Source organism: Vitis vinifera, chromosome 11 (assembly GCF_030704535.1).
Source record: "Vitis vinifera cultivar Pinot Noir 40024 chromosome 11, ASM3070453v1".
In the NCBI taxonomy this organism is placed as follows: domain Eukaryota; kingdom Viridiplantae; phylum Streptophyta; class Magnoliopsida; order Vitales; family Vitaceae; genus Vitis; species Vitis vinifera.
Window position 1 is genome coordinate 7,596,943 of NC_081815.1, and position 72,089 is coordinate 7,669,031.

Below are 72,089 nucleotides of genomic sequence, written 5' to 3' on the forward strand. Positions count from 1 at the left end.
TATAGTTTCGATATTTAAGAAGCTTGAAGGCAATGCACTTGGCAATGCACTTGATTTTAAATATGAGAGGATAATATACAAAATATGCCATAGATTAAGGAGTAGTATATTAAACCCTTTTATTTATTTTTATAAATATTATCATATTTAATATTAGATATAACACGGGAAGAAAGTATCACATACAAATCATTACAAGTTTCCTTCGGCATTACTCCACGCTTAAAATGAGTGTTTAATTTATGCGAAATTTATAACAATAAAAGAATAACAACCCTACCAAATAAATTAAGAAAAAAAAAAACTTCCAAATAAATGAAGGGATGATAAACTCATTCATTGATAATCTACCAAATAAATTAAGAAAAAAAAAAAAAACTTCCAAATAAATGAAGGGATGATAAACTCATTCATTGATAATCTACCAAATAAATTAAGAAAAAAAAAAAAAACTTCCAAATAAATGAAGGGATGATAAACTCATTCATTGATAATTTTACTGGAAAAAAAAAAAAGTGAATGATTTGGATGAAGGAATTATTGATGGCAATTTTCAATGGACCCGAGAATGAAAAGTAAAAGCATCCAAAAATGGAGTAGAATCCAAATTGCAGAGAGGAGGAGGAGGGAGAGATTGTCTGATATGGTGTGGAGGTGACCTCAGCTGTTTTGGTGAAAAAATAAAGGCAGTGAAGAAATAAAGAACAAGACCAAAAATAAAGGATGTGAAAAGATATAAAGAACAAAACCACTAGTCATCCTCAAAATCTGACAGCACATAATATTGTTTGTTTTTGCTGAAAGATTGTAGACAGAGAGAGCCCCTCATCGACTCTTCTCTTCACCAGGAGCGAAGCCGAATTGAAGTTGAAACTTGAAATTCATGCCAAACGCAACGCAAGCTCCTCACACCTTATCGTGATTCGTGCCCACCGTTTTAGGGTTCCATAACTTATTGCTTGCCACTGATCCATGGCATTGCTTCGCAAATTGTTCTATCGTAAGCCGCCTGATGGGCTCCTCGAGATCTGTGATAGAGTTCACGGTACGCTTCCTTTTAATTCCGTCTGCTTTCTACTTTTTAATTCATTTTGACTGCCTGTTTGGTTCCCGAGAAAACTCGCGGAAAAGTGACGATAAACTGTATTATTTATTTTATTTTTGCGTGTTTTCGTTTTCTATTGTTCTGATTATGTGAAATGGAAAAGTTAGTTCGACTTTTTTCAATTAGTGGGAAATCTGATGTTTGAAAGTTTTTCATTAGCTTTCTCATCAACAATACAGGGGTTGTTGGTGTTTTTGATTTTTCGGCATTGTTTTTATGTCTCTGCTAGTCGATGAAAATGTGCCACAGTTTTTGGTGGTGGCTGTGTTGAGCAGATGTGAATATTGGCTCATGTATGTGGTAATGATGCTGATTCATTTTGAATTTACTTGTGAATTTTGGTTTGCAAGCATAGAGGTTCCTTTAGTTGCTGAGGAAATTCAGGAAAATGACGGAGTAGGTGTTTTTTATATCAATTTTTCAAATGTTGATGGCTCAAGAAACACGATAAGAAGTCCCAGTCAATTTAGCTTAAACAAAGTAAGTAAATTTAGCTTAAACAAAGTAAAGGTCCCACTTGCCATAGGCACGTCCACAAGGTTGGATTCCTCTATGAACTCAGAAAAACTTTTTGCCAGGGTTAGCCGCCTAGCCCTCTTCTTTCATGGGGGAATCAATGATGCTGAAGTCTCCACCAATGCACCAGGGCTCCTCCCACAAACCTTTGATACAATTCCTCTCAAAAATCTCCCCTCTCTGATTTGCCTCATGGGATTTGAGCAGACTTTATGATCTTTTTTTGCCCAGGTCAGTGAGCCCCCTAACATTCCATGAAATTATTCGAAGCTTCATCGCTGGACCAAAGTTATAGCCCCACTAATTATACCATCAGACTTTGCCACTTGAACTCTCTGCCCTCATCGTGATTCACTGAGCAAGGCAATCTGCACAATTCTCTTTCCTCATAAGAGCAGCTCCTTTCCTCCTTTTGAAAGAAGAGCTAGTTGCCTGTTTACCCCTCCTTTCACTTGCTGAGAATTATTTTCTCTCCTTTGGACTCTTTTCTTCCTCTAGTTCAAGGATGGATCTTTCTAAACGGGTATTAAAAGATTGAAAACGCGCTTGTTTGGTAAATTTTTGATAGAAAACAATTTTTTGAGAATTTGACAAGGTGTTTTTTAATAATATATTTTAATTGTTTTTAGTTGTTTTCTAGGGCTGTTTTAAAAAATAATTGTACAAATATGGAGGATGATTAAAAATAAAACACTACAAATAAATTTTGTTTTTAATAAATATTTGGAAACACCAAAAAATGGGTTGAGAACATTCAAAGTTCACAAACAAACTTTTGTTTTATAAAACATTAGGGATCTGTTTTTTAAAATTGTTCTCAAAAACTGTTTTTGAGAATTGTTTTTACAAAAGTTCCCAAATAGGCCCTTAGAGGCTAGAATTCTAAAACATAAACTTCTTACGATGAGAAATTTTGGCAAATAGAACTTTTTGAATTATGATAAGACTTAACTTCTTGTAAATTGTAATTGTGGGGAGGACTCCTCATCCTTCTCATGTAATTTTTATTTATTAATTATTACATCTTTTGTTTTTAATAATAATAAAAAAAAGAATCAAAAGTAAAAATATAGGAAAGTAGTAGGTTTGTGAAAACAAACTCTTGGAAGATAAAAAATTTATGAAAATGGGTACACTTAGTTCTGTTTAGATCTCAGGAACATTGACAAAAGGGAAGCAAGAAGTTAGAAGGATTATCAACTACATTGTTTGATCGTGATAGAAAATTGGAAGGATAAGGAAAGGGGAGGTTGTCAAAGTTTTATGCATTTTGAAACTCAGGGAAGGATTGGAAATATTGGGCTCAAACTTGCATGTTTGATTCCCTTCCTATGTTATTTCTTTTCCTGTTTCTACCTCTTTTCCTTTCCTTATAAACCTTCCTTTCATCAAACCTCCCAAGCAAAAATAGGAGTTTATTTCAAAATAATAATAATTACATGGAGTTCTATTGCTGCCCATATGGGGACAATAAAACCTTTTGGTGCACTCATATCAATCCCAGATTTCCCTGCATCGATAGCATATTGATGTGGATTATCTTTTTATGGATAACTTGATAATGGAGAGGAAAATAGCCATAGTCTAGGATATAAAATCAACAAAACCACATGGGGATATTCTCAATTAAGCCTAGGGTAGAAGCAGTGTGATGACAATTGTAGCAAGTAGGGCATGGATGATATCTTTACTCCAACTTTAGAGGTACCGTTGTGGGTATCATTTATTGTTATTGCTTACCCGCCAGGGTAGTCCAGTTGGTCAGGGCGAATAATGGGAAGTGTGGTCCCAGTAAGTGGCACATGGTTCTGGGTTTGAATTTTGTCACTGATAATACCTTCAATTTACCCGGTGCTGGTTGTTACGGGACGGTTAGCGCCCCGAGGTTTGGGTCCCCATGGAGAGTCCTAAGGGCTTGGCCATGGAAGGTTCCTAGGTTATCAAAAAAAAAAAAAAAAAATCATTTATTGTCACTGCTTGTTAAAAATAATCCAACCGGATTTCCCAATGCCTTTTGCTGTTTTCCTCATCGTTCTTCCAAAAAGGAATTGCCAACGGTGTTGCTTCCCGTTTTTCTTTGTTTTGCGTTGGTAAATATTAATGCTGACTTGAATTATTTCAAGATAGTTGAGTTATGACTAACTAGAGTGCAGTTTTGAGAACCAACTAAGCTTCAGGAAAAATACTCTTCTGCAAATATTTGCACTGCCTAGAAGTTTGTAACTTACTAACTGAAGATAGAACTGGTCTGATGTTTGCAAATGACACTACTGAATTGCCTCTAATGATTAGAAGATGAGTTTACATAACCTATCAGTGAGATTATTGGTGTCATTAACTAATTTTATTTTATTAAAATATATTTAAAACTCACATGTGAGCTATAAGATCACATTTAACATGGTTTGCTTAGGTCACAACTAATTTAATTTTATTAGAGTATATTTAGAACTCACATGTGAGCTATGAGATCACATTTACATGGTTTGCTGAGGGATCTTCTTTTCTATAAAATAATTCAATGCTTTCCTGACATGCCCATTTTTTTTTTTTTAAAGTTTCCTTATTTAATTGCAATACTTAAGCAACAAGTTTTCCTTATTTACCTATTAAAAAAAAAAAACAAACACCCTTAAGCAGCAAGTTCCTCTGAGAACTAAACACATCAGCACCACAAAAAGGATTAATCTTATTAAGTTGAGAAATTGACCTTTTCATTGGCCACTTCTTCAATCGAGGCTTCATATGAATAAAGTAACCACCCATTGGAAGTGCCAGTTCCTTTAATCTTTTCGAAACCTGATGAGTTTTTAAATATATTATCATCTTTTGAAATATGTGGCATATGGACTTTAATTGGGTTAATTTGGGAGGTAGGAAACATTTATCTTTGTATCTATAATTCCTGACTTATGGTTTACTCCTTTGTACATATAGTTTTTGATTGCTGCTTTACTACTGATGCTTGGGAAGAAGAAAACTATAAAGTTTACATCAGAGGCATAGTTGGTCAACTTCGAGATCACATTCCTGATGCGTCAATCTTGGTGTTCAATTTCCATGAAGGAGAGGGACAAAGCCAGATTGCTAACTTTTTGTCTGATTTTGACATGACCATAATGGACTACCCTCGTCACTATGAAGGCTGCCCGTTACTCACAATGGAGGTGATCCACCATTTTCTGAGATCAAGTGAAAGCTGGCTCTCACTTGGGCCAAATAATTTGCTGCTAATGCACTGTGAACGGGGTGGTTGGCCAATTTTGGCATTCATGCTTGCTGCACTCCTGATATACCGGAAACACTACACTGGGGAGCAGAAAACTCTGGAGATGATCTACAAGCAGTCTCCTTGTGAGCTTTTACAGTGTCTCTCTCCGCTGAATCCAGTTCCTTCTCAACTGAGGTATCTACAGTATATCTCAAGGAGAAATATGGCATCAGAATGGCCTCCATTGGATAGGGCACTCACCTTGGATTGCGTCATTATTAGATTAGTTCCTGATTTTGATGGAGAGGGGGGTTGCCGTCCAATATTTCGGATATATGGACAAGATCCATTCCTTGTTGCTGATCGGACTCCCAAATTGTTGTTTTCAACACCCAAAAAAAGTAAAACTATTCGACACTACAAGCAGGTGGTATAAGATGCTCCTTTTTTTTTTTTTTTTTTAAATTATTCTGTTGATTTTGCTGGACTAGAAGTAATATCTTTTATACACCTGTATGACTTGTTCTATTTTTGGATTGGAGTTCCAGTTTTACTCCCTCTTGCAAGTGATGATGATGCTGCAGGCCCTTTTTCTTACCATGGCATATGCAGATTATACTTGTGCCAAATGGATCCATTGAAGAAAATTTTCATATGATTAAAGTTTGACATTGCGTTTGCTACTACTTATTCCAAAAGCTTTAAGTTCTAGAATACAGTGAGACCTCAAGGCTGAATTGAGGTCATATTTGGATGTGTACCAATTAGGTGCATTCTCTGTTGCATACTTTGCATCTATAGCACATGTATCTTTACAATGATCTGGCCTCTGTTATTATCTGCCAATGCTTTCTACATTCTTTTACTTTACATTATTTAGGATTGCATTCTATCAAGTAGGTCTTGTTTGGAATGGATCAAAGAAAGAGAGGCATACTGTGTATGGCCTATTTATTTGTAATGAGAGTTGCTCTCTCATCTCTCAATATGGAGATGTTTTAACAAATAATTCCAGATTTGCATGCTTGGAGCCATTGATCACATGATACTAACAATTAGTTCCCTAGATATATATTACCGTTCAGGATTAAATAATAGACATGAATTGGACTTTCAAATTCAATAGATTTGGTTCAGGAGACCTCTTAACTGGAAATTCAGGCATGGGTGACCTGGGTTGATGTTAAACATGGCTTGATTGCTATGACTCAAAACCCCTGGGTTGGAATGGTCAGTCTGAAACTTGGGACTTTTTGTTACCAAACCCATACTACAGAGGTGGAAAAAGGAGAATTGGTTGTGGTGTGGTGGAAAGGAGTAAGGAATAAATCAACTCATTTTCTGGGATCTTCTTGACTGGGCTATGCTTTGATCTGGAATTTCGGACTCCAATTTAGCTGAGAGGCTGTTTTGTTGTGCTCTAATTCCTTATGGGTCAAGAATATTTTTGGTAGCAGAAGTTCAATTCTATTCAATATTTCTATATTATATTTTTTGTGTCTATGATTTTTTTTTGTTCTATTTATACCAAGTGCAATTTCAAATTGGTCCAATCTTAACCCTATTGTCTGGAATCCCTAAACAATGTTCTTGCAGGAGGAATGTGAACTAGTTAAAATTGACATCAATTGCCATATTCAAGGAGATGTTGTGCTCGAGTGTATTAACTTGAATGATGAGACAGAATATGAGGAAATGATATTTCGGCTCATGTTTAACACAGCTTTTATAAGGTCAAATATTTTAATGCTTAATCGTGATGAAATCGATATATTGTGGAATGCTAAGGATCAATTTCCAAAGGATTTTAGAGCAGAGGTATGTCTCTTCTTCACATTTGATTAAGAGTAGTCCTGTGATGTTGTTCCTTTCTAACAAAAATGCATGCTCTTTGGTTACCATTTGGGTGAAGGTTCTTTTTTCAGATATGGATGCTGCTGCTTCTGTTGTTACAGTGGATTTGTCTTGCTTTGAGGAGAAGGATGGACTTCCAGTGGAAGCATTTGCCAAAGTTCATGAAATTTTTAGCCATGTGGATTGGCTAGATCCAAAAACAGATGCTGCTTTAAATGTGCTTCAACAAATAACCGCATCAAATGTTGTCCAAGGAAGGGTAGAAACTGATTCCCCTGGGAGCGTAGAAACTAGCACTTCATTGCAGGAATTAATTACTGAAAAGGTTCAGGGGAAACAGAAGCCAGCATCTTCAGAGGATAATGCTGGGAAATTTTCATCCTTTGCTCTAGAGAATAAGCATTTCCTCTCACAAAAACCATCTGAAGGTGCAGATGTGAATGAAAGGAAGGCTGAGCCTCAACTTCAGGAGAGACAACAGACTGCAGCAATGGAAAGAGAAACTATGATCTCCACAACCTTCAGTATAAAGAATGATTCTGGGTCCTCATCAGAGCCATCTACATTTGCAGACATGAGTAAGAAGAAGCCTGTGTCAAGATACCATAGTTCATCCTCAGCAACCGGCATTACGCCTCTGTTTCCTGAATATATCTCATCAGACCCAAGCCTAGATTTTTCAGATGCTCATAAATCCGTGGAGCAGAAAGGTGTTTCGATTTCACCACCAACACCACTAGGCCCACACCAACCGCTTCCAATTCAACCAACCTTGACAGCCAGTGCTACAAAAACTCTTGCTTCTCCTCCACCACCTCCTCCTCCACCACCACCACCACCAGTACCACAGCAGCTGCCACAGCTACCTCCTCATCAATTTTCAGCTTCCAAATCAACACACCTTACACTTGCCAAACAATCTGAAAAATATTTGCAAGGTAGAGATCGGTCATCATTGGTTCCTCCACTGCCTGCACCTGAGACTCCAGTTTCAAGTACCAGTTTTCATGAATCATCATCTAATTCCACTTCCCCCTCTCCAGCTCTTATCGTTACTTCATCAACACTGCCTCCCCCTCCCCCTCCCCCTCCACCTTTGATGAAAAACCTATCTACTAGAGCTGTACCACCTCCACCTCCACCTCCACCTCCTTCTCATTCTGGAAAAACTACATCCCCAGTGCCACCACCACCCCCTCCTGCCCCAGCATTTTCATCTAAATTTAACCCTGCATTGGAGGATTCTTCACATGTTCCTGCTGTACCTCCTCCGCCTGCAACTTTTTCCAAAGAGGTCTCAAAGATGGATGCTATTTCTCCAGTGTCTTGTTCTGCTTCTGGATATCCAGCCCCACCAGCACCTTGTGGTTATCCTGCTATTTCAAATGGACGAAATATGTCACGTACTATAAGTTCAAGGAATCATCAGACCAAAAAACTGAAGCCACTGCATTGGTTAAAGTTAACAAGGGCAGTGTCAGGAAGCTTATGGGCTGAGACACAAAAATCTGGTGAAGCTTCCAAGTATGTGGTGCTTTGCTGAGAGAGATAAATTTGTTATATCATGCTTTCCAAATACTTTCAGTTTTTCAGGTTTTTATGTTTCTTTCCTGCCCATCCTAGGGCTCCAGAGATTGATATGTCAGAGCTTGAGAGCCTTTTCTCTGCAGCAGCTCCAAAATCAGATCATGGGAACTCTAGTGGGAAATCAAATTTGCGTGCCCCAGCTGGGTCTAAATTTGACAAAGTGCAACTGGTAATTAAGACTTAAGTACTCAAGGAATGTATTTAGTTCTTTTCATCTCTGTTACGGGAGGCTGTCATATCTACTTAGGTTTAAGATCCTTGTTACTAGATTTCATTCTAATTTTCATTTACAGTGTGCTATCTTATTAACTGAAAAGGCTTTTGTCAGAACACGCTTTGGGGCAGAACCAGGAAACAAATTACTGTTTTGGCCTTTTCATGTTAATAGCTGTTATTTTAGGTTTTTCTTCCCTGCTAGCTATTATGGGTTTCAGTACAGGAAAACTGGTATATTCATGTTACCTTCGAGCTCTGGATTCGCAAGAATCTTTGGTACAGAAATTTGCCATTGAGGTCTTAAATAGTATTGTCGGTGAACTACGAATGACTATCACCTGGTATCTTAACAGTACAGGCAAGTCTTTCTGCATATTGAGAAAATTCAATTTTTAGTTATGCTGATAACTTAGAAACCATGAAGAGGACTTGAGCCAAGAGTCATATGAGAAAATCTACAATAAGAAAAGGGCTTTGATTGAGATTCTTGCTTGCCATCGAACAATGAGAAGAGCAAAGAACAAATTGAAAGTGGGATTATACAAAGCTAAACAGTAGGGGTTAGTTATTTTCCTTATTAATCTCTTATCAAAAAAAAAAAAAATTTCATTATTAATCTGCTTTACGGTGGAAACATCATTCTGGCATCAGTAGTGGGGGGCCTTGCTATAATTCAGATATTTGCATTAAATCTGCCCTGAAGGGGGAAGGCGGGCTAGAATGGCAATGTACATGTATTATTGGATTCAACCAACTGAATCATACCTGTTTTGGGAATACCCAGTGCCAAAGTGATTGTAATTATATGTTTGCATTATTTTAAAATAAGCACAAAATAGTACTTCTGTTAGGTTAATGGTTCAACTGAGTCTAATTTGATTCCTATGAGGCAACTGTAAAGTCGTCAACATTTTTCACTGCTGGATGGTCAACTAGGGGGAACCCTGTGGTAGTGTAACCAGAAGGGAGGTTAGCGTAATTTGGCAATCTCAGGGGAGATGATTGTAATTTTCCCAAAAACCAAATTGAAGCACTTGTCACTATGTTGTTTTCACTTTGTATTAAAAGCTTTACTCCCAAAGACTCATGTGCATTTTATGAAAATTTACTTTCATCATTTATTTCGAATTATATTGAAATTGCAATGTTCAGCCTATTGAATATCGGCATCTAAAACTGAGGTTATGGTTGTACCCTTATTTCTGTTTTGTTTGATATGAAAAGTTCTTTTGAGTGTTTAATCTTATTTATCATCATCTTACTTTGTCATTATCACTTCATGTAGATTGAACACAGGAGAGCCTACAATTGTGAAATCATGCTTTCGAAGGTGAAGGTGCCATTGCATGAATTAATGGTAAGCTAAATAGAATTGTGCTTGTCTATCCTGCACATGGTTCTCTAAAACCACTGTTACAAAATTCTGCATAAACGAAATAAAATAAAATAGAATAAAAAAATAATGTTTTATATCAGGTTCAACTTCAGTTACTATAGAACTCCATTGTATTAAATTCTTATTTGACCTCCATGGTATAAATCCTTTTCTATTATTCCACAATAACTAGAGTCATATTTTCTGTCAAGTCATAGGCCATTACATCATTCTTTCACTATCTCAACCAACGACCTTTTTGCCCTTCCTTGCAGCGGCTCTAACCATTTCAATTCTTACTGTTATAACCAAATAATCTCAACAGGCTTCCTCTCATCTTGTCCCCAGTTGGCGATGCTTCTACCACTCATGAATGCATATATTTCTTATTCCACCTTCTTTTTCTTGCCACTCAACTATCTCCATTTCTTTGTTTTGTTATGCCTATTGCATATTGTTTCTTTACTTTTTAGGGTTCTACATTATAGAGCATGGTCGGCATTAGAGCATCTTCATAATATCCCTTCAATTTAACAGATGTATATCAATCAGGTGACTGTTTACAAACAATGTCTTTATAATATACCTCTTGCTCTAATCTTTTAGGCAACGTTCTCTCCCAATCCCTCTTTCCTTGTGGTGATCATCCAAGACAGTGAAAGTCTTTGCATTTGGCTATCCCATTGTCATCTTTATTAATAATTTCTTCATTTTGATCCTGATATGGTTGAATAGATTTGATATATTAACTGAGTCTGAACTTGCTGTTAATTCCTTTGATTCTGTAGCATCATTTATATACTTTGTAACTTGTTCCTCTTATGTTTTTATCCATTCATCCTAAACTAATGCAACAACATATGCATTCGTTCTAATTTGTGATTTAAGGCTACTATATAAAAAATCACTTATCTTTGATTCTATTGGCTGAGATGTTTCCTTATTATGCCTATATATCTATAGAACTCTTTTATTTCCTAAAATCCAACATATCTCCCAAGGGAATACTGGAAATACATTATAAAGGTTTATGAAATTTTATAATCAGGTCTTCAACTTGACTTTTTTTTTTCTTCTGATGAGTCTTGAACTTGACTTGAAAATTCAGATTTTATTGATGTTCACAGTTCTATAATCTAAACATTGTCTTATCCCTGTTTTTTATTTTTATTTTTATTTATTTATTTATTTATTTATTTTTATGATAAATGGTTTTCATTTCCTTCAACTTTAGTATTTCTTGGAAACATATTTTTAGTGCATGCAACATTTGTACATGTCAGCTTTTAATTGTCAGACACATCCGTCAAGTAGCAAGATTTTGTGACCAATTGTCCTTAACAATCATAAATTTGTGGAACATGAACAGAGTTCAGTGCTTGCTTTAGAGGATTCAGCCTTAGATGTTGATCAGGTTGATAACCTCATAAAGTTTTGTCCAACAAAAGACGAGATCGAACTAATTAAGGTATAGAGTTATGTTGTTGAATTAATTTCTTTATTCACTATTATATGCATTGTGACATTAGCATCAGTGTTTTTTCTTGAAATATTATTTCATACCCTTTGATATTTAAATCTAGTTCCTTTATGAAAATGACCGTTTTTAGCCATGATCAAACTTTTATTTCCATGTTTAGGGCTACAAGGGAGAAAAGGAAAAGTTAGGAAAATGTGAACAGGTATGTAAGAATGCTATTCTGCTATGTTTTTTTTTTTTTTTATGTTAATCTTTCCCTTGTTGAGATGATATATGATTCATTGTTGTACAACATTACATGACCTTGGTAAGATATGTCTGCAATTCATTCACATCCAAAATAATGCAAAGTTCAGGTGCTGCTTGATAAACTCGAATTCATTTTTGGCAATTGGTTTGGGGCAATTAACACATTCATTAAAATTTTTCACGAGTACCATGAAGACTGCCTGACCTCCAAGGGTTTTGTTCACCGGATCTTGAAAGAGCTCAGCCCAACTATAGCATTTAGTTTGAGTGTTAGCCTAATTGTTTGTTGGCTTGATATACATGTTTAGCCCATTACATAATAGCATAAGGATTTAGATTTGAATTAGTAGCTTAACAAGGTATGTGGCTGTGTTAACCTTGGTTTTTAGGAGTTGAGTTTGAACCTCATCGCTTCTCTCACTTATTGAATCCACGTGCAAATGAGAAGTGATTGCAGATGATACAGAGTGTTAAGACTATTAGACTAGGTGTTAATCTAGTTGATATGCATTTTTTTTTTTGGGTCAGAAACGAAATAAATATATATCAATCATAGTAAAGGTACAAGAGAAGGATGAGAAGTCCTTCCCTCAAAATACAAAAACTGATCAAAGTAAGAAGACACCCCTCTATACAAAACTATACACAAAGAAAAACCCCAACTATCTCAAGCTTTCGAATCACAAACTGCAAGCCAATTCAATTGTATAACACTAAGAGGAACTCCTCTGAAAGGAACAGTACAAGAGGCACATAGAGAGGAAAAAAAGTGAAGTACATCCGATAATATCCCTTCCGATCTCCCCTTGTCCTAAAAAATCCTAGAGTTTCTCTCTTGCCACACAATCCACAATAAAGTGAGGCAAACAATTTGCCAAAGTGTCTTGCCTCTGATTGAATTCCCAAAACCTTTAAAAGCAATAATCATCATGTCTTCAGTACTCCTCGGTGAAACCTAATCCAACCTTGCTAGATTGAAGAGCTTGTGCCATAGCCCAATAGTTAATGGGTAATGTAGAAAAAGGTGGTTAATTGATTCTCCATTTCCTTTGCATGAAACGCTTCATTGAGGAAAAAGGGATTTGAATGGTCTTCTCAACTGTAGCATGTCATTGGTGTTTACCTTCCTATGTGCTACTAATCAAGCAAGGGCCTTAACATTTGAAAGGGCTTTTGATTTGCACAAAAACTTGGTTAGAAGAAACAAGACGGGATTTGAGGGATTGGACAAGGCCAAGAAAAAATATTTTTTTTTTTTTTTTTTGATAAGCAAACAAGATATGCATTAGAAAAGGCTAAACGCCATAAAGCATACAGGGAGTATACAAGACGGCTACAGCCTCAAAAAGAGAAAAAGGCCAAAAAGAACTACCTCCCCTCAAGTGGAAGCTATCCACTCCAAGAAACCTATAAGGGAGAAAGACTCCTCACCTAAATACACTTTGGCCCAATTCCATAAATTACAAACAAAAGAACTCTTTAACCTCTGAATATTCACCACACCCCCCCTAAAAGCTAACCTATTCCTCTCTTTCCAGACCGTCCAAAAAATACACAACGGAATGACTTTCCAAATCTTTTTCCTTTTCTTCCCTACAAATGAACCCCTCCAGGAGGTTAAAGCCTCCTTTACAGTTTCTGGGAGGACCCACTTAATATCTATCAACCCAAAAATAATATCCCATAGGGCTCTAGTCACTATACAGTGTAAAAGAATATGATTTACATTCTCTTCTTCACAACCACACAAAAAACAACAATTTGGGAGCTGCACCCCTCTTTTCTGGAGCCTATCTAGAGTGAGCACCTTCCCCCAAGTAGCCTCCCAAGCAAAGAAACAGACTTTAGTTGGCATCCTATCCACCCATATTCTCCTTGCGGGGAACACTGTGGCATTAGGCTTGTCCAACATCCTGTAAGCTTCTTTAACCCTGAAAATACCATTTCTTCCATGCCTCCATTTAACTGAATCATCCTCCATGGAGGGCCTATGACCCCTCAAAGAATGGAGCAAATCACCAACCATATCCATTTCCCAATCATTGAAGTCCCTCACAAAAACAAGATTCCAATCTCCTTGGCCCGAATGTTGGTCCCACATCTCCTCAATCGTGGCGTCTCTATGCACGGCAAGGACAAAAAGGTGGTTGAAACATTGGGACAACGGAGTGTCAGTGCACCAGCTATCTTTCCAAAATTTAATTTTGGACCCCTTCCCAACTAGAAAAGCCAAATTTTCCCAGCACCATTCAGATTCTTTCATAATCTCCTTCCAGACCCCTACTCTAGCCGCCCCACTAGCCTTCTTCGCCCTCCAACCATATTCCTCTTGCCCATATTTCATAGAAATCACTTGTTTCCAAAGGTTATCCTTTTCACAAGCAAACCTCCAAATCCACTTGCCCAGCAAGGCTCTATTCAGAGTGGCTATTCTCCTCAATCCTAGCCCTCCATTGAATTTTTCTGTACAGACCACATCCCATTTAACTAGGTGAACTTTGCCCTCCAAATTTCCACCCCCCCATAGGAAATCTCTTTGGATTTTCTCCACTCTTTTGGCAACGGAATTAGGCATACGGAAGATAGACATTTGGTAAATTGGCATACTAGCCAAGGTACTTTTTATAAGAGTGATCCTCCCTCCTTTAGAGATGTACTGTCTTTTCCAAAGTGCAAGTCTCCTCCGGACCTTCTCTTCCATCCCATCCCACATAGAAGAGGCCCTATTGGGGACCCCTAAAGGGAGACCCAAATATTGTGAGGGCAAAGACCCCACCCTGCACCCTAGCTCAACTGCCATCTCAAGAATCTCCTCCACTTCTCCAACTGGAATGATTTCGCTTTTGGCTAGATTTATACGAAGACCCGAAGCCGCTTCAAACCAAAAGAGGATCCAACTAAGATGAGAAACTTGATCTTTGTTCGCCTCACAAAACACAATTGTATCATCAGCAAAAAGTAGGTGGGAGATATTCAATGAGGATCTACTACCACCCCGAATATTGCACCCTGTAAGATATCCCCCCTCCACCGCTCTCCTGATAAGAACGTCCAGGATCTCCATTCCCATAACAAATAGATAAGGGGATAGAGGATCCCCTTGACGAAGCCCTCTAGTGCTAGGGAAAAAACCAGCTGGCACTCCATTAACCAGAATAGAGAATTTAGCAGAAGACACACAGCTCCACATCCATCCCACCCACTTGGTCCCAAAGCCCATTTTTTGAAGAACCTTCATTAAGAAATTCCACTTGATGCTGTCATAAGCTTTTTCTATGTCCAATTTGCAAATAAGGCCCTTTTCTTTTCTCTTCTACCACGAATCTATCACCTCATTAGCAATTAAGGACGCATCCAGAATTTGTCTTCCCATTACAAAGGCATTCTGAGCAATAGAGACCACCTTACCAATCACTTTTTTTAGCCTATTAGCTAAGACTTTAGCCAAAAGTTTATAGAGACCCCCCAACAGACTGATAGGTCTAAAGTCTCCCAGATCCTCCGTCCCGCTTTTCTTAGGTATCAACACCAAAAAGGTATTGTTGAGACTCCTAACAAAGGAATTATGCTCATGAAATTCTTTAAACATCTCCATGATCTCCTCTTTGGTAAAATCCCAAGCGTTTTGCCAGAAGGCTACAGTAAAACCGTCCGGGCCAGGGGCTTTATCCCCATTCATCTCCATCAACGCCGCATGAATCTCAATCTCTGCAAATGGAATTTCCAAACTCTCTGCTTCCTGCTGGCTGATACAACCCACCTGAATATTACCAATATCCGCCTGTCAGACCATATCTTCAGAAAGCATCTACTGGAACGAATTCACGACTCCTTCTCTCACCTCCTGCTCCTCTACCAGCCACTCCCCATTAACCTTAATTCTGCCCATAGCATTGTTTCTTCTGTGAGCACTTGCCATTCTGTGGAAGAACCCCGTATTTCTATCCCCCTCCCTTAACCAAATCTCCCTTGAGTGCTGCCTCCAATGGGCTTCCTCCAACAGGACCCATTTCTTAAAGGAGTCTTTAGCATCCTTTTTTAATTCAGCTTCCTCCACAGTCAAATTTCTCTCACTTTCCACCTGATCCCAAAAGTCTACTTGTTCTAAGGCTAAAGCTTTGTTGGTTTCCAGCCTCCCAAAAACCTCTTTGTTCCAAACCTTCAGCTTCTTTTTAATTTCCTTCATTTTAAAAGCCAATCTGTAGCTAGCACTGCCCCTGACATCAATCTCCTGCCACCATGTTCTCACCATGTCTTGGAACCCCTCAACCTTCAGCCACATATTTTCGAATCTAAATGGAGTTGGGCCTCTTCTAATTCCACCCCCCTCTAACACGATTGGGAAATGATCAGAAATTGGCCGAGACAACCTGATCTGAGTGACACCACTAAACAGATCTAACCAACTAGAGGAAACTAAAAATCTGTCTAGTCTCGCCCACGCCTGATTGTTACGCCCCCCATTCCAAGTGAACTCTCCCCCCTGAAGAGGCAGGTCCACCAACTCTAGATCATTCACAGTCTCAGCAAATCTCCTTATGGCTGAACTGATTCTTCTTTGACTGCTCCTTTCTTGTTGAAACAGAATGATATTGAAATCCCCACCAAGACACCAGGGATCATCCCAGAGGCCTCTTATCACCCCAAATTCCTCCCACATACCCTCCCTTCCCACTTTAGTAAAAGGACCATACACTCCCGTAAAAACCCAAGTAGCCCCATTTTCTATAGTCTTGAATCTGCAAGACAAAGTAAACTGACCCTCCTCCCAGTCCAAAATATCCAAAACCCTCTTATCCCAGCATATCAAAATACCACCCGCAGCCCCCTCCGCATTTAGGGCTCTCCAATCTATAAATCTCCCCGTGCCCAGGCTTCTCACAATACCCTCCGACATCTCCTGAATCTTGGTTTCTTGAATACATAAAAGATCCACCCTCTGACTCCTTATATAGTTCTTTATGATTTTCCTCTTAGAGCTGTCATTAGCTCCCCTCACATTCCAACTTATAATCTTCAACTTCATTGGGCAACTATCAATTGATTCCCTTTGCCCTGTGAGAGGTCTTTCTGCTTATTCCCCCCTTCATAATTGACAGAGCACTCCAGCCTCTTTAGTTCCCTTTCAGATTTGGACTTCTCCAAGAGTTCTTTACTGTGAATCTTTTCCTTCCTCTTTCTGATTTTAGTCAGAAAATTCAAAATCTCCCTTTCTAGCCCCTCCGTAGAGAAACCCAGAAATTGGCTAAATTTTGCTAAGCTACACTCCTCCCATAGTTCCTCTTTTTCATTTCCAGTGTCTTGAGCTCCTGAGGCACCAGCTTTCCCCTCCTTGCACCTAACCTTGTCTCGGTTCTTGTTGGCCTCTCCCAACTTCCAGGATCCATTCTCATTCTCACCATTCCCCTCATAGATTGTTAACCAAGTTGACTTGTCCCCCCATAATTCCTCCTCTAATCCCCCTAGGCGATCGAAAGACTCCCCCTCTGGAGCCCGATCATAAATAGAAGAGGAAGAAAGAAATGTCCCCATAACCCGAGTTCCTTTAGGATGGGATTGCAGGACATACCTCTTAGCTTCATTTTCAAGGGCGCGGTCAGTCATGGAAAAATCATCCTCCCTCTGTTCCCTTCTAATCTCCTCTGGCACCCAGCACTTCAATGGATCCTCTGGAATGGGTCTTTTTCTGGAGATAACACGGCCCAAGAAACCAGCATTCTCTTGAGTAGCATTTGGGACATCCCTTACCCAGCCTTCCATCTCAACTAAAGACTGGCAGCCCAGAACAGCAACCCAATTACTAGACGATGGGCCTGCCTTTGGCCCACTAGCCACCTCTTTATCTTTTAACTTTCGGCCCAAAGGCCCATCTATCTTAGCCAGCCCACCCTCCTTCTCCTGCTCTTCAAGATCCATAGTTGGGCCATATGAAGACAACCCAGCCATCTTTCCATCTGCATAGACCCGGTCCCGGAACATTGGGCCATGGATCTGGTTCCCGGGTTCTAAACCCGACCCACTTTTCTGTAGCAACCTCCCATCATCTGGCAGGTGCAGTCCCTCGATTCCCGCTCCTATCACTTCCTTCCCCACGCACTTTTCCGCGCGTGAGGACGAGTCACCCCTGATCTCAGTTCTCCTACTGGTTTCCGCCGCAGAGAAGCTCCGTTTCACCATCGGCCTAAGCTCCCACCACAGCGCCAAAGAGTAAACCTCCTCCTCTACCTCAATTTCTAGCGTGCTCGGTCTAAATTCGCCTCTTATTTTAACCAGTATCCTAGCCCATTGAATCTCCCCCATCGACCTTGTCCGTTCGTCAATTTCAACAAATCCCCCACATTCATCCCCTATTTTCTTCAAAATCACCGGGCTCCATAGTGAAATTGGCAGTCCGTAAACTTTAACCCATGCTTCCTGTACCATTTCCTTCTCTACCCAACAACCCGTCTTTGGGTTCCACAGGTCCAACCCTAAGTGGACTCCTCCCATCACCCTGCTCCCCGATGAGGCCACACGGTAAGTCTCTCTTATATCTTCAAACTCCAGCAATGCCCTACCTCGTTCCAGCATGGCCAGCCCTAGTTTACCTTTTAGGCCCCAAGAACTCGCCCAAAGACTTCCCAGCCTCTCCAAATCTTCTTCTTCCTTCTTGTTGGGTTTCCAGCTCGCGACGAGACAGTGTTCCAACTTCTGTAAGTTTCCGGCCATCTCCTCCCTCGAGACCTTCATCTTGATCACAGTTGCGCTTTTCTGGTTTGAGCTCATAACTACTTCTGCATATGACTTCGCCGGAGAAGTTTTTCCGCCGGCCCTTACTTCCTACAGCTCCATTCTTCTACCAGCCAACTCTTCCATTTGGCGAATCATCTCCACCATAGCCGTCCATCCTCTTTTGTCCCTCCTACCTCTTGGTAAGAAGATGCTAAAGCTTTTCCGTTCCAGATCCACAACCCCCAACCTTAAAAAGCCACCCGCTCTGTTGAAACCCCGAACCAGATTGAACCGCTTGCCTCTTTCTCTCCACTCCTTTTCCCATCTCCCTTCTTTATCATCTCGTATACAATGGATTAGCCCCTCCTTGAAAAGCCCTAAGCTTTCCAACCCTAATCGAACCCATGTCGAGACCCCCCGCTTCTTCTCCACGATGAAAAAAGATTTAACAGTAAACAAGCCTAAGGAGGACAAAGACCAAGCTTTTGAATCTGTTGTAGAAGGAGACAAATGCATTGAACTAAGGGAGGACATGAGTCTTTGAAGGAGACTAATTTCTACTTCAGTGGGATTTCAGTTAAAGTTAAGATTTCAAGAAAGAGGAAAGGAATTGCCAAGAACAACTGAGACGGTGAGGTTTTTTCACAAAAATAACTCTATATAGACCAGGGAAAAGTGAGCACAAAGGTTGATCACCCCATCAAAGATCTTCCCAAAAACAGGTTCTCTCCCCATTCCCCACCATAAGACTAATATATGGAGAGAAATCCTGAAAAATTTGTGCAATGGCCTTCCAAAGACATCTGTGCGACCATCTAACCACCATGTTGGCATAGGATGTGTCCCATAGATACTCGCAATAACTTGATGCCAAAGACCGCTCCTCTCCTTAGGGAACCTCTACAACCACTTTCTAAAAAAGCATGATGTCTCAATGAAATCTTCCCAAATCCCAAACCTCCCAAATCCTTTGGCCTACAAATCACATCCCACCTAATAAGATGATTTTTCTTCCCTTCCCTCGTCCTAGACCAAAGAAAATCTCTTTGCATTTTTTCAATCTTTGAGGCTATTGATACTGGGATCTTGAAGAGAGAGAAGGAGTAGCTAGGGATGTGAGACATACTTGACTGAATTAAGGTAATCCTCCGCCCCAAAGACAAAAGGGCCTTTTTCCACCCATCCAACCTCCTCGAGATTCTCTTAACTACCGAATCCCAAAAACCTATCATCTTTATGTTCCCTCCTAAGAGAAGACCCAAATAAGACAAAGGCCATCGTGGCACTCTGTAATCAAGAATTGAAGCCAAACTAGATAGTAACTCTTGGCTTGTATTAATACCGGAAAATAGTGTTTTTTTCTAGATTGATTTTCAATCCTGATACTTGCCCAAAATCAACTTGATATACATTGTTGCTCTATTATGTTATGACTAGGCTTTGGGTTAAACAAGTAGTTTAACAAATATCAATGTATATTAAGATATGTAAAGTCATGGTTAGTTGCCATGGGGCTCAATTTTGATATTGTGAGGCTACCAATTTAACCTAGAAGATTAAATTGTTAGATAATGTGCCCATAATATATACTGGACTGAACCACCCCCCCCCCCCCCCCCCCCCCTTTTTTTTTCCTTAATGGAATAAACAAACAAGGAGACTTGAGTGAGACTCTAACTCAAGATCTCCGTGCTTCAGCTGACTAGACCTTTGATACCTATAGACCCTCCATTTTGCCCTCCTAGTACATGCTTTGATTGTGCATTTGATACCCCTTGCTTGATAACCCCTTATTTTGACCCTTTTTGAGGCTCCTTTTTTGCTCAACTTTTTTTTCCTTCCTTTTTGGGGGGGTTTTGGCCTGATTTTGGGAGGGTTTTTATGGGCCTTAACTATGGGTTTTAGGTCTCCTTAGAATGGGTTTAATTAGAGAGAGTTTTAAAGATGATTATGGGTTTGGGTGGAGATGATGACATATTAAACTCTCCACCCCCACCCCCAACCCCCTTGGCTTATAAATATAAGCCTTGGGGCTCATTTCAAGGGTTCTTTTTTACTTTTTTCTTAAATTCCATGGGGAGACTATAAAAATTGAGAGAGAGAGAGAGAGGAAGAAGAAGAATAGGAGGTTTGGAACTTTGGAAGTTATATTGGCTTGAAGAGGAGTGGCTTGCATACTAGAAGCCAAGTTTTATAATTGGAGGAACTTCTTAGTGAGTTGTTCGTTATTCCGAGATTTAGATCTTTATTTAGTCCATTTTAGCTTATTTATTGTATCTTTTGATGATAGATTTGTGGTCTAGAGTCATTGGAAGGCCACTTGGTGGGTTTAGATGTAGATTTTCTTAAATCTTGCATCTTTCCTTGTTTTTCTCCATTTTCTATGGCTTACATGCATGTTAGATGTTTGATTATATATCTATATTGATGTATATATCATGTTCTAACCTTGGTTGATGCTTGTTTGTTCAAATCTTGAATGGCTCCAACCCCTTTGCACCACCACATCGGAATGCTTATCTCCTTCCTATTAAAGTAAAAACTGCATATCAGATAGTCCTATAGTTGAAGCCAGCAAATTCCATCAAGTTGAACTCTGACGGCGCCTCTGCAAGCTATACTCGGAAGATAAAGAATTTATTGTGGCCAGACTCACTATTGAAATGTAAAGGATTTCACTTATTGAACGACTATCCTATTTACGTTATAAAGGACAGTAGATACACTCTTTAAATTCAATCTAATTCATTACTTCTCTGGCTCAACCCAAACAAGAGATAGAGATAGAAGTTTCTCCTTCAGCTACCTAAAGTTGCTAACTACCTGGCTACAACTTACAACTAAGACTTTCTTTGAGCTTAACCTTAAGCTCCTCCAAATATAGAACTTGGCTTTTAGTATGCGAACCACTCTTCTTCAAGCTAATATAACCTCCAAAGTTCCTAATCTCTTCTTCTTCTCTCTCAATTTTAACAAAGTCTCCCAAAATTAGCCCGAAACCTCTTAAAGAGAAGGAAAAAGGCCAAGAAAGGAAAGAGCCCCCCAAAAGGGTCAAAATTAGGGGTTATAAGGCAAGAGGTATCATGCATGTGCTATGAGGACAAAATGGAGGGCCTGTAATGCCATATATAAAATTACTAATTTAATACAAAAGTCTAAACTATTAGGTATTGAGCCTACAATATGTATTAGGTTGACAAATGCTATACTATTTTATATGGATACTTAAAAGTGAATGAGGATATATGTGTTCAATATGCCTATTTGTCAAATATATATCCACTAGACATCCCTCCCACCCCTCCCCCTCCCCACCAAAAAAAAATAAAAATAAATAAAAATAAAAATTCCTAATTCGTTTACATTATAGACTTGCTTCGACACTCATTATCATTTAGTTATCCAATACAATTTGGATTAGGGTGTAGAATGATTGAAAAGGTAAATTAGGTTATTGGCCTTGTCATGCCCTATGATTTGGGGCCTAACAAATATAAAATTAAACACACTCCAATTTTGAACACTTGTACCTAAGTCTATTCAAAATTGATGCCATATGATTCCATTTTTGAATACCGTGTGTTCTCATCTTCCGTTAAATCTATTCAAAACTCTATAGATGAAGGACTTTTACCTTAGATTGACTTTTTTTATTGGTTGGGTTCTAGGTGAGGGGGAGTGAGATTTTTGTATCCTCTTTTCTTTTTTGTTTTTGCCTTTCGACACCTGTTGTATACTTCCTGTATGTTTTGGGTTGGCCTTTGGACGCCCTTTTTTCTTCATTTATAAAATTTACGTGTGCTTTTACCTATCAAAAAAATCTTCCCTTAAGATACTCCATGCCTAGGAATGGTGGTATCACAAGTTCTCAATAGGATGCCTAACCCTTGGGTAGATTCTTGGGCCACTCTTAAATGCTCACATTTAGATATAAGTGGCAAAAATAAAGTTGATTCACAATATGCAGGGCCACTTATATTCAATTCCTACAATTATAACAAACATAACCAAATCAAGAAATGGTTAAAAATACACTGTAAAATAGAAACAACATGAAGTGGCTTCCATATCAACTAGAAATATATAGTTTTGTACTATTATAAATGTTGGAATATGATTTACATTACGGGTTCAAATCTTAACAACTTACAATTTTAGGAAAATTGACTGCTTAATAAGGTATCAGAGGCCTAGTTAATTGGAGGTCTTGGGTTCAAATCTCTCCCTATTGTTTATTTTTACAATTATGTGTGATCACAAAAATGTGTGATTTGTCTACCATTACTACAGTCTTTGTCTCCCACGATGGGTATGGTGCTGCATGTAGGGAGGAGGAGGGAGAAGGGTTGCAATGAGGAAGGGGTGGTGTCAAGGGGGTGAGTAAGGGACATTTATTGACATAGTAGAAGGGTTATGTAGTTTTTGATTCCCAAGACATCAAAGTCACTATATTGGAAAAGAGTACTCTACAATCTTATTGTAAAACTCCAACTTACAACCAATTCTTTTTGCAAGATATTACAAACTTTTATGAAAAGAAATGTACAAAACACAAATACTCAATTCCAAATACTGTGGATCTTGGTAGGAGACTGGGTTGAGCTTTTCTGTGGAAGCCCAGTTTGGCTAATTAGGAAGACAAGTAAAGAAAGGAGCCTCTTATTTTGTTGATTTTATTGGTGATCGCAAGCCCCCTCCTTAAGCCTTATTGCTCATTTTCTTTATAGGAAAGAGAAGCTGATGACTTTCTATCTTGGGAACTTTTATTTTGCTTTTCCCTTTTTATATTGTTGTACACTTTTTCTTTCAGAAGAAGTTTCATTCTTATTTTTTGTTGGGATCTTTATCTTTCTCCTTTATTTCCCCCCATTGATTCTCAAATTCTTTGCTAGTCCCTTGTTGTTGTTACTTGAATATCTTTTTGATTGGCAAATTAATAATATATACAAACAAAGAGGCACCTAATAGAAAGGAGGTGCAACTTACAGCATTTAGAGTATACAAAGTTCAATAAGTACACTAGGATATACTAATGATCTAACTCAGCCATGGACCATTAAAAAAGTAAAAAAAGAGAAAAAAAAAAAAAGACAAAGAAAGAGAAAGGGAAAGTCTAAAAGGAAAGGTTTGGACCACCTAAACAAAGCTTTTAAGAAATTGATTTTTCACAACCAAGATTGATTGCTCTTATCTTCAAAGATTCTCTGGTTATCTCTTTCTAAATTATCCTAAATAAGCACAATGGAGCCATTCTCCAAAATATGTTACAACTCCTCCCCACAAAGTTCCTATGCTAACCAAGCAAAACATATTCATTGATAGGGGAAAAGACCTAAGACACCCTAAATAGGAAGAATTCTTGAAAATTTACAAATTGGCAGCTAATTTGGAATGAAACAAGATATGATTAGTTGTTTCTTTTTGTTTGCATATGTAGCATTCATTGGTTAACCCAAGACCAATCATATCTTATAGGTTTAAGTGTTAGAATTTCTTCTAAATCCACTTCTCAAGACAAAATAAGTTCAACTTGGAAGTACATTATAGTCGCAGACTCTTTGGCAAGAAATAATAAGATTTCACCTAAACTGAGAAACTTGTAGGAGGACCTGATTGTGAAAATGTTGTTGTGGGAAGCCTTTTGTACCAACTTAACCTTAGCACACTACAAACTGCCACTGTGTTTGAAAGTTGCAAAAAAAAAAAAAAAGGCTCCACTAACTCCAACTTGCAATAAAAAAGTCCTTCCTAAAGAAGTTTTTCTTTGTTGCACAATGAGATGAGAGATTAAAGAAGACAAAAGAAAAGGAAAGAAAACAACAGATAGATTCTCCACAATAATACCTAGGATGTCTAAAGAAATGACACAAAGCAAGAAGACGATTGCGCCCTTAAATACTCTTATTACTCTCTTCCCTTATTGGACAACTTTTTTCATTCCTTATCTTTCTCTACGACAATAGGAACAAATATAGGTGAGAAATATGATTTAGAAACTAAAAGAATAAATAAATAAAACTTACCTAATATAAGAAGAAGATTAAAAGAAATACAAATTTGACAAAAAGTAAACTACTTCCAAAAATAAAAATTTAACAAAAGACTCAATTTCATCTAAACTAACTATAGTAAGTTCCAAGAAGAACTTAAATCATCATTACTATCCCAACTTAAGGCTTAGAGATTGGAACTGACCTTTTCCCCCTCTCTTGTAAGCTTTCACAAGTCTACAAATGGTTTCCCTTGTTATTCTCCATCAAACAATCTTGAAGCCACACTCTCTTAGCCTAACAATCCACCATGCACTTGTCATCCTCCACCTTTGCAAGGATAAACTCAATTTGACCAATTTCATCTTAAAGCCGAAAATCACTTCAAAGCACAATGGAACCCATCTTTAGATGTAATGACTGCTCCCTATTCACCTCACAAAATGGAAACTCTATTATAAAAAAAAAAAAGAATAGGAAATCCCTTTCATCATTCAAGAAATAAAATAGCTCAAAGCCTCTTTTAAGACAAATAGGTAAGAAGAGAGCAAACTCTCCTTTCTCAATACCTAGAGTTCTTAAAAGAAAACAACAGGGATTTGATTCACATACACCAAAAAATTAGCCTCAAATCCTTACTATCCATTCTCCCTTTCCTTTTTGAGTTAACATTAAAACATATAATATTTGAACTCCAATCAAATGTTCCAAAGGTATGAAAATTATCACCTTGAATTGTGGCCATCACCTTTTTCAAAATGTCATGGTATACCCTTCTTGTTTAAAGGCTTCTTCCTTACCTAAGTTAGATTGGGCCATTAAAACCTTCTCTTTGATGCAAGAATCCTCTAAGCCACTATATCAACCTTGTTACTTGTTTAAAACCCACCTTCATAAGGCCAAGGTAATGACTAGATCGTAAATAGCCTTTGGAAGAAGCTAGATGTCCCCTTTATTAGCTCTAACTCCTTAACCTATACTCTATAACCTCTATAAAAAATGCATGGGTAGCTGATGTATGGGATGGGATAGCTAGGGCCTTAGGTTTTAATGGTAGTTGCATGATTGGGAGTTAGAGGAGGTAGAAGCTTTTTCGGGAGATTGTATAATCAATCCACTAGTATGAACATTGAAGATAATGTAGTATGGTTGAACACAAAGAATGACATCTTCCCAGTTAAGTCCTTTTATTGCTCTTTATCATATGGGAAGATAGAGGCGCTTTTGTTTGGCATAGTCTGGAATTCTTGAGTGTCATCGAAGATTAGCTCAAAAGGAAGGGTTGGAAGATCCTAAACAAATGTTACATGTGCAAAGAAGAAAAGAACTGGTTGACCATATTCTCCTTCATTGCTCAAAAGTAGTCTTTTTGTGGCAATTGATTTATGCTCTTTTTGGTGTGTAGTAGCTGATTCATTCTTTGGTTAGAGGTGCACTTTTGAGGTGGCACAAGATATGAAATAAGAGAAAAAAAAGGTTTGGAAGGTTGCTCTGTTGTGTTTGTTTTAGAATATTTAGAGGGAGAGAAGTAGGAGAGCTTTTGAAAATTGTGAAAAAATGGACCAAGTAATTAAATATTCATTCTTGTATATCTTTTTGGAATGGGTTAGAGTGTTTATAGGGGATTGTCCCTTGTCCATGTTGGACTTTGTGGATTGGTTAGGTTCTAGGTGCAACACAATTGTTGTTTTTGTGTTTTTAGGCCTTTTTTTTTTTGGTCTTTTAGTTTCTTTTGTATACATCGTGTATGCTTTCCTGCATTTTCTATCATTAATAGTACAATTGTTATTTACCTATCAAAAAAAAAAAAAAACTCCTTAGAAAGCCAATGTTTTCTTATGAAATAATCCCTCTTATAAACATTAGCCATCTTATAGAAAAATTTAGTGTTATTTTCTATATCTAAAACAATGAACCAAAAGGTTTTTATCTCTTAAGAATTCCTTGAATCTCCACTGAACAATTGGAACCTAGAATAGTAGAATTCTTGACCCACCAAAGCTAACAAGCTTCCACCTCTCTTTCAAATCCTAAGACTTGATTTACTCCAAGGCACGAGCTTTACAGGCTGCTATATTTTTTAACACCTCTTTGTTCAATCTTGTTAGGTTGTCTTTGAGTGACTTCAACTTACTAGCTAGCACAAAACTTGATGATCTAAAGACTCTGCACTCTTCCACCAACTCGAGATCAAGTCCTTAAACCCCTTTTTACGTGAGAATTTGTAGACCTAAATGAATGTTTACCACTCTTAATCCCTCTGTTGTCACCATAATTAGGTAATGATTAGAGACCTACCTTGGAAGGGTGCTCTGGTAAATGTTAGAGAGATGTTCCTTCCAACCTATCAATGTACAAGACAAAAAGTGGCCATCTTGACCTCGACATGAAGTCAAATTGCCTCTTGCTTTGATGAATGTCCACTAGATTGAGCTCTTTAATGAACTTGGAAATCCACTCATCTTAGAAGATAAACACCCACACCATAATTTCTTCTCCAAAGGGCAAGCAAACCACATTCAAGTTCCTTCTAGTTTTTCGTGGCTCCTCCCACAAATCCTTATGGCACCTAACACCTCCCAAACAACCTAGAATGGGGACATGCACCCTATGAAGCACACAACAAAAACCTTCTTCATAATTCCTGAACTAGCAAGAGAGAGGAAAGGCCCAATCTCCATATCCCTTAATTCCAACATTCCATTGTCCAAGGAGATTGTTACTCAATTATGAGCAGAATGAAATAAGAAAGAGGGGAAAAAATAATAAAAAAGATAATTGCTTTGCTACCTGTGTTGAGATTTGAAGGAGAGTTGTTTGTCACGGACTTAGGCCTTTCCTAAGCTCACATGCAACACTTAGACAACTCACCCCGCTTGAAAGTTGCTAAGTTAGCCTTCCCCTCAAACTTAGCTAGCTGAACTAAGTTTGACACACGATTTGGAAGCTAAGAGAACCGTAGGCAACACTTAAAGAATGGAAGCTTTATTGCTCAAAGAAAGCTTTACAAGTGCTTGGAAGCTCACTTGCTTGGTTGGTTAGGTTCTTAGGTGGTTTTGGGTGGTGCCTTGGCCAAATGAGGCCCTCACTTATTTATAGGTACCGGTGGAACTCTCTGGAACCCACAAAGGTTCCCTACAATCCTAGGAATATCTAGAAGACTCTATACAAAAGCTTTGTACAAGTATTTACAAGACATATATGGAAGTCTCTACAATGTCCCATTGGCTTCACTTGTCTTCCACCCTTGGTGTAGAGATGTGTGGACATCTCTAGCTCTCTCTAGAACCTTCCACACTCTTCCATTAGTATAGATGACTCCAAAGTTCTAGAAGCTTCCTGCTCACCTATATAAGCCCAGGGGAGGGTCATTTGAGCAGATCGTGACATGTTGCTGACTTCTTGAGGCATTGAATAAATGGTAGACCATTCTCAATAGTAACAATATAATAGTGATAGTGACCATGATGAAACTTTTTCTTTCACTGTTTACGTTTTAACAAGTATTAAGTCATTAAAATGGAAAATCAACTCCTAATGGTAAATATAACTTGTTATATGAGCATAGATTAGATGACATTTGTGATAATCTGTTAAGTTTTCTCACTAGAGTAACATATTTAATTGATTATTTTGTCAGATCATTGCATACAATGTTCACTGTTCAGTGAAAGTAGGGAAAGACTATAGCCTTCTAATCAGCCTCTGTCTTAGTAGAAGGAAAAAAAATGATTAGGAAATTAAGTCAGTACCAATAAGACTTAGGCAGAATGAATATTCTGCATTTTGGCATTTTTTAAGTACATTTTAGTCAGCATTGACAGATCTAATAAAGTATTTTGTGGATCAATTTGTTGTACTCTTTTTGTTGATGACCAACCATATCGGCACCTGGTTTCTGGTTCTAATGGAACTGCTATAGCTGCTTTGTTTGAAGCTAACAATACCATGCTAAAGTCTTCTCATTGTTGTTATAAAAATGGAGAAGTCTTTTGTCTTTGGGATTAATCCTTTTATTAATATGCCATGTAATATTTGATGACAGTTCTTGTTAGAGTTGATGCAAGTACCACGAGTAGAAACTAAGCTCAGAGTTTTCTCATTTAAAATACAGTTTCCTTCCCTGGTTAGTGGAATATTCATTGGCTTTTTCCCCAATATTTTTGGTTGTTTAGTAGTAACTGAACTGACCTTATTATTGTTTGCTTCTCAGGTTTCTTATCTTAGAACAAGCCTAAATGTTGTAAATTCTGCAGCAGAAGAGGCAAGTTATTCTCCTGTTCTTGTTCTTCTTTTGGCACTGGCTCAACTATTTTGTAAAAGTTGATGTCTCATTAGTCTTGTTCTGATATTTTTATCAGATAAAAAACTCTGTGAAATTGAAAAGAATCATGCAGACAATCCTTCAATTAGGAAATGCTTTGAACCAGGGAACTTCTAGAGGTGAGAATTTGATTGCTCTCATATCCTGTGAAAATGAACCATCACATGTTATCTATGCAAATTAATGCCTAGTATCCTTGTGGTCATTATCAAAGAGCTGTGTGTCAATGGTCTGATGTAGCATTGAGAGACATTGTTTTGAAGAGCCATGCACAAAGCTTTTTCATTTATTTATTTTTTAAATATACATAAGAACATAAAATATAATAATCGAGTGGCTAAAAAAGGAGGGTACAACCCAAGTATGCAAGAGACGTACAAGAAACACCCGAAAACACTAATGAGAACAGAGGAAGAACACACTTGCCATTCTGCAAAATATATATCCCCAAAATAATTCCATCCCTGAAAAATACATTCTACATGAGGCCTTTGAAAGCTACAACTATGATTTCAAGAAGACTTCTTTAAGAAACAAAACCAATTGCCCTATACCTTCAAAAATTGTAGAAGATGCTGAAAGGGGCCACTTCACAATGAACACGAAGGTGGTTAGCTTACTTCTATTATATTTTTTATGAATGCAACACTCTAATTGAACAAAATTCTCTTTCTAATGAGTTGATTGATAGTAAGGATTTTCTCTCAAATTGCTTTCTAAGCAAAGACTTCAAAAGGGTTTCATACCTTCCTCATTGAAAAGGAGGAAGAACATTTTAAGATAAAAGGCCTTGCAAAAGGATTTAACATATGAAACAATCTCACTTAGGAACCTTCCAAACTAACCTATCTTCCTTTTTCTCTCTCTGGCTACAAAATTCTGAGAGAGAATTCTACTATCTCAAGCTTTCAATTGTGAAAATTTATTGTGGACTTCAGTTTCCAACAACCTGAACCTCTTCCACTTTATAATAATCTGCTACTATCCCTGCAAATCATTCTAAAACTCTGCATTATGCCCATTACTACAGATATACAGGTAAAGGATTAATGGGGTTTGTTTAACGGAGGAAATTGAAATTAAGGAGGGGATTGTCTAGGCTTTTCAGAACCTTCTTGTCAGAGCTAGGGGAGTGGGGAACCCAGCATTAGGGATATGTGTTTTGACACTTTAAATGTTCAGATTCAGCAAAGTTAGAGGAATTGTTTTTAGAGGAATTGGTGTTCAATGCTCTATCAGATCTAAATGGGGCAAAGCTTTAGGGTCAGATAGTTTCTCAAAGGCTTTTTGGCACTTTAGTTAGGACTTTGTTAAGGAAGAGGTGATGGGGTTTTTAGTGACTTTCATGGGGGGGTTGGGAGGGCAGAAGATCTTGAAGATTTTAAGCTTACAAGTTTGGTGGGTAGGCTTTATAAGTTATTAGCTGAAGTATTGGCTAATAGGCTTAACAAAATGGTGAATAAAGTGGTTTCCAAGTTCTAGAATGTCTTTGTGAAGGGAAGGCCAATTCTAAATGTCGTGCTTATAGCCAATGAGGCAATTGACTTTATGTTGAAAAGCAACAATTGTGGGGTGCTTTATACGCTTGGTATTGAGAAGACTTACAATAATGTTAATTGAGATTTCTTCCTTCAGTTTTAGACAAGATAGGGTTTGGGTAGAAGTGGACAAGTTGGATTGGATCATATCAATAGTAAGTTTTTTTGGTTCTTATGAATGAAACTTTTTTTTATTTTTTTCAAAGCTCTAGGAGCCTGAGGTAAGGAGATCCACTCTCTCTGTATTTGCTTGTGCTGGCCATAGAGGCGCTTAGTTGCCTTCTTAGGAGGGCTAGGGAGGGTGGTTATCTATCAGGTTTCAAGGTAAGGGGTAGATAGAGAGTGGAGGTTTCTCATCTATTGTTTGTCGATGATACTTTGATTTTTTTTATGAGGCCACTCAAGAAATGACCTATTTAAGTTGATTACTTTTGTGGCTTGAGGCCATTTTAGGTTTGAAAATAAACCTAATCAGGAGCGAGCTCATTTTAGTTGAGAGGTTGGAGAACTTAGAAGATTTGACTTTTGAATTATGGTGTAAGGTGGGAGATCTTTTGACCACGTACTTAGGTCTTGCTCTAGTTGTCCCTTATAATCTTTGGTGGCTTGGGATGAAGTGAAAGAGAGGTTTTGTAAAAGATTGGCAATTTGGAAAAGACAATATATTTCCAAAAGGGGGAGACTCACTCTGTTTTTAAGCACTTTATCTGCTTGCCTATCTACTTTATGTTTTTGTTCCAGATGCCGACGAAAGTGAGTTTAAGGTTGGAACAGATTGAGAGGGTTTTCCTAAGGGGCAACAGGACTTTAGAGAGAAAGTCGTATTTAGTGAAGTAGGCAGTTTGTTTAGATAAGAAAAAAGGGGCCTAAGAGTTAGATGTCTTTCTATGCTTAACGATGCCCTTCTTTACAAGTGGAATTGATGTTTTTCAATGGAAAGGGGGGCTTTTTGGAAGTAAGTTATAAGCGGAAAATACGGAGAAGTTCAAAGGGGGTGATGTTCTTAGGAAGTGAGAGACAGGTATGGGGTTAGGTTATGGAAAGCTATAAGGAAAGTGCAGGAGATTGTCAACCGTAGACTCTCCTCTATGGGGGAGATTGTCAACATTAGAGTCTTCTTTGTGGGTCATGGGAGGAGGATAAACTATTGGAAAGATAATTAATGCGGAGAAGATGAGCTTTTGTGTGTATTTTTTTTGTCCTTATTTGTCATAGCTATTTCGAAAGAGGCATGGGTGGCGGATTTTTGTGGAATTAGTCCAATGAAAGGGGTTTTTGGACTCCTATCTTCTCTATAAGCATCTAAAAGATTGAGAGATCGAGATTGTGGAGTGTTTCTTTTTTAGGCTTCAAGAAAAGGTAGTGAATAGGGGAGGGAGAAGATAAGGTGATTTGTTTGGAGACAAATAGTGAAACTTTCTCCATCAAGTCCCTTTACACAATCCTAGAGCTTGGGAGATTAGCACCTTTTCTGGTAGGTGTTGCTTGAAATTTGTGCATTCCAGCTAAGGCAAGCTTTTTTGCTTGGCAGACAACTTGGGGAAGACATTAGATTAGCTTTAGAGGAGAGGCCGGATGTTGGTTAACAAATATTTCCCTTATCATATTCAAGAGGAGTTGATTGACTACATATTGTTGTACTGTGGCAAGACAAGGGTTTTGTGGCAGCTATTGTTCTCTCTTTTCAAAGTATCTTGGGTGTTACCTTCCTCCGTAAAAGATATCTTGTTAGGATGGCATGGCTCCTTTGTTGAAATGAAATGAAAAAAGGTGTGAGGAGCAACTTTTTTGTGCCCCTTTTGAGCAATTTGGAAGGAGAAAAGTAGAATACCATTTGAAAATGAGGAGCTTTTTGATCAAAGATTGAAAAGCTTGTTTCTTTGTAACTTGTTGTCTTAACTTGATTGATTGGTTAGATTCTTATTGAGGGAGTAGTTTTTTGTTGTCCCTTTTCCTTTTTTTCTGATGCCTTTTGGCGATCGCTGTATACATCCTATGTTCTTTGGTGCACTCTATTTGACACTAATTGTTTAATACTACCTTTATTTACCTGTATAAAAAAAAAAAAAAAAAACATTTCACCCGTTTTTAATGTCTATCCAAGTCCTTGAAACTTTCCTTCCTTTCTCTACAAGACCAATTCCTTCCTTCTTACCAAATTTTCCCACTATGACCTTAGTCCACAATCTATCCCTTGAACAAGCAAATCTCCATAGTCACTTACCTAATAAAGCATTGTTAGGGATCAAGAAGTGTGTGACACATAGATAGAAAAAAACAATAGAACAATTAACTATGTGGAACATCTTTCCATATCTCCACTCCCCAATAGGAAGCCTCTATGAAGTTTTTCAAGTTTGTTGAAAGTGATAATGTTATCAAAGAAGAAGGCACATAGTGGTTGACTGAATGATAAAGTGCTTTTCCTAAGAGCCAACTTGAAACCCTTAGGAAAATACTGCCCCTTCCAAGAAGCAAGCCTCCTCTTGAACCATTTCTTAATTGAATCTTATACTGGCTTAGCATTAAAAAGGACAAACTACATGCCCTGAACTTTAAATACATAAAAGCATTCTTAAAAAGAAAAAAATGTTTGACCACATTCCTATCACCGAACGGAAAGGTGTTCTTAAATAGAAAACAAGTACAAAATCCCCAAACATGTCTATTCCTTCCCCCCACCTTAAAGTCCCCTAAGAAATTCTTCTTTGTGGCCTTTGTAATAAAGCAATTCAAAGCCTTGATCACCAACATAAACAAACACTCGGAAGTAAATCTTCTTAGCATTCTCAAGCTTTGGAAGAAACTAGAAGGAGAAGCATTAACCAACAACTAGGATATAACCAAAGAGATGCAAAATCTAATCCACCTGATACATTTTTTACCAAGGCCTATCTTTTGTTTTTTTTTAATAAAAAAATACAATAAGTTTATGAAGTAGTTTGAATTTTTTTTTATAGGAAAATGAAAATATCATTTGCAACACCTTCCAAAGAGGACAACAAAGTACATTTGAGGTATACAAAAGGAACCAAAAGGTGATAAAAATGAGAGAAAAACAAAATACATTTCTCCCTTTGTCTAAACCCACCCAATCAATTTGATCCATCACAGACATTGAAGCCACTTCTAAGAACATTCTAGCCTAAAGAAAAAGGGTACATAAAAATGATGTTTTGACAATTCAATCTGACTAGTCTTTATTTGAAATGATTTGTTATTTCTTTCTTTCTAGATAGTCTATGGTAAACACAAAGCAGTGATCCCATAAAACTCCATGCTAGCTTGGGAGAGTCTTTCAAGTGGAGTAGGTAAACATCAACTCCACTTTAAATGGAGATAATAACAAATACCACAAGACCTTTGTTTTAATGCAATGGAGAAGAATGTGATCAACTGATTTTTCATCATCTTCATGGAAAAAGCATTGATTCACCAAGGTCTAATGTCTCCTTCTTAATTGTAGCAATGTCAATATCCTCCCTAAAATTGATTCCCAAGTAAAGAGCTACACTTTTGCACAGGCCCATGAATTTCAAACCACTTCCATAGGAAAAGCCCCCCTGTTTTCTAGTTCTAGATAAGTATAAAAAGATTTGAGTGCAAATTTCCTACCCTTTGAATTGTTCCAAATCAGTCTATCTTCACCATTCCTTTTTACTAATCACTCTCAAGTCGTCATAAGAAATGCTCAATCCTTTCTAATTCCAATCTTGAAATTGTGTTAAGAAATATTGTCTATAATTCCATCCCCCACCTAATTCCTTCCACGAATTTGCAACCCATACATCATTTGAATTGGCTATGACAAGCATAGAGGAATCAAGATGCAAGAGCGATACACCACATCAACAATCCTTACAAAATTTCACCTTTTTACCATCTCCCACCATAGAATTGGTTCAACTTTAAAGTCTCCCCAACGTCTTCTTATTGCTTGCCATACCCTGCCTTAAATCCTTCCCTCATGCCTATGGAACACCACTCACACACTTCTTCCCTAAACTTCTCAACTATGACTTGCTTCCATAGAGACTTCCCTTTTACAACAAACCTCCTACTCATTTTGCCAAGCAAAGCCTAATTTAGATAGATAAATCTTAAGGTAGGTAAATCCATAATACCAAGTCCTCCTTTCTTCTTTTCCATACACACAAAGGCCACCTAACCAAATGAAACTTTTTGCCAAGGGTCCCACCCCTCAAAGAAAATCTCTTTGAATCTTCTCAAGTCTCAAGCTCATCTTTCTTGAGATGGCAAGTAAAAATTTAAAAATATATCGGTAAGTTAGACAAAGTACTCTTAATCAACATGAACCTACCACCCTTGGATAGGTATTACCTCTTCCACAAAGTAAGCCTTTTGTGAAATCTCTCTTATACCACATACTAAACTATTGACGCTTTAAAAGAAGGTCCCAATGGGAGGCCTTAGTATGCGGTTGGGAGATCACCCAACCCACAACTTAACAAGGCGGTCAACTCCTCTGTATTATGCATGGCCTTACTAGAATTGAGACACTTTTCTCTAGATTAATTTTCAACTAGCAACTACCCTAAACCACAAGGGTCCAACTCAAATATATCAATTGCTCTTGGCAAGCATCACAAAAAATGAGAGTGCCATATGTAAACAGAAGACGAGACCACTCCACTCCCTCATTGCCCTTCCCTCTTCCCACCTTGAAATGAGAGATGATACGACTCCAACCCTTTCTAAATAGCTAAGAGCCTCTGTCACTAAAATAAAGAGAATAGATCCAATTACCTCAATCTCCTTCAACTTTGGAAAAAAATAGTGGGAGTATGGTTCACTAGCACTAATAATCTTGCTATTGGCATTCACCACTTAATCCAATCAATCCACTACTGGTCAAACCCTGTTGTTTCAAGCAATGCTCATAGGAAACCCTTATTCACAGTCATAAGCAGAATCTACAGCCTTGTTTTCAATAAGCATTGCATTGAAAATTTGTTTACCCTCCACAAAGGAATTTTGACATTTGGAAACCATACTTCCCATCACTTTCTGGAGTCTATTGGCCAAAACCTTTGTTAGACGTTTATCTAGGCAACCAATGAGTCTCAAGTCCATTAAATCTATGATTCCTCCTTTTTTAGAGACTAAGACCAAGAAGGGGGTGTTTAAGCTTCTTTGAAAGAGATCTCTCTAATGGAACTCCCTAAAGAAGTCTACCACTTAATCCTTCTCAAAATCCCAACAATGCTCCTAATGGGCCATGTGAAACCATCTAGTCTAAGAGCTTTCTCCCCACTGAACCTAGATAAAGCCACAAAAACTTCCTTCTTTGTGAAAGACACTTCCAAGCCCCCTAAATCCTCCATCCCTAATAAATTGAAAGACATTATGTGAGTACCAGGTATTCACCATGCCAATTTAGATAGAAGGCTTGTACAAGAACTAAATACTCTCTCCTTACTCTTAGAATCCTTTGGGTGCCAAAGCTCATCCACCCTTGTATTGCTAATATAATTCCTCTTACAAGCTTTAGCCATGTTGTGAAAGAATTTGGTGTTTTTATCTTCCTTCTTGAACATAATTCTCTTGATTTGTACCTCCATGAACTTTCCTTTAGCAAGCTCAATTATTATAATCCACCAATGCCACTCTCCTAGCCACAACTTCTTGTACAAATAGAGAAGTTTCCCTCTCCTTTAAACCCAAAAACCAATTTGATCAAAATCCCTTTCCTTCGAATTTTCACTCTAAAGATCTCTTTGTTTGTCACCTTTAAATTTTCCATTAAAACTTTCAAATTAAAGGAAGAACATGGCTAAAAGAACCCATGGCAAAGCCATCCCACTCAAATTTTAATAATGAAAATTTTCTATTTACTTTTAAGAATTAAAAAAAAAATTAAAAAGCAAAAATGCATGCCCTTCTCTCACTTCCCAACAAAATAATTTTGTATGAGGACAAAAAAAAAAAAGGTTAAGTACAGATACCAAATGGACTTTATATATATATATATATATATATATATATATTTTAATTTTTAATTTTATTTCATTTATTTAAATCCTTATAAAATGATTCTTGTTTTAAAATTTTGCATTTGATCAAGTAGTTAACCAATCTACAAATGACTACATAATTATTTAAATTATGTACTATTAAATCATTGATATATTTTAACTTTATTTAAATATTGTTTTTTTTAAGTATCTTTTTAGTGGTAGGTGGTTTTCAGTTTAATTTTGAGATTTTTTTAAATGTTTTGATTTTTAGGTTTAGTAAAATAGTTACTAATTTATGACTGACTACTTAAGTTTTAATGATGGTGCTACATTTATATTGCCATGTTATAAATAACTTTTGAATAAAAATATATTACTCTCGAGTGACTTATATTTAATTAGTTCAAAAAAACCTAAAAATATATTAGTGAAATTATTGAATTTTCCTAAAAATTCTCTTAACAAAAACTTTCTAAAATATTAAAAAAAATTCTTGAAAGATTTCTTGCCATTTTAAAATTCTTTTGAAAATATTCTTGAGTTTTTGGGTAAATTTTTAATAAAATCTAAAACCTTTTTTTACCAATGTTTTAAGCATTTCTATTATTTAATTAGATGCATTGTATTTTTTTTTTTAATTTTTTTTTTTTTTGCTGTTATAACTAATGCCAATAATTGCTTTATGGAATGAAGATAAAAATTTATCTATATTTATTATAATCCACACTTTTTTACTTTACCCCCCTCCAAATTTTCTAGCTGCACCATTGAAAAAGAACCCCTAAAATCATAACCAAACTACCAATTTTTTATCAAGCTCCTAAATCCCTCTACCTTATGCCATATATTCTCATACCACCTCCATAAAAAAGAATAGGAGAGTGTTCAAAAATTAGCCTCAACAAGTTGCTCTAGAACAAACTATTGAAATGGTTCTCCTTGTCTTGGTAGACATGGAAAATGTCCTATCTTAACACCAATAGAATATTCAAACCTCCACACCATGTAAAAACGACCCTAATTAGTGGAAGATCACATAGATTTAGTTCCTCCCTAATTGTTGTAAAATGCCTCATAACTAAAGAGAGCCTAATGCAGTTCCTCCTGACTCAATTTAAATCCTCCTCCAACCCATCAACCCTCCAATATCCATCATTGAGCCCAAGAATATTTCTGCTCCCTCCCTGAACCAGCCATGCACCCTAGTAAAAAAACCCATATAAAATTATCTTTGTAGCTTTTGAAATGACCGTAGCCAGAATAAACACCTAATTCCATTCTAAGAAACTCTAGTACTCTATTATTCCCAAAGGCCACAACACCTTTAGTCACCCTTCCATAGCACCTCAGTTCAAAAATTTGCCCCCAAATTGATCAACATCCCCTATACCTTGGTTTCTTAAAGGCACATCAAGTCTGCCTTCTGAAAAATTATTAGAGACTTAATAACCTAGTGTTTCTTCTTGTTAATTACCTTTCTAACATTTAAAGAAATAATTCTTATCTTCATAAGTTAACTAAAGCTAGCCCAGACTTGTCACCCTTACTCTTTTGCCCTGCCAAATCATCATAATTCATTATGCATTCCAGTTTCTGAAGGTCTGTCCCTGTGAGTTCTTAATGGCAAAACAATCTTACTTTTCCTCAATAGGTCTAGGGACTGATTCCTCTTCTTGCTTCCATCCTCCTCAAAAGGACTAAAATCTCCTCTTCAAACCCTTTGACAAGCAATCCCACAAACCTATTGAACATAAACATTCTGTAGTGGCCACATAGAACAAGGCTTCTTGGCCTCCTAAACTAACCTCATTAATGAAGTTCCATTCCCAAGCATAAAAAGGGAAACCACCTTTGCAGGATGGACATTAAATTCTCACACTTTCAATACTCAATGCCTCAGCTCCTCATTAACTAATCCCTCCAAAGCCCTCGAAACTCTACTAATCTCCTATCTTGGAAAACCGTCCTCAATGATGACTTACTAATAACTGAAGACCCTTAATTAGCCCAAACTTTTGGTACCTTCCCAAAGTCAATCATTCAATCCAAGTTTGAAGTGTAGGTCCCACTCACCCCCCACCCCCCCACAAGGAAGGAATTGTATTTTGAAATTTTGTTGCTCCTATCATGATCACCTTATCCATCATCGTTGAGTTTTTTTTTCTTTATTATTTCTCTAGGACTTGAATTTGGACCTCCCACATCCCACCCTAATCCTTTGCCACTTGAGCCATTCCTTAAAGGGCTTATAAAGTAGTTTAAATTAAATATTATTACTTTAATTATGTTATCGGAATAGTGAATATTGGGAGATTGAGGAAGCCCGATGAAGAGATGGAAAGGAGTAAAACTTAAAGAGTCTTAGAAGGGACTATAATAATGCTAACATAATAATTGCTAAGGTCATAATAATTGCTAACCTATTTAGTATAGGATTTTTCAAAAAGCTGGCACTATATTGAAGAATTAGGGTTATGTTCTGTCATGGAAGATGAACTTGTATTATGATAGGTGGCGTTGTAATAAAATTAGGGTTTACAAGAGCTATTTGAATTATTTTGGGTGGGATCTTTGGTTCCAAATGTTAAATTAGTTTATTGCAGAAAATTTAAGAAAGAGCACAAAGAAGGATAAGAAAAGTTGAGATAGATTATTATGACTAACATCAGAATATTTTGGCCTAGCTCTTTTGCCTATTCAATTGAGTTTGTTCAGAATCTCATAACTGCATGGAAACAGGAAAAGTTATTGTATCATAAGTAGACCGGTTCAACCATCGTTAAACCATGATGTTGGTATGACATCATAAATATGTAATTTATATTTATTATTAAAATAATTATAAAAAAAGTATACCTATATATATATATAGGGTGTGAATGACCTAGTTTTACTTCAATTTTAAGCTCTCAATTAAAATGTACATAAAACTTTTAATCTTATATGTTATCTTTATGATATAGATCGTAAAGAGGATTCTTGGACAGTTCCACTTAACTAAAGCACCTCTCTTTAATTCTCGAATTCAAAATATATATATATATCTGTCAAAATTCATGGTTTTAAAAACCGGACCGGACCGGATGGTCCAATTGGTCCAACCGTCAGCCGTTCACAGTTTCAGTCTAGTCCGGTGAATTGGACCGGATTCGAACTGGGTGAACCGACAGTCTGACTGGAGAACTGGACGAACCGGCCAGTTCTCTCCAAACTCGACAGTTCAAACTTTTTTTTTTTTTGTTTTTCACAGCATCAAAACGATGTCGTTTTGATGCTTCTGGCGTGAAAACAACGCCGTTTTGATGACCCCAAAACAAACCCACCCTTGCAGCGCCCCAGTTCCAGCAGCAGGTCGGCGGCTCGCATGCCGCCAATAAGCCCATCTTGTCAATTGCCCATAGAAGGTTGGGGCAATGTTGTGAATTCTTTCCAGATGATTTTCGTCAGAGAATCTTCGAATACGCAGGTTCCAAACTCCCAGCGGCCAGCACCATCAATCTGTACTACGGCGCCCTAGCTCCAACCCCCGACTGCCCCAGCTCCAGCAACAGGCCGATAGGCCGCCTGCCGCTAACGAGCCCCTCCCCCCCCCCCCCCCCCCCACACATGGAAAAGTTAATCTTAAACTCCACCCGCCGAACTAGCTCCACCCTTTGCCCCAGCCCCCCGAACCAGCTCCACCCACCGGCGGCACGCCTTTCTTCTGCCGACAAGCAAAAACTAAAATCTTAAACTCCCATTTTTTTTTTAAAAAAAAAAAAATTATGTTTTATATTTAATCTTTTAATATTTAATGTCTTAATTTTTTGTTGATTATAATTTTAATGTTACGTTTAATATTTAACTTTTAGAATTTTTTTTTATTGCACATTGAAATTTTAATTTATTGAAATTATTGAAATCTTTGTTGATTTTCAAATGAAATTCTAATTTTTAAAATTTAAATAAATATTTGATTTGATAGTAAATTTCTCATTTTGAAAATAAATTTTGGAACAAATTTCAAAATTTTTAATTCTTTGATTTTTTTAAAAATTATTGATGACTTGATTCTCTAAATTAATGTGGGGTTTTTATAAATTGTTGATGATTTGAATTATTTTTAAAATTAAATTGTTAATGACTTGATTCTTTATTTTTATAATTAAAATTGTGATTTTTGTTTATAATTTGATAGAGAAATAAAAATAAATAAATAAAACTCAACAAACAAAGTAAATACTATCAAAATTTACATGGAACTTATTATTATTATTTTTTATTTTAATAATATATAAAATATATATTTATGACGTCATCAGTTCGACTGCGGTTCGATCGTCGGTCCGACCAGTGAAACATGAACCGGTAACTTTTCTGGTTCAATGACCGGTCCAGTTCTGAAAACATTGGTCAAAATAGATTTCTTTATACATGTAAATTAAGTAGTGATGAAGTGAAAAAAATCTCACTAGGTGCAGTACTCAAATTTCTCTACTATATTAGAATTCCAACATACAAGTTGACACACCTCTTCTCATTCCCACATGTCACCACCTTCTCCCTTGAAAGAAATAAAATAAAAGAAAAAGGCAGTCTCTCTATTCTCTGAACTCCATTCCTTATATATGGACTTCCTTTCTGCTTCTCAATACCACTTGCACCATCCCTGCTCCCAGATTTTCTTGATGAAGAATGTTGTCAGAAATGGTGATGAATAGACTGTTGTCACCATTTATTGTGGGGTCAGCACAGATGTTGTTGTCACTGAAGATGGACTGTCTGTCACATGTGTTGGATGAGTGTGGTGTTGAAGCTGGAGGGGACATGCTGCTCAGGGCTGAAATGGTGCTGAAAGCTGACTGTATGAGGCCTTCAAGAGCTGTGTGCAGTTGGGTTGGGGATCTCTAAAGAAAACTAGGGCAGACTGCAAAACATGTAAATGACACATTTCAAGGTTTAAAAACTGGGGGGATTGGATAATTTCCCAAAAACTGGCCAGTTCAACTGGTTATCCTGTTCAAATGGCAGTTTTACCAGTTCTCTACTGGTCCAAACTCAAGAATGGTTCAACATATGAATCTAACTGGACCGAGGACTGCTCAGTGGTCCAACATGCTGGTCCAGTCTAGTTTTGAAAACATTGCTCAAAATACCATGAGATACCAACTATTCTATTGCTAACTGCTCTACATTGTGATGATTACTTGTATACCTGTGATTTAATTGAACATGTGGCCATATATGGAACCAAGTGGTAAAAGAGAACTCTTGTGACTGAATCTAGTAATTACTTTAAGTCTTTCTAGGCCTGAGGTGAACTTAATTGGTACCCCATCTTTTAGTATGCAATGGCTTTTTGCCTGCCTGCACTATGTGCTGTTTGACCTTGCTCTTTGCACTTGCAATACACTGTTGTCCTGTCCACTTGGACTAATTTTATTGCTTTCTTTGAGTTTTTTTCCAGTAATTTCTTTCTTTTCTCTCCTCTCTCTCTCTCTCTCTCTCTCTCTCTCGGCTTTAGGCTCTGCTATTGGATTTAGGTTGGATAGCCTTCTCAAAATTGCTGATACACGCGCCCGGAACAAAAAGACAACTCTCATGCATTACCTTTGTAAGGTACAAATTGCTATCTATCCTTGAGACATGATTATCCAATATATTAATTTGAAAATTTTCTTGGATCATGCTGTATGTTTATCATGTCTCAATCAATTTTTTTCATGGATACTATATTGATTTGAAATTTCTGTGGGAATATGGTCTGTTTATTATGTGTTAGGGTACATTTCATAGTAAGATACATTCACATATGCATACTAGGGCATGGCCATGTTATTTATGAAGCATATATTTTAATTTCTGAACAGTGGATAAGAAAAATGGATATCATTTTTTTCCATGTCTTGTTATACATTCTTGCCCATAGCACTACGTGAAACTTTATGAACCTTCCATTCTAAGTATGATAATTCGCTTTCCCTGGCTGTCTCTTCTTTATTTTTCATGTTTCTGTCAACTTTATTTACATCTCTATGTAACTAAAAAGGTACATTCTATAATTGCTTCAAATCTCTTCATCTGAGCATTACCATGGTTGAAGTGCTTAAAAAGATATTTTAAATAGACCAAGGTGTTGGAAATTCCTGATAGAACTTCTTTACAATGGTGCATACTGAAGGCCTATGATCTATTCTCACTCATTTCATAGGTAGACTGTTTGTAGATCATAGTAATACTTGTGGATACCTTCAATACCTCCCTTTAAAAAGATTGGATGAAGTAAAGAAGATGATGTAGAAACATTTATTGTAAGAGGCTTGGGATTCCAAGACAAATGCCTATCTGAACATGCCATTCATGATTATTTTGTCACTAATTGCTTTAAAAATGGATGTGATGATGTGGTGACTAGGATTTTTCTGGGGGATATTTTTATGTTGATTTGATCATTATCCAAGTTGTTATGGTGCTTACTGAGCTTTTATATTTTGTGCTTGCTATTGTCATTCATAACCTTTTTGGCTTTGCTTGGCTTCGTGGATTCTTATTAGCTCACAACTATCTGAGTGCTGTTTAGACAGTTTATCTTGTAGCTCCATGCAAAAGCACATCTTATTTCTTGGTGATTTATATTTTATCAACATGCGAGATTGCACGTCTTTTTATCATTTGTTTACAGAAATCCATTGAAGCATATATGACTTCCTATTTTGTGGTTCAAAATTATTAGACATTATATTTTTTGTTGCAGTGATTGTAGTGTTCCTAAAGAAGGTTGCATCCAATCTATAAGACCTCTATAATGTGGTTCAAAACTATTGGACATTATATTTTTTTGTTGCAATTCTGGCAGCATCCCTAGTACTCTATTAAGAAGCTTGCATATGTTTCTACTTGTTGATTTTTCTACTACTTGATAAGCTGTAGGTGCTTGCTGATAAACTACCAGAAGTTTTAGATTTTTCTAAAGACCTTGCCAGCTTGGAACCTGCATCAAAGGTATCCTTGTTTCAGTTATCTGAGAATCATTTTGAGGCATTTTAGATAATCTGGTTGGCAGCTATTGATTGACTTGGTGTTATCCATCCAGATACAACTGAAATTTTTGGCAGAGGAAATGCAAGCGATTAGCAAAGGATTGGAGAAAGTTATGCAGGAATTGTCCAGCTCCGAAAATGATGGTCCTATATCTGAAAATTTCTGTAAGGTATACTGTGAAAACTAGCTAGACAAAATTTATGTATGTTTGTCTCATATGGTTTCATTGTAGACAAAGTTTACAATTTCTTCAAGTTCAAATGAATGACATGTTCTCGCACGAAAGCATTTCTATTGTGTTAACCCCATTTTTGGGTTGTAGTTATTATTTTATATTGCATTAAATCCATCAAATTAATATTTATAATGCTAAGTCATAGCCTTATCCTTAATCATGATTGAGTACATTTTTTTTTTTGATAAGTAAAGGAAGTATATTAAACGAAAAGAGGAAACACCAAAAACCGGTGCCCTCTAAGTATACAGGGAGTATACACACCACCTTCCCTAACTAGGAGCCTATCTAGTCTACAAAACTTACAAGAGAAGAATGACTCTCTGCTAGGGAACCCTTGACCCAAAACCAAAGATTACATACAAAAGAATATTTCAACCTTTGAAGCGAAAGGTCCTCATCCCCAAACGCTAACCTATTTCTCTCCTTCCAAACTGACCAAAAAATACATAAAGGCGCCATTTGCCAAGCCTTCTTGCGTCTTTTTCCCACAAACCCTCCATTCCACCCAAGAAGGGTTGTCTTCACTGTACACGAGAGAGTCCAAGATATTCCAAAAAGAGAGAAAAGGAGGTTCCATAGGACCCGCGTCTTGACACAATGCAGTAGGAGATGATCCACTGTTTCTTCTTCAGATAGACAGAGAAAGCACCTATTTGCCAAAGAGAACCCCCTCCTTTGAAGTTGCTCCTGTGTTAAAACTTTACCCCAAGAAGCCTCCCAAGCAAAGAAAGCTACCTTGGGAGGCACTCTTGCCCTCCAAATTCTTTCACTAGGGAACAAAGAAAGGCCCCCCGGCTCCATCATAGAATAAAGGGATCTAACTGAGAAAGCCCCATCATTTGAAGCTGTCCATATCACTCTATCTTCCTCCTCCCTTTGAACCCTGAAAGCTTGGATCTTCTGCAACAACCGCTCCACCAAATCAATCCCCCAATCGTTAAACGCCCTTGCAAAGAGAGGAGTCCAACCAATCCCATCACCAACAGGATTCCACACCTCCGAAACCCAAGCATTCTTCGACATGGACATGGAAAAAAGAGATGGGAAGAACTCACAAAGAGGCCCATCACCACACCACTTGTCTTTCCAAAATTTCACTCTTTGCCCATTACCCAAATGGAAAGCTACCCTGCCATCAAACAGCCCCCACTTCTTCCTAATTGCTTTACAAAGCCCAACTCCGTTTCTTCCCATCACATCCCGAGTACACCAGCCCCCCTCCTCTACGCCATACTTGAGGCTAATTACACTCCTCCACAACACATCTCTCTCATTAGCAAACCTCCAATTCCACTTACACAAAAGGGCGTTATTCGTCAAAGATAAATTTCTCACCCCTAGTCCACCTTTTCTTTTCTCCAAGCATACCAAGTTCCATCTTACAAGGTGAGGTTTATTTATCCATCTATTCTATCTGGGGCCACAACTTTTTATACCATCCTGTCTTTAACCTTTACTTATCTTCTCTTTGATCTTCCACTTCACTTTGTACAACTTTAAACCTCAAACATATCACTCTTTGTTGGTGCAATCTTGATCTTCTTTTATGACTGAAATGACCTGTGCTGACTTTGCAACTTCCTATAACTTTTACTGACAAACTACAAAACCCCACACCACCCTGAACTAAAGCTGTAACTTTGACTTGCAACTTATACTTCAATTTTGCAAATTTGAATTTGGGTTTATGCACATGTCAGTTCAGATATTTGAATGGAGATCAAATTTAATCCATTAAGACTATTTTTTGGTTGTTACTATCTTTTCCACAATTTTGTAGAAGCTTCCAGTGCCAACAAAAACTATCCTTTCTTAACTGGCCAACCCATGTTTTTCCTTTTTCATTCTTTTGTTTCTTTGATAGTTTTTAGGTTGATGTTGGTGTTTGACTGGACTCTCTTGATGAGTTCCATGATTTTGGAGTTGTTTGAGCAAAGGTTGCCCATTCTACTTCATCTGAACAGGCTTGGAATTTTGATTGCCATCATATTTTGTAATGAAACTACTTCATATACCTTGTTCCCCATACCCGTCGGCGTAGCCCTGTTGGTTAGGGCGAATACGGAGAAGTGTGGTCCCAGAAAGTGGCACATGGTCCTGGGTTCGAATCCTACCACTAATGATACCCTGAATTTACCCGGTGTTGGTTGTTGTGGGGTGGTCAGTATCCCAAGGTTTGGATCCCCATGGAGAGTCCTAAGGGCTTAGCCATGGAAGATTCCACGGTTATCAAAATATATATGTATATATACCTTGGTCCCCATAAATCAATTTAATAAGTTTGTTTCCTGTATCTAGTTTATTTTAGCTAAAATGGAACTCATTTTGGGGAACATCGCTAAAAACTCCAGAAATGTTGCATTGAGAAGTTATGCAAATCCCTGGAAACATAGAACAGCCTCAATTTGAGGCAGAGGCAAGGCAAATGCGGATATACCCACTCATTCCTGATCATATGAAGAAAAATAGGACAAAGCCAAACTCCTAACTTCTATTGCAGCTTGGTTTTTGCTCTTAAGTGCACCTAAGCCCAGCCTCATCTTTCCTGGTCATATGAGAAAGACCTGCTATTCTAATTTCGTTAGGTCAACAGGACATAAAACTAGAAAGAAGCTGGTGCTAACTTTTCATTTTGCCATTCTAGGACTTGAACCTCCTATCTATCCACTCCAATTCCTTACCACTTGAGCCAAGCCTCAGGGGCAAGAAGTTGTTGCTCGGTGATGCATTGGAATTTGTGGAAAGCCTAACAAACCTCTTGATATCTAAATAAAAATGGATAAATGATAATCTGTTTTCTGAATTGTCTACACAAGTATACATCACATAAACCTAAGTCTAAGCTTAGCACTCATCATTATATTATAATTATCTATATGGTTGCTATGTGGTTTCCCTATCATTATTAATATATATCCTTTTCATTAAAAATTAGTAAAAGTACAATAAATTAAAAAACATGGGTCTGTGAATCATCCATAAGAAGATAATAATTCTATCATTAAATTATTGTAACTTGCTGTTAAAAAGTTATTAAATAATAGAATTATGAAATGAAGGAAATAATAAAGTTGGTAAGTAAAAAGAAAGGACAAGGATTCTTGTTCTGTATGGTGGATGAGTTCTGAATTCTGACAATCTCAATACGGTCTATGCATTCTGTGAGTTTCAGTGAAGGACCAAAAAACCTCTATGACCAATATTTATACTCTTATCACTTCCCTAATGTTGCAGTAACAACAGGCATGCCTAATTTGTGATGGATATCATGAAAAACAACCTCTTGCAGTTCTCTGTTGTACTTAACAATTGTGAAAATCTCATTACTGATTCTCTAACAAATGACAGTCACCATTTGGAATTTCACTTTCTGATTAACACATGATTTATGGAAATGTTCATAGTTGTCTATGAGGTAAATTTGATCATCATAAGCCTGAAATGGCTGAGAGAATTTATGTAGCCAAATAGTTCTGAATAAAAACCCCCAATATTAGTTACTACTGTAATGAAAATGATATCTATTCTTGATTAATTCATGCTATCATTTTGCATTTCATATGATTGATAATCTGTCTCTCTCTCTCCTTTTTTCTGTCAAACTTTATCTTGGCACTAATCTTTGAAGTAATTGTTGAATAACCAGTTGTCCTAAAAGCTTAAGCTTGTAGGATTTGGGTTCACAATGTGTATCATGTTCTCCAACAGCCCCCTCACATGTAGCCTTTTTTTTAGGCTTGCACGTGGGCTTAATAAATTGGAGAAATAAACATACGGTGGTGGGGTTCAAACATATGACCTCCCATCAAATGAGACTTTGGTATCATGTTGAACAACTAATTGTCCTAAAAGCTTATGCTTGTAGGATTTGAGTTCACAATATATATCTTTTTTTTTTTAGACAAATAACAATAGTATTGAAAGTGTCAAAAAAGGGCACACCAAAGTATACATGATGTATATAACAACTACCAAAAAGTGCTGGAAAAAAGGTACAGGAAAACAAAAAACTACTCCCTCCCTCAAACCTAACCTAACTAATCAATGAAATCAAATAAGAACATCAATCTTTCTCCTATAAACAATTTGAACAAGGAAAACAAGCTTTTCAAAAACAGGACTTCCAATCTTTGATTAAAGAGCTCCACATTCTCAAATGATCTTTTATTTCTCTTTCCAATTTATCCAAAAAAGGCATAAAAGAATTGCTCCCCAAACTTTTTTTTGCTTCCTTTCAACCTAACAGAGTCTCTCTAATAGAGGAGTGAATCACCCATGGAATATCAAAAAGAGAGAACAAAAGTTGCCACAACACCCTCGCCTTGCTACAATGCAAAAGATGCAATCAATTGACTCCTTGTGAGTGTGATCTATTGGCCAATGACCAACCTCTTTGCTATAGCTGATCAAGAGTCAAAGCTTTTCCCTAAGTCGCCTCCCAAGCGAAAAAGCTTACTTTAGTGGAACCAAAGTATTCCACACATTAACTGCTGGGAATGGCATTGATCTCCTCACCTCTAGGCTAAAGTAAAGGGAGTTAACAAAGAAAGTTCCATTCTTTGTCTCCAACCAACACACACTTGTCCTTTCCTCCCTCAACTACAACCTTGCCTTGTAGCCTTGCCAAGAAGTGCTCCACAATTTCAATCTCTTAATCCTGTAGACACCTAGAGAATGTAGGAGTGCAACACCTCTTCCATTAGAATGAGACTAAAAGTCTGCCATCCAAGCCTCCTTCGTACTAGGTAAGGCAAATAAGGAGGGAAAAAAACACCTAAAGGTTCATTGCCACACCAATTATCCTTCCAAAACTTTACCCTTCTCCTATTGCCTATAGAAAAGGATATTCTATAATTAACTACCTCCCACAAATTTCTTATGGTCTTCCATAACCCAACACCATTGTCATCGCTCGCTTCCTTAGAACATCCCCCCCCCCCCCCCCCCCCAACTTCAATTTCCCCTTTTTGTTGCAAACTGTCAGTCCCACTTACACAAGAGGGTCTTTTTGAGCAAGGAAAGATGCCTAAGTCCTAGGCTCCATTTCCTATTGTCTGAACAAATAGTAGCCCACTTCACTAAATGGGGTTTTCTCTCTAAGGCCCCTCCTCCCCAAAGAAAATCCCTTTGAATATATCATGCTCTGTGATAGTTTTCATATTGACACAACATGGGTACAGGTCTAAACACAACTATAGTGCTACACTCAGCTCACATGTTTGATTTGAGGAGGAGGATAAAAAAGAGAGGAAAACAAGGGAAAAGAAAAAGGAAGAAAAATGTGTACCTTGTTGCATTTTTTAAGTCACTTTAGAACAGTTGGAGGTTGCAGGAGGTAGACCTGGTCCTGAAGGGTTGTGGAATGATATCTGGCACTGGGTCTATGTTTCTTCAGAAATTGACCTAGGTGTCTTTAAGTGTCTTTAAATGACAAGGATTTGAATTTGTATATTTTAAATAAAAGAATTGTTTGCTATACTGTCTAGAGGATCTATCATTACTATTAGTTATAATTAAGCCCAGAAGAGAGTTTTCAAGTAAATATCTTTACCTAGTTTTTGGTCTTTTATCCTAAAATTTGGTGGTTCAGTATGTTCAACAGTTCGACATGCACCCGCACCCAATGGTTGTCCTCGTACAGATCTAAGCATTACTATAGTGCTAGACTCAGCTCATATGTCTGGCTTGGGGGAGGAGAAGAATGAGAGGAAAACCAGGGAGAAGAAAAAGAAAGAAAAATACGTACCTTGTTACATTTTTTAAGTCACTTTAGAACAGTTGGAGGTTGCAGGAGGTAGACCTGGTCCCTGAAGTGCTGTGGAATGATATATTGGGTCTAGGTTTCTTCTGAAATTGACCTAGGTGTCCCAATGGTTGTCCTCGTATTTATATACCAAAGTCTTTTATTTACTTGGTTATTTATTTTTGACTCGTTATATTTGTTAACCTTTATCTTCCTTTTTATTTGTTTAGACTCTGAAGAAGTTCCTTCATTTTGCTGAAACTGAAGTGAGATCTTTGGCTTCATTGTACTCTGGGGTGGTATGGCTCCACTTTTGCCTTATAGCATTCAAATTTTCTAGTGTTTTCCACAATATGGTATTATTCTTCACCTGAAATATTTCTGGCCATGTATGTTTTACAGGGTAGGAATGTGGATGCACTGATTCTTTATTTTGGTGAAGATCCAGCTCGCTGCCCATTTGAACAAGGTACTGTTTGGTAGCCATGATCAGTTTATACTGTTACAAATCTATGGCCCATAAAGTACAAATAGGTAACTTTCATAAGGAGTTTCCAATGGATTTATAATGTTTTTTTCAGTTATTTATTTTTTACTATTTATTTCTGAAGCTAAAGTGGAAGGAATAGTTTCATGGATGCACATAAAGAGTTTTTTTTGTTTTTATTTTTATTTTTGTTGATGTGATGAATGATTGATAGGATAGATTTAGTGTTTGTTTTGCTGGACAATAAATTGATAGAAATTCAAAATTGTTGATTCAATTTCATTGTATGGTTGCATGGTCTTACCTTGTGAATGCTACCTACTTTTGCCTCTACGTCATGGTTGCCTGGTCACACTTTGTAAATGTCATTTACTTTGTCTGATGTAATGAATTGATAATACTTGCACTCATCTGTTTACAAGTCCATATAGCAAATGATAATTAGTTCCATTTTTGCATTTACTAAACTTCACTCTGCAGTTTTAGACTGTGTCTTCCTAATCTATCTCTCTTTGACATGATCCATAGATTAGTATGCTTTTGAAGTTTTGAGCACTGTTAAAGTAACAGAAAAACATGGATTATGGCTGGTGTTTCAGTTTTCAGGCTGGGTATTAATGTGGAATGTCCCATCCTGGTTAATTCACCCTTAAGTAGTCTGTGTAATATCCATTCACTCCAGATTCTGATGAACCAGTTTATTATATGGTCAAACATGGGATGTTGTAAAATGCCCTTACAACTTTTTATCAAGTTGTCAAACCCATAACAGCATGGTTTTCAAAGGCATCCTTAGTGGTGGAATGGTTGTAGAAGAGAAAATCCTAACTTTTTATGAAATCCCAAGGACAAGGATCAACTAGCTTAAGCAGATTTTTTCAAGTTGTTTTAGTACAGTCGAATAGGACACACTTTTCCATTCTAAATATCGATAATATACATCAGCATCCTACTTCTTTTATATCCATCAAGCTAGATGGGACAGGAACATAATTGCTAGCCTTTCCTAGTCTGAACATGTGTGCACTTGCATTTCTGAGTGAGAGAAAGAGAGGTTAATGATGATTATTCATTGACATCCTAAAACCTAGGTGGGCAATCAGTCAAGAGTGAATGATTGAGAGAGTGAGTGGAGAGAAATTACAAATGATCGAATATTCACATCCCAAAACCTAGTTGGATAAGGTGGACAGCTTGTGAAGAGAGAGAGAGAAAAGAGCGAGGGAGGGCTTAGGAGGACAATATATGAAAGGTTAAAAGAAGATGAGAATAAAAAGTATGCATCATCTATTAGATAAGGTTGGGGTCTTCAAAACTTTTGCTATAAATTTATATCCTTTTGGATGCAATTTATTTCCATTTATTATTATTTTTTATCAATAAGATATTTCGTTGATTTAAATTAGAGATGCTTTAATTTAATGTGAAGGATTGCCTTATATTATTTTTAATTTCAGTTTATTCTATTAATAAATCTTAATTTTTATTATTAAATTAATTAGATTATTTTAAGTGTTAAGAATGGTTGAATCTCTCTATTTTTCCCAAAAAGGTTTTGCTTCTTTATTGCATGCTTACTTATTTGATTAAGCTAATGAGCAAGGGAAAGGGTAAATTTGAGAAAGGGAAAGGAGTTTGGATCCAAATGGATACATTAGGGGTGGCAATGGGTCATGTGGTGTCGGATTCATATTATGTTGAGGTAAGAAATAGTGAAAACTTATTCAACCTGGGTACAACTAGTTTAATAATCATGTCAGAATGACTTGATATGAATATAATTTGTTTATTACATGAATAACACGACATGACTCGTTTAACTCATTTAATAAATTAGTTAAGTTGGATTGTGAATGAATTGGCATTGATAACCTGTTAATATGATTAAAAATGATTTTAATCCATTAAACCTATTAGCACGATTCTAACTTATTTAACCTATTTTAAATTTTAAATTTATAAATGTATTGTTTTAAAATATTCTTTTTGTTCTTTTACTTTCAAGTTTAATTTTTTAAGATTTTAATCAATTTAATTATTTAATTTCAATTATAATATGTCAATAATTTAATATTAACTAAAAATTTAATTTTACATTTATTTATTATTTTATTTAATGTTTTAATTTTAAAATGTTTTTAATCTTTATAACGAAATGTATAAAATTTTACTTAGTTTATTTAATTTTTTTACCATATGATACATATAATTCTTTTAATTTTTAAATATATAAAGTTAGTAAATTTACATGGGTTAATTAGATTAGGTTATAAGTAGGTAAATTTGACACAATTAAGTAAACGAGTTAAACAAGTCATAAATGGATTGGGTCATAAATAGGTTATTATGATACGATTAAGTAAATTGATTGAGCAGTCAAACACAAGTACAACATTGTATATTAAATGGGTCATATAGGTTGACACAAGTATGATACAAACACGATTATATTTAACCTAAATCTGCTAAAATTTGTGTCATGTTTAAGATGTGTTGTTGTGTCATGTCAAAATTGTCACCCCTAAGATAATCTATGAAGAATGAGTGAGCGGGCGAGTGAGAGGAATGGTAGGAGGACCTTGGTGGACGTACAAGAATAGGGAGGGAAGGAGGGAGGGGAAACTAGCCTAGGTGGAAAATTCGCAAAGAGGGGTGGAGGAAGGATTTGAGTGGATAACGTGTGAAAAGCGAGTCAATGGAGGAAGGAGGGAAGACCTAGGTGGGCAATCTGCATGGTGGACAATCTGCATAATGGAGTAGTGAAAGGGGGAGGGGGGGACATAGGTGGACAAATTGTAAATAATAAGTAATGAAGGGAGAGAAATGAGAGAATGAGTAAGGGAGAAAGAGAGAGGGAGGTGGGAGGTGGGAAGGATGATGACCTTGGTTGACAAACTTGAAAAATAGGGTTTCACGGGAATAATAATCTTTCATTGAGATTATTCTTTTATAGAGTTTACAGCATATACAAATCCTTCAAATCAGGAAACTAAATCACTGATTAAAGGGAAAGAATTACTCATAACAATTACTTTCCTAAAAATACAAAGATTGACAACTAATAGCTAATTTTCAGCTTTACAAAGTTATTTCTTTCCATATCAATTTCGGTTTTCCAACACTCCCCCTCAAGCTAGCTTAAAGATATCTTCCATAGCCAGCTTGCCAACTAGATAATCAAATTGCCTCTTGTGTTGTCCTTTGGTGAAGACATCAACCACTTGTTCCTCAATAGGGATATAGGTCATACAAACCAATCTGTTGTCTATCTTCTCTTTAATGAAATGTTTGTCCACTTCCACATGTTTGGTGCGGTCATGGAGAACCAGATTGTGAGCTACTAAAATTGCTACCTTGTTGTCACAATACAACTTCATAGGAGATAAACCTGTCATCTTTAACTCTTCTAGTAATCTTCTTATCCACATAATCTCACAAATACCATGAGCTACAACTCTAAACTCAGCCTCAGCACTGCTTCTAGCAACCACTTTTTGTTTTTTACTTCGCCACGTAACCAAGTTGCCACCTACAAATGAACGGTACCCAAAGGTGGACCTTCGATCCACTATGCTTCTAGCCTAGTTTGCATCGGTGTAGGCTTCAATTTGTAGGTGTCCTCGTGACTTAAACAGAAGGCCTCTACCTGGTGTCCCTTTTAGATACCTTAGAATCCTGTAAACAACTTCAAAATGTTCTGGTCCAGGCACATGCATAAACTGACTAACCATATTCACCGAGAATGCTATGTCAGGGCGTGTATAAGATAAGTAAATCAATCTCCCAACAAGTCTTTGATAACGATCCCACTCCTTCACATTCTTGGCTTTTGTAGGCTGCAGTTTTACATTCGGCTCTATAGGTGTTTCAGCAGGCTTACATCCTAACATACCTGTCTCATCAAGAAGATCAAGAACATACTTCCGCTGATTTACAAAGATACCTTCTTTGGACCTAGCAAACTCCATCCCAAGAAAGTATTTTAATGCCCCCAGGTCCTTAATCTCAAATTCCTCAGCACATTTCTCCTTCAGCTTCTCTAGTTCATTACAATCATCCCCAGTTAACACAATATCGTCAACATACACAATTAAGATGACTACTTTACCTTCATTTGAATGTTTGTAGAACATTGTGTGGTCAGCTTGACTTTGAGTATATCCATAATGCTTTATTACTTTGTCAAAGTGCTCAAACCAAGCTCTAAGCGATTGCTTAAGTCCGTATAAGGACTTCTTCAATTTGCACATTTTCCCAACTCCAAAACTTTCTTCAAAACCTGGTGGAGGACTCATGAACACTTCCTCCTCTAGGTCTCCATTAAGAAAGACATTTTTAACATCCAATTGGTGTAAGGGCCAATTGGAATTTACTGCAAGAGACAACAAAACTCTAATCGAGTTTATTTTACCTACGGGGGCGAAAGTCTCTTGGTAGTCTATCCCATAGGTTTGAGTAAAACCCTTTGCCACAAGTCTGGCTTTATATCTCTCAACACTTCCATCTGCTTTACTTTTTATTGTAAACACCCATTTGCACCCTACAATTTTTTTTTCCCTTGGTAAATCTACAACCTCCAAAGTGCCATTCTTTTTTAAGGCATTCATTTCCTCAAACACTGCCAATTTCCAACTCGGTTCATCTAGTGCTTCCTGAATATTTCTAGGTACCACAAGTTTTGAAATATTTGTAGTGAATGCTCCATAGTTCTCAGATAGGTTACTATAGGAGACATATTTGGCAATGGGATGTTTAGTGCAGGCTTGGGTTCCCTTTCTAAGAGCAATAGGGAGATTAAGGTCAAGGTCCTGTGCAGGAACAACTGGGGCTAATCCTAAACTAGGGTGCAGATATTTCTGGACTTGGATCAAAGTGTGATGGTAAACTTAGATCAGTAACAGGAGAAGAAGAAGCATGTATAGGGGTAGGAACAGAAGGAGGGTTACCTGAGGCATTTAGAGAGCCATTGCCCAGGGCTTTCGATTGACCATGTGCTGGGATGATCGGCTGGTCTTTACTTCTTCCAAGGACTTTTTTCCTTGAATAAACCATAGGCTCAAGATTGTTTCTATTTTTTTCTTTCGTAGTATTTCTTCTTCTAACATACCAATTTCAAATTCGAATTCAGTAGGCTTAGTTTTCTTATTTTCTTTTTCAAGAGAAATATCAAGAATTACACTAGGCAAAGGTTCAACAATTTCCCAAAATTTTGGTTCCACTAATTTCTCCCCTTGAAGTAAATTTTTGGTAAAATATGGGACATTTTTCATAAAGGAAACATCCATAGTTGTGTAAAAACGTTTTGTAAGGGGGTTAAAACATTTGTAACCCTTTTTATTTGGAGTATATCCTACAAAAACACATTTTTCTGCTCTTGGGTCTAACTTAGATCTTGATCTTTTTGGAATGTGTACATATGCAGTGCAACCAAATATTTTCAAGGGTAATTCAGAATTAATTCGAGATTCTAGAAGTACCTTTTTCAAGCACTCCAAAGGAGTGGTATACTGCAAAAATTTTGTAGGCATCCTGTTGATTAGATATGAAGCAGTTAGTATGGCATCCCCCCATAAGTATTTTGGAATATTCATGTAAAACATCATAGCCCGTGCTACTTCTAACAAGTGTTTATTTTTACGTTCAGCTATTCCATTATGTTCGGGGGTATCAAAACACAAGGATTGATGTAAAATTCCTTTCTCGTTTGAAAAGGTTTCCAAAACTTTATTAAAGTATTCAGTCCCATTATCAGATCTCAAAATACTGATTTTTGTTTGAAATTGGTTTTCAATCATTCTGTAAAAGTCTTTAAAAATCCTTTCTACTTCAGATTTTTCCCTCATTAAATATGCCCAACAAAGATGTGTATGGTCGTCTATAAAGGTCACAAACCATTTTTTTCCTGAAATTGTGGTTACTTTTGAAGGTCCCCAAACATCACTGTGAAAAAGATAAAATGGTTTTGATGCATAGTAGGGTTTTGGAATGTAAGTTTTACGTTGGCTCTTTGCCAATAAACAACTTTCACATTGAAATGATAAAGGATCAACCTTTTGAAATAACACTGGAAATAGATGTTTTAAATAAGAGAAACTAGGATGGCCTAATCTACAATGCCAAACCATTATTTGATCACGAACAGAAAGAGAACTAATACCACTTAGTCCTTGAGCAATTTTATTACTACGTAAATTATCCTCGAAATAATAGAGACCATTGATAATCCTAGCACTGCCAATCGTCTTCTTCGAGCTCCAGTCCTGAAAAATACAATGGGATTCATAGAAGATAACACAACAATTAGAATCTCTAGATAATTTGCTAACAAACAAGAGATTACAAGTTTAGGAACATGGAGAACAGATTTAAGATCTATTCCCTCGGAGATTTTTATTAGACCTTTTCCTGCAATATGTGAGAAATTACCATAAGCTATCCTAAGCTTTTTATTTCCAGGACACGGTGAATAGGATTCAAACATGTTTAAGGAATTAGTCATGTGATCGGATGCTCCAAAATCGATTATCCATGGAGTAGATTTAAAACAACAAGATAGAGCATATAATTCATTACCTGTGTGTGCCACAGAAACACTAGGAGTACCGGATGTCAAGTTGGATTTCGGCAATGCAAGAAGATACTCTATTTGCTCAATGGTGAAGGGGCTGGTCTTAGCCTCATTAGCAGTAGGAATAATAGCTCGGCTTGGTTTGTCACCTATTTTTCCTTTCCAATTCGCAGGTTTTCCATGGATTTTCCAACAGTTCTCACGGGTATGGCGAGGCTTGTTGCAAAAATCACACCAAACCCGTGGTCTTTCATCTGATTTGCGCTGAAACGCAACGACTTTATTATAGCCTACACCCATGGTAACCAAGGCTAAACCTTCAATAGCAACTCTAGGTCCCTTTTTGCCCAGCATCACATTCCTCCGACTCTCTTCTCTTCTAATTTCTGAAAAAACTTCACTAATTGAAGGCAGGGGGTCTTCTAATGATTCTCCCCCTTACCTCATCAAACTCGACATTAAGGTCAACCAAGAACTTGAAGATCTGATTGTCTTCCATGGTCTTCTTATGATGACATCCATCCTCGGCAGATTTCCACTCATAGGTGTTGAAGAGGACAAGGTCTTGCTAGATCCGCTTCAAGGAGTTGAAGTACTTTGTGACGTTGTCCTCCCCTTGTCATATTTCACCGAGTTTAAGGGTTAATTCAAAGATCTGTGATTGATTCCCTAGATCAGAATACATCTGATTTGCATTCTCCCAAAGCTCTTGTGTAGTTGGACAGTACATGTAATTAGAGCTAATGTCTTCTTCCATAGAATTCACAAGCCATGTCATCACCATGGAATTCTCAGCATCCCATATAGCATAGTTCGGATCATCCATTGCAGGAGCCTTCTTTTCACCCATCAGGTAGCCCATCTTTCCACGTTCTCTGATGTACATCCGAACTGATCGAGACCATCTCAGAAAGTTGTCACCATTCAAGAGAATCGTGGTGATCTGGATAGAGTGAGATTCCGAGGTGGTAGGACGGATTTTTTAAGAATCAGTGATGATGGGATTGTTCAGAGAAGGTTGAGGAACAGTAGTGGACTCGTTTGAAATATTCGACATGGTTTCAGAGAGAACAGGGATTGAAAGAGAGGAAGAAGGAGGGTTTCAGCAAGCAAATTGCTAGCTTTGATACCAACTTGAAAAATAGGGTTTCACGGGAATAATAATCTTTTATTGAGATTATTCTTTTATAGAGTTTACAACATATACAAATCTTTCAAATCAGGAAACTAAATCACTGATTAAAGGGAAAGACTTACTCCTAGCAATTACTTTCCTAAAAATACAAAGATTGACAACTAATAGCAAATTTACAGTTTTACAAAGTTGTTTGTTTCCATATCAGTTTCAATTTTCCAACAGACAATTTGGGAAGAGTGAGTGGTGGGATGGATGGAATGAGGGGGATGACCCAGGTGAACAAGAGAGAGTGGATAAGGGGGGGAGGACTTGGGTGGATAAGTGTGTGAGGGAAGGAGAGCAGTTGACCTAGGTGGACAACTTGGGAGGTGTGTTTTTATGTGTATAGGGACGAGAGAGAGAGAGAGAGAGAGAGAGAGATGTTGATGTGGTTCAAGACCTCCTTGGTGACAATTTATGAAAGTGTGCAAGTGCACAAGAGAGGGAGGGACACCTAGAGATGTTAATAATGATTATTATTTGGGGTTCCAAAACCTAGGTGGACAATTTGTTGAGGGAGGGAGCTGTAAGGGATAGATTATTTGGTTTTCAATCAAAAACCATCTCTCCTATGTGCCTGGCTAATTCATCCATTGTAAATTGTCTAATGCTGATCCCATAGTGAGCCTGTCATAATTGGAATTCCACCATCTCTTTAATTTTTCTCATGGTAGTTACAGCTCCACTAAGCATTTCATCATGTGAATGCATCTATCAGGTGCTGCTTCTAGAACCTGCAACGTAGTCCTCCTAGTTCTAAATGAAAAGACCATAAATGTGGTTGTCTAAAACAATGGGAAAGAAAACAAGCGGAAAAAGATCAAACTTAGGAAATACATTGTACTTCTGTCATGAGATTTGCCTTTAAAGTTGATTGATTTCAATGCCTTTATGGCTGGTTATGCATGCCTAGTTTAGCAGCTGTAGTGATGCTGTATTTCTGAAGAGTAAGTGCCTGCTATCTTATTCTTCTTCTTCTTAATTTCTGCTGCAGTTATTTCAACTCTACTCGACTTTGTGAGGATGTTCAACCAAGCCCATCAACAAAACTGCAAGGACCTTGAGCTAAAAAAGAAACAAGAAAGTAAAGGAATTGCCTAGTGAGAAGTTTAAGATCGGTGCTTCACATCAGGAGTTCAAGAACTTTCTAAATACTCGAAGAGTGACAAATCGAATGGTTTCAGTGTTTGAACATCAACCACTTCCTTTTTCTCAGGACAAAATTTAACTTATCCCTCGGCATGGCAATAAAACACAATAAAGAAGATTATTAAAGAAAAAGAAAAAAGAAAAGAGTCTTGTAAATGGTTAGGAGAAAGAATATACGTTCGGCTGCTCGAGTAAATGTGAAGTGTAAAATATAGAGAGTATAGTGACCATTTGCTGTAGGTGCAAGGTTGAATCTATATTTTGAGAGGTTAGTCTTGTTCCCATCTGTGTCTCCTTTCTCCTTGTCAGTTCAGTTGCATTTATTGTCTTTTTCCTTTTTTTTAAGGTTATATATTTCATTTTCATTATTTTCTCATGCAATAATAATTTGATGTGATTATCTTTTGTTGGTGCACAGATGGAGTAGTTGACACAAAACTGTTCTTCAGTAGGCAACTTGTATAATATCCGGTTACAAGAATTGTTTGTTGTAAGAAAATTTTAGATAGAATAGATTCATATTTTTTTTCTCCTTCGGTTTCTGTAATTTTTTTTATTTATTCTTTTAACATGACTTGGCCTCATATTTTTATTTGTTCATTCCATTTGGAATTCTTCTTTTTGTATGTTTATAATTGCCATTGGGTCATTGATTTATATCTTTTCATTAAGGCAGGCAGCTAGTATCACTGATTCATTTGGCCATACCTCCCTTCACCTACATCTTGCTTCATTTATGATCACACAGTAAATTCTCAAAATATTATATCTTATAACCACACAGGTAATACAGTTTTATTTAAATTAGGATCAGCAGTTACATCATGTGGTGGTCGACCCTACTCTTATTCATTAGCATCTTCATGGCATCATATCTATACCCTTCTACAAGTCAACTTTCTCTATTATATGTATGTATTTATACATACCCATGAAACATGTTTTCTGCCACTACAAGAGAGACTTCAATGTATACCCATCTCCAACTTAATATTTCAGTTTGAAATTGACCAGGGTTTGATGGATTGTTGTGAACTTTCAAAGGTTAGTTGGAATTTCAATGTCCATCTATATTCAGTAAGAAAAGCTTTTCAGAATTTACTTGATATTGTTGTTGAGATTAATGAGTTTGATGGATTGTAAGTTGGAATGAGGTTTCAGAAGTTAGATGGAAAGCAGAGAGAACCCACCCAACAACCTTCAACTGAAAGGGGAAAAGTCAGAAGAAGAAAATGAAAGGGACAATCCTGAAAGCATTACATAACGGTACAGTTCTAACCTTACAAGTTATTAGGGTCTGTGGTAAATGTCATACAATATAGACGGAACTTCATGTGGCAAATGATCAATTTTCCCCAAAATAATCAGTTTTCGTAGCTTTCAAATGATGTGTACTGCTTCTTAGAGTATATCTTACAGCATACATCACAAATATTTCTCGTCCCACTAGTCTGTTTATGCCTGCTAGCATTTACAAATTAATTTATGATGTTATATGAGATGAAGCTAGAAAGAAAATTTGGAAGGAAAATAAAAAATAATTTTAGGGGATGTTTGGTTGTTAATTTGAAGTTATGTTTGGTTTTTAAGAAGTAATAAGAAAAGGAAAATATAACTAGAAGAAAATGAGAAGAAAGAAAATAAAAAAGAAATATATGAAAAATTAAAAATAATTTTGAAACCAATAAATTATTTTAAATATATTTGATGTATCTTTAACTTTTTCATAAAAAAATTAAATAATTTTAAATTATATAAATTTTTAATTAATTTTAATTATATTTAATTAAAATAAGACCCAATATGATAAAGTCATTTTTTTCCTCATAAATTTATGTTCCCTCGACTTATTTAGTATGGTGGATCATCATATTAATAATATATATAGTCATCATCTCTATATAAATACCGACAGTGGACCCTGTTTCCATCCGTCCTTATCCCAATCCCCATGTGATAATTTCACAAAATTTAACCTATTCGTTAGTTGTAAAGACTCAAGAGGACTTCATCCCTTTCAAAAGTCCCAATGGTTAAACCAACAAACAATTTTTAATTCAAATAACATGAGGTTGTTGACCATAATGAGTCAACTCCCACCAATGCCCACCTATCTTATGTACTTATAAATTTATCTAATATAAGAGTGTTTGTTGGATAGTGTGCCCGATGCTTTGGCCTACATCTAGATGTATTGGGGTTAGTGACCAAAATTTTGTGGTAATTAATTTGATTTTAATTTTTAGTAGAATGGGAATGGAGTTATTGGGAGAATCTGGCCTTGGAAATTTGGAATAGTGCTGCATGGTACAATTACTACAAATCTCAAACCCTTGGGATTCCCACCTTTGATTGATCCTTTAACACATCAAACACTAATAACGGTTGTATAATAATCCTTGAAATGTTAGGAGAAATTTCCTTTTTTGTCCATATCTATCTGAAAAGTAAAATATTTCAAAAAAAAATTATAAAAAAAAAAAAAGGGAAACACCCCTTTGGACATGAAGGGACAGATTCAAAGCTTTGATCTGATGGATATTACAACACGTGGGACAAAAGTGGGGTCCTTCATTGAATGAATCATCCTTCTTTGTATTTGTTTGGCAATAGAAACAAACACTCCCCACACCCACCTCACCTCCCCATGATCTTACCTCTGTTGAAAGATTGAATTATAGATATCATATTTAAATCTAAAATTTAAGAATAAAGAGAAAAAAAAGTATGATAATATATTGGGGTTATGAATATTTCTAATAGTATATAATGTCTCAAAATAATCAAGAGAGGGATATGTCAAATTTGTGAAGGTCAAACACTTTCTCCCCATGATTATTTTTTGTGGGGAAGAGAGAAAAATGAAATATTAAGTTAATTTTATAAAAGATCTAATGAAAAAAAAGAAAAAGTGGGATATGTGGTCCCTTTGATCAACAACTAACCAAAAATACGATGAAAGCGCAAGACATTCGTAATAATTGCTACATATATATAATAGAAAAAGAGGGGAAAAAAAAAATTAAAACCATGCCACGAATTACGAAGATGATGTAACACGTGAAAGACACGTGCGGACGGTGTATTTTATAATTTTGCTAGAGATTGATTGAGTGTCGGTAGTGGGTAGGGAGCAACTTTTGTCCCAGTGTGTTTGGGAGAGGCTCTCCGTATGATTTGGCCTCACATGCCCCTTTTCCTACGTCCCTTCTGCCCTCAAATTTTCTGCTTACATAATTCTACCCATGTCCCTTTTCTAACCTTCCATCAATCGGTCATCCCACCAAACCTTCTAATGCCTCTGCCATTGCCATTACCCCTAATATACAATTCAGCCTTATGGGTTTTTCAATAATCATAATCTAGACGTGGGGGCATACAAGGAAGAACAAAAAAAATTATCTTACTTGGCTTTTTTTTTTTTTTTTTTTTGGTAAATTGGGTGGCCAAATGCCTTGTTAACAATTTGGATTGTTAAGAGATACTTTGCGTGAAGACACAAGTGGTATTCTAGCTAGGGCATGGTCAATTGTTAGGTGAAAAAGTGGACTGATAGGATAGTGCAATGTTTTGAATGTAAAAGAAAAATATAAATTTTTGTAAAAGTAATGATAATTGGGAGTTTCTTCTAGAAGATATTTTAAATTTTATAATATTTTTAAAAAGGGAAAAAAAATGGTCTTATGCTGATAATTGATCCACGTTGTGGAGGTCCATAATGTCCTCCAAATCAGTGAATAGCAGGGTGGGTTGATTGATAATTGGAAAAGTGGGCATGGGGGGGTATGGCAATGGAAATATTGATAGCAATGGTTTCTGAAATAATGAAATGCATGAAGCCTTTTCAAGTATTTTCCAACTACTATGACGCTTGATAAAAAGTACATTAGGTAATGTTAAAATACAATAAAATGAACCTGGAATTTTCCACTTTAATGCCGTTGTCATGAACCTGAAGGAAAAATGTAAACATTTGGTACAAATTTATGGCAAGGTCCCAAGTATTCCTCTTCACTAAATCCTATTTTTACTTTTCCAATACTTGAAAAACTTTGACGGCCATAAAAAATGGATGTGGTGGAGGTGAGCCAGAATGAGGGGGGACCCTTGGGAGGACTTGGCAATAGCAGCTGGGTGTGACTTTTGCTTTGGTTCTCTCGGTAAATTATTGAGCTTCTTTCATGTTCGGTGCATCAGTGCATGTGCGACTTGTGTGACTTTTTGTGTGCTCTTGGAAACAGTACTCCCCAAGAGATCCTCTCCTACAGAAAAGTGAGGGAATAAATACCCTAAACCCAAAGAGAAAAAGGAGAAAGAGCGATCCTTAAAACCCAAATCATCATCATTATTTCCATTGATCTGCCCCACCAAATTTATCTGCACTTTTCATAAATTTATATCCGGAATACCAAAAGAAAAGTTAGAGTTGCTTGCAACATAATCTCTTTTCTATTCTCTATTTCTTTCTCTCTCTCTCTCTCTCTCCCTGTGTGAATTGCTTTGCAATGGAATCCCAATGTTTCATCCCACTCCCACTCCCACCAACCGCCATTTCTTGAGCTTTAAGCCTCTTATTATCCATTGACATCAGTGTCCCCAGTGTAGTACTCATTGCAGTTTGGAGAGATAAAAAGGGAGATGGATGTGGTTAAGAGAAGAGCTGGGACTGGTAGTGTGGTTGCTGGGTCTGTTTGGGAGAGTAGGATGAAGATTGATGAGGTGAAAGGTGGGATTAAGGTCTTCAATGGTGAAGAGAGCAATGAAGAGGGTGGTGGTGCTGGTGGGGTTCACGTGTACAGGAGGGTGAGGAGGACTGATGTTGGGAAGAGGAAGACTTGGAACTCTGAGAGCTTGGATAAGACCCCAATTCAGATTGCCAAGGAGAGATCCGATGAGCCGTGTAAGGAGCTCAGTGTGTCTCCTGATGGAATCAAGAAGAGCCCAATTCAGACGAGGAAGACGAGATCTGAGCTTACTAAGGAGCTGACAGTGTCCGTCGATGGACTTGAGAGAAGCCCAATTCCGATGAGGAAGGGAAGATCTGAACCACACAAGGGCTCTGCTGAATCTGGCAATGAAACTGAGAAGAGCCCCGCTCAATTGAGGAAGGTGAAATCTCTGGCTAATAAAGCTAACAATGAATCAGGAACTGAGAAAAGCCCAGGTCAATTGAGGAAGACGAAATCAGCATCCAATAAGGATGCTGACAAATCCAGTACAGGTTCTGATGGGAGCAGTAGTGGAACTGAGAAAAGCCCGGTTGAATTGGGTAAGGCGAAAATTGAATCCAATAAGGCTCCTGATGAGTCTAATGAGATTGTAGGTGGGGGCGTTGATACAATTGAGAAAGATTCTGAGGAGGTTGTTGATGAAATTGAGAAAGGTTCAGTAGAAATTGTGAACGCTGGATCTGATGAAACTTCCAAGGAGTTTGGTGTCTGCAAAGAAGAGGTCATTTCAAGCGATTTGAGCAGTGTGGATCAGGTCAAAACTCCTCCAGAAGTCCAGGTGAACGATGACAATAACGATGTTGATAATGCTGTTGATGAAGAAGAAGCAGAGGAAGAGGATGATGAAGAGGAAGAGGGAGAGGAGGAAGAGGAAATTGAGGTTGAGATTGAGGAGAAGAGCTTGGATGATGTAAAAGAAATTAGTATTGCAGAACAGAAACCCAAGAAGGTTGTGCATGAGGAGAAGAGGGTTCATCCACTTCCTCAAAAACCACTACCAGTCTCTTCAGTTGTGAACAAAAATCTTCCTCCTACTGTACCTGAGCAGAAACCATTCTCTTCAAATGCAAGCAAACATCAGCCTCCTATTGTACCTGAGCAGAAACTCAAAAGGGTTGTGAGTGAGGAGAAAAAGGTTCATCAAACCCTTGCAAAGCCGCTACCCATCTCTCCAAATATCAAGAAACAGCCTCCAATTTATCCCAGACACAACAAAATTTATTCAAATCACACAAAACCTACTCCAAGTAAGTGTTTGCTTTTGTTACATTTGGCTGATCAGCATTCACTTTTTTTCTTCTTTTGGCTTGTTTCACCCATTTTCACTGTACTACTCTGACTCGTCTTCCATTTGCCTTTTGCTCCAATTTCAGACGAGTTCAGGAGAGTCCCACAAACCCACAACAAATTGCAAAATTTAAGTGAGTTTTCAGTTCTAGGTCAAATTCAATCACTCTGGTTTGCAATTTATTTGTAGTAAAATATCTCAATTCCAACAATAATTTTTCAGTCGATTTGGTAATGTGGAGTGATGTATCGAAATCTGCATTTGTCTTCGGAATTGGAACATTTACCATAATCTCATCATCCTACACCACAGATCTCAACATCAGGTCAGAAAGTCCACAACCTAATTTTTAATTATTTTGGTTTTTCGATTTACTATTCCCCTCTTCCAAAATTGAGCTCGAAACTAATCTTCTTTTTCATTTTAATTGTTTCTTCTACAGCTTGATTTCTGTAGTTTCCTATCTGGGTCTTGTCTATCTTGCCGCAATCTTCCTCTACAGAACATTTATTTTCAGGTACCCTCTCAAAACCATTGGTCAAATTGGAAGAAATCATACTACTTAAGCAATTTTTTTTCCTGATTTTCCCCCTGTTATTTTGGAAATGAAAAATAAAAAACAGGGGAGCCTCAGATCTAGATGACTCAAACCAGGACTATGTGTTGGGGGAAGAAGAAGCAATTTGGTTGATAAAAATGGTTCTTCCTTACTTGAATGAGTTCCTCCTGAAACTCAGATGCCTCTTCTCTGGAGATCCTTCTACTACAATGAAGGTAATTTAATTTCCTTTTTTTTTTTCTTTTTTTTCTTTTTTTTTTTGGCTCCACTCACTTCCTGTTCCCACCATCAATAAATTTCTAACAGTGGATAATCTGTGCCTATGTTAGTTGGCAGTGCTGCTCTTTATTTTGGCTCGGAGTGGGAGCTCCATAACTATTTGGAAGATGGCCAAATTGGGTATGTTTTATTTATTGTGTTAAATTTAGAAAAATTTAACCCACCTTTTGTCATGTTTGAGTAATTCTCTTTGCTTTTCATGGGTTTGTGAAAGAGGTACCCCTTTGTCAAAAACTGGGTCAAGGTTATTGGGCGAAAGGTTTAAATAATTTTACCAAATCGAACCCAAATCATTCTTTTTTTTCCCAGTAATCAAAGAGGGGTACCAGTGTCTTGTTATTCCTCTTTTTCTCACCATCCCTTTGCTGTGATCACTCTTTTCAGGCTTTTTTGGAGTTTTTACAGTACCAAAAGTTTGCTCTTGCTATTCCAACCAGTTAACTGGATACGGTAAAAAATATCTCCCCCAATTTAATGCCTTTGCTTCTTCAATAAACTTTCTTCTGTTATGATATTGTGCTGTTCAAGTGGGCACATCACAGTAACTTCAATTTCATGAGCTGCATTTCACTTTTAAGTGAAAAAACACAGGGGTCCCTCTGTTTACCTAATTTTAGGACAAGTAGTAAAATTGCAGTATATTTTTCTGATGAACCTGCAACGGCTCCTTTGTTTGTTGGGTGCTTTTTATTGGGTAGATTTGATGGGTCCCAACAAATAAATATATCTCTTCCCGTCCAAATAGGTCCCCATCCAGCTACCATGACTCATAATATGATTCTAATATGGTCATTTAACGGCATTGTCATACCTCTTATGCATTGGGGCTATGTTGCATCACAAGTAGGAATGTTATTGTGTTTCTGTGGTAGGACCCTTTAAGAGGAGGGTCTTCTTCTGGTCACTGCCGGTTGGCTTGAACGCTCCTTGTTAGACCTATTATTATTATGACAAATGATCACATGTCTACGCAATTGCGTCACCTTCAAACTTTGGATTAAAGGGGTGTCTAATCATGTCATAAAGGGAGAATCCTTGTGTCGTGATCACTCGCCGTTGATGCCATTATTACATCTTTTGAACTCTTCTTCACCTTTTTATAAATTGGGATATGCAAATGATGCTACCCTTGTGATTTTCTGTCACTTTGATACATGTTACTGCACCAAAAGGTAATTGGGTTTGTGAGTTCATTCCATGTTGGTCGACTGAATGCTTGTGGAAAGCAATGGTGATTAGTTTTCCTTTTCATGTCATGTAGCCAGTTTGGACCATGTAAGGATTTCACAATCACCTCACACCTTCTTTGAATGATGTAACAATTATAGAAACTCAAGTTCATGGAAATGTTTTATAAATATGAATAATCAAAATTACTGACAGTTGGAATGGTCTTTTACATGAAGGCAACTTCTGGGTTCGTCGCTTCCGGGATGCTTGGGAATCATGCTCTCACAAGAAGGCTGTTGCAGCTGCCATTTTTACCCTCGTATGGAATTTGTCCTCAATAGTTGCTCGCATTTGGGCTGGTAAGCAATTAAACATAATACATAAATACCACTAATTTATAAATAAATTTGTGAGTTTCAAAGAAAAAAAACATTCTTCTGAAGAAAAGGATTCATATTACAGACGCTTTCACACAGCACAAATGTAAGAAACTAGGAACTTTCTTGAATATGTCATGTTCCAAAAAGCAGAGGCAAAATATCATTTGGCGATTGAATTCTTGGGTCCTATTAATACTAGTACACTGATATAGTGCCTTGGTTGCAGTGTTCATGCTGTTTGTGGCCGTCCGATACTATCAGCAGACAATGGTGGTGGAGGAATGGGTGGAGGATGATACAGGAGGAGCTGATGATTCCTGGCAGGGAAATGTTGGAGAACAAAGACAAGGGCGTGGGCGTGGGTGTGGACCCACTATAGTGGAAATACCAAAAGTAAAGAAAGGATCCTAAGCCAAGAATAATACACATCCCATTTTGGCCCACATGGTTTTCAACAGGCTCCACTAATACATGTGATTTTGATATGGATTATGATGTTGATGTTGATGTGGGGGTGGTTTCATTTTCATTTTATTTTATTTTTTTATAGGTATTTTATCTTTATTTTTATTTTTATATTTTTCATTTGTATATATATGCGTTTGGTGAAACTTACCTTTCTCTGTTCAACTAACAAATCCCTTTTTGGGCAAACGGGTAATAATTTTTCATATCCGTTATCTTTCTTCCGCAATGAAATTGTTATTTGGTTCTTCGATATTTAAGCTTGGCATGCTTTATTATCAGTTACTGTTCATTGGGTGTTTGGTGTAACGGTTGTTTGATGGAATGTGGAAAGAAAACAGAGCACGCCAACAAGCAAGCTGACTCATTAAATCATATCTGATAATCATTTTGACTGTAAAACGGTCCAAAAGAAGCTTATAAATATAAAATATTAGATTAGGCAAAGGATCCGAGGCACCTTTTTGACTCCCGATGTTTCGGGGTTCTTCCGAATGTTATATCTGATATGTTATGTTATATTTATATTTAATTTATATATTTGATATTTATTTAAAGTATGTATGTCCTAAAATATTATATCTTATTGGATAAAATATACATATTTTAAGTAGAGCTGCAATTTGATCGGGTTAATGACTAACTTGAGTTCAACTTGAATTAAGAAATAATCAATCTAAGTTCATCCCAACTCAAACTCCAACCCGATGTATTCAACTGAAATCCAACTCAATCTCATTTTTCTAAACTCGAGTTGAGTTTAGGTTGTTCAAGATAGATTGAATTAGATTCAAATTGGTTGAGTTGTATAATTCAAAATCTATCTATGATATTATTTTAATGCATTTATATGAAAATTTAAATGATAAATATAACAAAATTTCAAAATAGTAGCAAAAAATAAATTAAATTTATATATTTTCTAAAAATAATGAAAAACATATGATATAATATAATTTGATATTTTTTTCTTAAAAATAGAAAAAGAAAATGAATATTATTATATGGGATAAGATGCATCATAAATATTATAAAAACATTAAATCGGGTTGGAGTTAAGCTTGGATTGTTCGAACTTTAGCTAATTAAATTCGAGTTGAAAAAACTTAATCCAAACTCAACCCAAATATTAAAAATGATTGTTCAAACTCACTGAAACATCAAATTGGGTCAACTACTCAAGTTGCACCCCTAATTATTTAGAATATTATTTTTAATGGATATAATGTTCTTAAATATTATATCCAATATAACATGCAAGGATTTAAAAAAAAAAAAAAAACAAAAGAATGAAAAATATATTACATTTTAATGTTTGATATTTGTTTAAAATAAAATATATATTAAATTTTAATATTTTCTATTAAAAAAATAAGAAATTGCTCTTATATTTAGTATTATTTGAAAATTGTTCTCTAATTTAAAATTTAGTAAGCACTTTATTTATTTATTTTTTAATAATATTCATAATTAAAATATTTAAAATTTATAAATAAAAATATTATGTTTTGTTATTTGTTATAAATATGTACAAGAATATTTTCTCATAATAAACCTTTCAAATATCCATACAACTTTCACAAATTATCAAAAAAAATTATTCACTATAATCATTATGTTGTAATTTAATAAGAGTGAGTTTGATGATGATTTTAAGAAATATTTCTAATATTTTTTATACTTTAAAGATAAAAAAATTTAAGTATTAAAATGAGTAAAAACATTTCATAAAATTATTGTCAAACGCACTCTAAATAAGGTTAGAGTTATTGAAAATTGAATACTTTAGAGTTCACTTTCTCAAAATTTCTTCTCTCGATTTTCCCTGTTTTTACATGTTATCAACATAATACTTTGGCTAGAAAAATGAAAAAGAAATTCAACCCTAAGAATTCTCACCTGAAATACTAGAAGATGTGGCCTTAGTTCCTATAAAAATTCTTATTTCAAAAAAAATATAAAAAATGGTATATCATCATATAGTAATTTTATTGATAATTATTTTGTAATTCTTGTTATGCAAATGCAAACAATTTATAATTCTATCGTATTACAAAAAATTATACAAAATAAAATTGTCAATTAATAATTTTATAACTAGAGACTATATAGATAATTTCTAATTCTTTGCATACCTGAAAGTTATGTGGAGCAAAATTGTCAATCAACAATTCTTTAACCAGAAACTATGTAGAAAATTTTTAATTCTATTACATAATTAGAAAATTATATGGATGAATAATTTTGTACAATTTTATGACCATAAACTATGAAACAATTTTCATAACTTGAAACTATGCAAAACTTTTATAATATTGTAATAAAATTATTTATAGTAATTATATAAACATGTAGAATGATTAAAAATAAAATATTGGATTTAAAAATTATTTTTAAAACATACTTAAAAATATTAAAAATATGTTAAAAATATTTTAAGTTATCAAACAGGGTTTTATTCTATAAAACATTATAAAAGAGTTTTCAAAAACTATTTTTCAAAACTATTTTTGAAAATAGTTACCAAACATATTTATAGATTTCTTGGAACTTGAAAATTATGAAAAATTTACCATTTTATATGTTATTATAGCTTCAAACTATATGCAAAATATTCTATATTTTCTTGTAACTTGAAAATTATGTAGAAATTATCATTTTATATGTTATTATAGCTTGAAACTATATGCAAAATATTCTATTATTTTCCCCGTAGCTAGAAGCTATATAATTAATATTATGTATTCTATCATTCACAAGAGCCATGCAGAAAGGTTTATTTTACAATCTCTTATGACATGAAATATATATATATATATATATATTGGATAAAATATGAAGTTATGTAAGTATCATGATATAAAAAATAACCAAAAGTCATAAAAACCAGAAAATAAATTCTTTAACCAGAAGTAATGCTAAGTTATTATTTATCATAATCGGAAATTATGTGATTATTTGATTATATTTATTATTTAACTATTGTTAGATAATATTATGAAATTTTTGTATAATTTTTATTCTTAGTTTATTTCTGTATTCAATTCTAATTAACTATATATGTAAAGGTATGTAAAAATGAGATATTCTCTCAACATACTACTATAAAAATCTACATAAAGATGATAAATTTTTAGAGTTATTTTATTCACTTTCATAAGGTTTTGGGTAAATATACCTAATCTTTGTTGCTTTGAAATTTTATTCAATACTTCCCTTATCTTAAGTGAAAGAGAAAATGAATGAAAACAATAAATAAAAAAGTTAGGAGAAATATTTGATAAAATTTCAAATCAATGGAGGTAAGTATATGAGTCAAAAATTCAAGGGAGGTGAATGAAATTAAACCTAAATTTGTATAAGTGAATTATGTAAAGGTACAATATATAAAAATAATACTTTTATAAAACAATTTAATAAACATGCAGTCAAATGATAACATCATTAAAATTCCAAAATTGCCCTTCAATTCTTTTCTCCTTCGCAAGCTAATTAACCTTTTTTTTTTTTTTTTAACCTTGAAATGACAAGTCAAGATAAAGAAAATAAGTCATTTCAAATTTATAAATTTACTTAAATCTCTTTAGTTTTCTTTTTGGTTAGTTATTACATACAAATTTTATATAATTAAAATCAATGATGAAAATATCGGTAATTACGGATATATCGGTAACTTGATTTTACGGATATATCGGATATATCGAAGAAATAGCGACGGATATTTTGGAAAAAAATTTTGGTAAGCAAAAAATTGATTAAAATTCATGGAAATATAAAAAAACCTTGTAGTAATGTAATTAGAAGTATAATAGATAATTTAAAGTTATTTTGTTAAAAAATTTGATATATATATATATATATATATATATATATATATATATATATATATATAATATGATTTGTGAATCGCGATATTAGACATAATTATATTATGTTAGTTATATTTGTACACTCATTATGAAGTTTTATGAAAAACTTATTCTAGTAAATATCAATAATTTGTACATATTATCATATAGCTTGAGATTCAATTCTGACCGTTGGATCACATCCAGCTTCAATTTGACACATCATATGCACATTTTGTTTCCATTTATTTTATTTTATTTTTATTTTTATTTTTATTTTTATTTTATTTCTACTAAATCTAAAAATCAAATGGGCCACACCACATCTCTCACCCGGGCATGCCCTTTTCTGAAGATGCCCTCCGACAGAATCCCTAAAAAAACCCTATTTTCCTCTGCCACTCTCAATCCTCGCAGGTACTAATCTAAACATGTTATTATTATTTTTTTTGCAACCCCCGTTTGATTCCATAGAAAATCCATCCCCCACTCGATTTCCGGGAAAATTCATCCTTGTTTGATTTCCGAGAAATCCATGCAAAACCCCCAAAGAAAACCAAAAAAATTGCTTTTCTTTTACTCCCTGTGTTTTCTGGATCTGTTTTAGGGTTCTCTTTGCTGTTGTGCCATTGGATTTAAATTTCACGAACCCTAAATCCACGATTTTTGAGCCAGGCTGAAAAACACAAGCTTTGCCTGCAAATCATGATCGGATTTTGTATCATGTGCGCGGGCTGGACTGGTAGGAAAATTTATGTTTTTTTGGCCGAAAAATCGTCGAAATAAACCGAAACAAAACAATTTTTATCCGAAATTTTCCAACCGGAGGCGATTTTTTTAAAAAAATCGCCGAA

The 72,089-nt window shown here is 36.2% G+C and overlaps 2 protein-coding genes across 9 annotated transcripts; both read left to right on the top strand.

The window, feature by feature from the left end:
- Window positions 1–551: 551 nt before the first annotated feature.
- On the top strand, window positions 552–59,213 carry LOC100249846 (formin-like protein 13). 8 transcript variants are annotated; one of them, XR_009466868.1, is made up of 18 exons: window positions 552–1,045; window positions 4,559–5,259; window positions 6,429–6,650; window positions 6,745–8,210; window positions 8,310–8,442; window positions 9,775–9,846; window positions 11,234–11,332; window positions 11,505–11,546; window positions 28,340–28,420; window positions 28,508–28,558; window positions 28,656–28,737; window positions 41,638–41,732; window positions 43,044–43,115; window positions 43,207–43,323; window positions 49,366–49,434; window positions 49,538–49,604; window positions 58,362–58,784; window positions 58,935–59,213. XR_009466868.1 is itself a non-coding variant. In XM_059740550.1 (17 exons), exons 1-17 carry the CDS (start codon window positions 973–975, stop codon window positions 58,466–58,468), a joined length of 3,549 nt encoding a protein of 1,182 aa, XP_059596533.1. In that variant the 5' UTR covers window positions 552–972; the 3' UTR covers window positions 58,469–59,213. The 8 variants fall into 8 exon arrangements, 5 of the variants coding, with proteins under 5 accessions (XP_059596533.1, XP_059596534.1, XP_059596535.1 ...); XR_009466869.1 differs by lacking the exon at window positions 28,340–28,420; XR_009466870.1 differs by lacking the exon at window positions 58,935–59,213 and having other exon boundaries at window positions 49,538–49,669; window positions 58,362–58,451.
- A 3,464-nt stretch (window positions 59,214–62,677) lies between these two features.
- On the top strand, window positions 62,678–67,642 carry LOC132254634 (uncharacterized LOC116803646). Its single transcript, XM_059740698.1, has 9 exons — window positions 62,678–64,493; window positions 64,620–64,667; window positions 64,757–64,859; window positions 64,977–65,051; window positions 65,158–65,308; window positions 65,423–65,492; window positions 65,757–65,822; window positions 66,779–66,901; window positions 67,149–67,642. The coding sequence occupies exons 1-9, from the start codon at window positions 63,155–63,157 to the stop codon at window positions 67,331–67,333; spliced, it is 2,160 nt and encodes a 719-aa protein (XP_059596681.1). The 5' UTR covers window positions 62,678–63,154; the 3' UTR covers window positions 67,334–67,642.
- The last annotated feature ends 4,447 nt before the right edge of the window (window positions 67,643–72,089 follow it).

What these genes read in the sequence shown, in the direction of transcription:
- LOC100249846 (XM_059740550.1), top strand. Translation starts at nt 973, where the DNA reads ATGGCATTGCTTCGCAAATTGTTCTATCGTAAGCCGCCTGATGGGCTC. An exon ending in CTATTCGACACTACAAGCAG is followed by an intron (nt 5,260 to 6,428) that starts GTGGTATAAGAT and finishes ATGTTCTTGCAG; the next exon opens with GAGGAATGTGAACTAGTTAA. An exon ending in AGTTAGGAAAATGTGAACAG is followed by an intron (nt 11,547 to 28,339) that starts GTATGTAAGAAT and finishes ATTTGATGACAG; the next exon opens with TTCTTGTTAGAGTTGATGCA.
- LOC132254634 (XM_059740698.1), top strand. Translation starts at nt 63,155, where the DNA reads ATGGATGTGGTTAAGAGAAGAGCTGGGACTGGTAGTGTGGTTGCTGGG. An exon ending in TCACACAAAACCTACTCCAA is followed by an intron (nt 64,494 to 64,619) that starts GTAAGTGTTTGC and finishes CTCCAATTTCAG; the next exon opens with ACGAGTTCAGGAGAGTCCCA. An exon ending in CAACCAGTTAACTGGATACG is followed by an intron (nt 65,823 to 66,778) that starts GTAAAAAATATC and finishes TTTTACATGAAG; the next exon opens with GCAACTTCTGGGTTCGTCGC.